At 37.0% G+C, this 62,780-nt stretch overlaps 4 protein-coding genes across 6 annotated transcripts in view; 1 reads left to right on the forward strand and 3 right to left on the reverse strand.

Moving 5' to 3' along the window:
- Positions 1-3,899, reverse strand: part of LOC107590883 (noncompact myelin-associated protein-like) — a 10,742-nt gene extending 6,843 nt beyond the window's left edge. The window contains exons 1-2 of one of the 3 annotated variants that reach the window (XM_016279825.1): positions 3,847-3,899; positions 1,067-1,202 (exon numbers count right to left, since the gene is read on the reverse strand). The gene's annotated coding sequence lies outside the window, so the exon portion shown is untranslated. Of the gene's footprint in view, positions 1-951; positions 1,014-1,066; positions 1,350-3,846 lie in introns of those variants that run through there. The other 2 variants (XM_016279824.1, XM_016279826.1) reach the window with 2 other exon arrangements.
- A 1,649-nt stretch (positions 3,900-5,548) lies between these two features.
- LOC107590931 (calcipressin-3-like) lies at positions 5,549-12,535 on the reverse strand. Its single transcript, XM_016279894.1, has 3 exons — positions 12,335-12,535; positions 10,157-10,328; positions 5,549-7,933 (listed from the first exon to the last, which is right to left on the reverse strand). The coding sequence occupies exons 1-3, from the start codon at positions 12,533-12,535 to the stop codon at positions 7,779-7,781; spliced, it is 528 nt and encodes a 175-aa protein (XP_016135380.1). The 3' UTR covers positions 5,549-7,778.
- Positions 12,536-31,201: 18,666 nt separating this feature from the next.
- LOC107590884 (NIPA-like protein 3) lies at positions 31,202-33,116 on the reverse strand. Its single transcript, XM_016279828.1, has 5 exons — positions 32,891-33,116; positions 32,464-32,532; positions 32,071-32,242; positions 31,671-31,730; positions 31,202-31,409 (listed from the first exon to the last, which is right to left on the reverse strand). The coding sequence occupies exons 1-5, from the start codon at positions 32,945-32,947 to the stop codon at positions 31,240-31,242; spliced, it is 528 nt and encodes a 175-aa protein (XP_016135314.1). The 5' UTR covers positions 32,948-33,116; the 3' UTR covers positions 31,202-31,239.
- Positions 33,117-49,821: 16,705 nt separating this feature from the next.
- LOC107590885 (grainyhead-like protein 3 homolog) lies at positions 49,822-60,541 on the forward strand. The gene is made up of 15 exons (XM_016279829.1): positions 49,822-49,930; positions 51,410-51,578; positions 51,669-51,727; positions 52,321-52,525; positions 52,692-52,774; positions 52,956-53,106; positions 53,532-53,643; positions 53,946-54,040; positions 54,952-55,110; positions 56,114-56,189; positions 56,551-56,684; positions 57,335-57,461; positions 57,571-57,656; positions 57,761-57,825; positions 59,487-60,541. The coding sequence occupies exons 1-15, from the start codon at positions 49,914-49,916 to the stop codon at positions 59,602-59,604; spliced, it is 1,656 nt and encodes a 551-aa protein (XP_016135315.1). The 5' UTR covers positions 49,822-49,913; the 3' UTR covers positions 59,605-60,541.
- Positions 60,542-62,780: the final 2,239 nt, after the last annotated feature.

Below are 62,780 nucleotides of genomic sequence, written 5' to 3' on the forward strand. Positions count from 1 at the left end.
GGATTTTTAAACGTGTCTCCTACTTCTTACACACTTGCTAAAAATAAAAACAACAACTTCAAAATACACCATCGAAAATTTCATCTAGATCTAAAAGAAATCAACCTGACTGGAACCTCCTGTATTGTTCCTGAATGCCAGAACACAATAAACATTCACTGCTCTGCCAGAGCTTTGTGTGCAATGTCAGTCTAAAATCACATCAAAAGCAAGTGAAAAGGAAAGTTAAAGTTATTCAGATTCTCAGAGGATGTACAAAACAGAACATCCTCTTGGGTCCTCTCAACAAAGAGGAAAAGCAATTCTGCGATAGTTCCTACCAGGAACTTATTAGTTAAATATCTTCATCATATGATCAGACATTAGTCAGAAACACAAAGGAAGCGGAAGGAAACTAACATCAAGGCTTGACATCAAATATTATAAATCATAACATCATATAGTGCTTATTGTTTCTCATAGTATCAGGACTAAAATTTCAGGTGCTTCATGTGGTAACTTCATTTAGAAACTTGGAAAAAGTCAAAAATATGATTCAATTTGACTAAATCCACCAGAATATATTACATAACAACAACAAGTCATTTTTAAGGGTCTGATTGGATATAAATTTCACCTCAAGATCACTTTTTACAGTGTTTCTGCCAAAAACCACAATCCGACCTACTGAGATGAGTTTTACTTTAGGTAAACGTACTTAAAAAAAAATGTATAAACAATTTTCATTCAGAAATTGCCAGCAAATTTCACAAATAATTTCAAAGTAGCTGCAAATAGTATTGATGAAATAGTTTTCATTGTAAAACATATAATAATTTCTTTACAACTTTGAAAAATCATTTTTTACTGTGTGGTTTGCACCTGTTTGGCTGTACAACAGAGACCGTGAGTTGAATAATAGTTACTTAAATATACACAGTCTGTTGATCTAAATATCTTTCCTACACACACCTGGAGGCATGCAGCCAGGGACCCTCAGGGGTCCTAAGATGACAGGTGACAAATCACACACAAAACTGAAGGTGCAAAGTGATAATGGGTAAAGTTTGGTTGCATATTGGCTTACCTGTACGATCAGTTCCCCGTCGTGGAGTTCTCTCTCCACAGTATCAATTCCTCCACTCCCCCTCCTTCAGTTGACTGAAGTAAGCATAGTCCACACGCTCCTTCCCTCACACACGCTGCCGCTAACAGAGCTGGGGCTTAAAAACACAATGGAAACCTGTCTGAAATGAGTCTGAGCAGGTGAAATGACTGAATGTCCACTTCAGGCGTGATTATAAACTGAAGAAGTCGAAAGCAAGGGATGGTTTCAGCCCTTGGCAGGGAGGTAGACACGACGTGCCATATCAGAGCTCTCTGGACTGAAAGCGGTAGCTGGTTTTTCAGGTCTGGCCTGGCCCCCAAGGCGTGCCACATTCACAACACAGTTCACACACTCCGCTCTCGGTCAGTACTCACTTTTAATTAAACACAAACATACACATACAGTGCATTTCTCATTGACTTTCTCTGTGTAACAGAATGTAGAATAGTAGAAAATCATTACAAGATTAGCACACGTGCTGTACACATGCAAATCAAGGGCCACAGAGAGAGCTGATGTGGTTTACAGAAGATGTCTTATCAGCCACATTTAAATATTCAATCAGATTCCCTTCAAGTACATCCTTAACATACACTCAACTGCAAATAAATTTGAGCAGATACCAGAACACCAGAATTGTTGTGATTCACTTGGTTGATGAATATCCTGTTTTTGTCTGTCATTTAAGCCAATTAACCTATTCTAATCTAATTATCAGACATTATTAACCAAGTTATTAGACAAAATTGTATTGTGTAATTAATTATTTAGCATTTAAATGTGTATAACTATAACAGCATAATTAAGATGAGTCATACCTTGGTGTTTTCTGCAACTCTTTCTTTCAAAAGCAATTTCCTTCAGAAAAGGGTATGTTTCATCCCTCCACCCCGACACACACACACACACACACACACACACACACACACACACACACACACTCACACACACACACACACAGACTGACAGACTGACAAATAAACACTTATCACATAGATAAGGTTGAAAGATTGAATAAATCAAACGGTTGTTTGTTTAGCTACCTATTGAACCAGCATGAGCACAGACATATTACAATATGACAGAATAGACCCTTTTCACAGTTCTGAGGTTCTCAGAAGCAGAAGCGCGCGCACGCACACACACACACACACACACACACACACACACACAAACAATAAAAGAAAGGGGACATTTGTTCTTTTTGAGGGATTCCTTCCTCTAAGGGATCTCATGATAGAGTTTCACTCATGGGTTTTCCAGTCGACCAGCCAGTGCAATATGCCTCAGCAGGAATCAAGTTACTTGTAAAGAGCAAAAGTGTTTTCTTTCCTTCTTTCTTTCTTTTTTTTCTTTCTATTTATTTATTTATTTTTGTGAGACAGCCACTTTCGGTTTTAGATATGTTCGAAATGAAATAACAGATATTACCATACTTTCTCTACACTTCTTGTCTCGTTCATGGTCCCTGATACAACTTGTCCCAGTGGGAAATTTTGTGGTTCTTGTGTTTGGCAGTTTGCACTCTTTTTTTCAGATGGCATCATTATATAACAAGAACACGTTTTAAATGTCCTTCTCAGCTTTCACAAACAACTGGAGGAGAGTGGAGACTTACAGAAGAGACTCTATTGTCCTCGGCCTCAATCTAGTTCAAACAAAACTGATCCATAACGGTCACCGCTGCCAGTCTTACATCATCTGGTTTGATTGATTAATAAAGCAATAAGCCCCGTGAAGCCATGGTTTACAGTGAATTTATAACAGCTAAGGGGCGTTGTTAGGCACGTTGTTAGGCATGTTTATAACAACCCCATTTGCTGTTATAAATTCACTGTAAACCATGGCTTCACAGGGCTTATTGCTTTTATAAAACGGTTATTCCATACGTAGTAAGGTTTCACAAAATAAAACAGAGCAAATGAAGTGTAATGATATTAATAAAAACATTATTCTTCTGCTAAACAACGTAGTTCCTCAGAAACGGTTGTGGTTTCAACAAAGTGGTTGCCGAACTTGGCTCAACCAATCAGAATCAAGGACCGGAACTATCCGTTTTATAATTGGAATTTTACAAAGCCATGGAATGGGCTGTTCCACATTTTGCGAAATAAATAATTCTGAGGGACTGTTCTGCATCTTCGCAGAAATGTCAGCTTTTAAAGGATATTTTAACTTCTGCTCACTTGTTAAACATTTAAATGTACAGGTATTCAAGACGCAATCTGTCGAGGTTCGTCGTCTCGCGATACAAACTGTAATTTGACGCCACTAGCAGTTAGCCTCACATCAATTGTCTAAACAAAAACTAACATTTTTGTGACATATTTGTCATATGTACTTGTGTAATAAAGTGATAGCCTACTTAATAATAGTACTTTTTGTGCTTTATCGAAGTACTACCCAAAAATGTTTGCAATTAAAATCGTGTGAGCAGTGTTGTTACCTAGTCTGGTGTGCGCGACTTTGTGGGTTCGTTTCAGAGATTTTTTGGTGACATATACAGTTACACACTCTAAACTTACCGTTATTATTACTACAGCGTTTTATATTTCTGTTGAAAACAAGATATTTTTGTATAGTAAAAATATCCCGCAAACTTTCAGTTTTGACGTCATGTTCAATATACTCAGCAGCACCATTATTTTCACCCTGAGGTATCTTCAATAGACATGCATGCTTACAACAATAATTCATAATTCAGTCAATTAACTTAACTCGCTTAAGTATCTTGCATAGACTACCTGCTCTACACATACACAAGATAAGAGCTGAAGTCAGGCTGTTTCCATTGGTCATCAGCAAACATATGGCGAGCGCAGGTACACACTGCACTGCAATCAGTCACCCATCTCAGGGCATTACACATCCGGCCCGAAGATTACACTGATTACATAGTTTAAGCTGCTTTTGTTTGTCCATATATCACACTGTGGCTACCTTTTTTTCTCCCTCAAAGAGAGACTGCAGAAACAAGGCATTATAGCCTACAATACAGTGGCCCCAAGAGTTTGGTCTCTTAAAATTGCATGATTTACATTGCAGTCGATAACAAAATAAAAGTAGATAACAAATTATTTAATTAATATGTTTAATTTATCAACATTTGTTGATATTGGATATAGATAGCATTGTCTATTTGCTGACATCTGATGCTCACTTAAAAAAATCTTTAGTAACAGTATTTAATAATAATTTTAGGTTGTATTAATTGGATAAATTAGTAGGCCTATAGGCCTATAATTTACATATTTATCGGCAATTTATCGTTTATATCACCTATAATGTACTGGGGAATCTGCTCATTGGTATCTGCCAGAATTTTAATATGCACCTAAAACAAACCTCTTATTAAATATTTTGCTTATGTGTGTGCTTTTTTATTTATATATTGCTCAGTTTGATATTTTGCTAGATTGTACAATGACATTTGTACATTTCAAGTGTGACTTACAATTAAGTGTCTAAATACGTTTTGGGGCCACTTTTTGCAATATTTATAAATGAATAAGTCAATAATATTATACTGTATAAGTGATATATGATCCAATCTTCAGTAAATTATCAGATTCCTTGTATAGCCACATTTAAGCGGTTATAAGCAGATTTTCAGTATACACATCGATTTGCATTATGCAAGGGGAAAAACGTTACAAATTCAGGCGGATCTAGTTCTTGTTGTACATCTTGTTCAAAGCTACTGGATGTGATTCACAAGCTCCTTATTATTTCCCTCGAAGAATAATTCCCAACAGGACATGTGAGAGCCTGTATAATTAGTATCTTTGTATCAGTATTTGTATCCCAGGAGACTGGGCTGGGATCTCCTCATTGACAGGTAAAAACAAAAATCAGGTGTGTCCCATTCTCCTCTGGTGAGGTGGAGATGAACCTCCTTTTACTATCAGATAAAGAAAAACTGGATAGTGGAAAGTAGGCTAATTGTGTGACTGTGACAGTTAAACCTACCTTTGGTAAAAAAAAGGCAAAAACAGACAATAAGCACAACTGAGATATTTATAAAGCCTGGCACAATCGGAATTTGATATTGTTTTTGCATTAATGAGGTAAAAAAAAAAAAACAGTAAAATTTCACACGGACAATGTCTATTCAGAATTGAAGTTTTTGCCCACGCATGACCACTCCTTCAAACACAGATGGAATGAGGAAGAGAAGGACACACACACACACAATTTTGTAAATATTTCCTGGTGGGGACATCCTATCATCTATGATTAATAAAATATGGTGCCAATAAACGTTATTCACACCCTTAAACAGTATTGAATCATAATGGACTTTAATCTAGATGCACACTTTTCTGTCACGTTGGGAGGTACTTGACTACTTGGGTGAAATAAACACATTACAACATCTTTTTTTTAATAATCAGTTCTTTGTATATATATATCTTTATTTATATATTTATATGCCAATGAGAAACAAATAACAATCATATTTACACAAACAAAAGCAAGCTAAGAGTCAGAGAAGAGCTCTGCAAAAAAATAAAATAAAATAAAAAAAATGTATACCATACACAGACATATAACTGTAAATTATTGCTTCGTGTTCACGGGTTATGAACTACACTTAAAGTACTAGACAATATCTAGATCCAAACAGAACAGCAACGGTGATAGAACTGACTATCTGTAGGCTTCCTTATAAAAAGAAAAGAAAGAACAAGGTAATTTTACTGATACGGAGCAACTGCAACAACAGCCTTAAAGACAGTAAAAAATATCAATACATTATGCTGCCAATGGTAGGCTTATCTTACAACTCGGTACAAATTTGCTTCTTGTGTTCATATACTTAACTTCTTCCTTTTGTCTTAAAGGTTAACACACACAAAACTCAAAGAGTCCAAAACATTTGTTCATGCTGGTTATCAAGAACTCAAATAGCTTTGTTCACCATGTTTCTCACCTCTGTATTGACTGAAACACAACAGGATGAAAAAGGCAGGAGAAAAGGGCTGCATTCAGAGTGAGATACAAACGGGATAGACTGCATCTATGGAAAAGTCACAGCATGCAGAAGTACAAAATAAAAAAAAGTTAAATTATTTATTTCTATATTAAGTTATTTGCTAAATGAGTCCTTCATCACTAAAGGATTGGCTTTTAAACAAAACACTTGAAATCTTTTTCTCACATGTATGTAAGGGAGCAAGGCAATTTATAAAGTCACATGAATTTCACAGTTATTTGTTTGCATTATTTCTTTTTCATTGCATTTCAAAATATGACTGAATATCACTCAATGTTTAACTGAATTTTCTTTCCTTTTTTTTTTTAAATTATTTTTTGACTAAAATGTGACTTTTTTTATAAGGCTAATTTAACCGCCATCTTTATAAGCCTCTCTGCAATCCTCAATCTGATTGGTCAATCGTGACATTCTACTTCACTGACTGTACATTATTACTAAAACAAATATCTTAAAATGACATTTCATCTATTTTTACCTTTTTGGTATGAATTAACACAGTGGAGGTTTATAAACTGGAAAAACAATTATGAGACACAAAAGAACTGGGATAGTTCCACAGAAGAAAGAAAGTCATACAGGTTTGGAGTAAATTATGACAGAATTTTCATTTTTCGGTGGACTATCCCTTTATATGATTTGATCTGTCATTGCAAAATGCACAACTTAACAATATGACAGTATCATTATCAGTACTCAGTTCTGGGTCATTCGGCACATTGATTTTCATTTCGAAACTTGAGCATGTCAATGTATATTCAATAAATCAATGAAGATATGAAAAACACCAAACACTGTCAAGTGATACAGAATCATGCCAAAACAGAGATGGTGTAAAACTAAGACCCAAACCATGTGCTTTTTCCTAATTGTTTATCTGTCCTGCAAGTGAATGATGCGCTATACAAATACAAAATATCGAACTTTACACCTGACAACTGTTTCTTCGCATTCCAAGGCCAATCACTCTGAAAGACAGCGATCAGATATGCTTAAAGTTGCTTTAACATAGAGTATAAAATACGCCAGTCAGCATGCAAAAATGTGTGGTATCAAATACACAGTAAGAATAATACACATCTAACTTAGTAAACACCCTCTCATCATAACTGTTCTTACCATTTCCATTTAACAACTTGTCATCTCATTCTAGCATGGTATGAACAGGCATAAATACGCACACGGGTCACAATCCCAGCGAGCCGCGCCACCTCTGCAGGAGTGCCAACCTGACCGATATGGAGATGAATGCGGACACGGCTGTCGAGAGAGACACGGAGAAAGCAGAATGGGTCGGCTTCCTTTTTTAAAGCGTTATTTTCTTTGATGATCAATCAAAGTGACAAACAGTAACAAAGTTTACATGTAACCTACTTCTACGACTGTTAAATACAATTACTGCTTTTCAATGCTACAGTACAAAGACTCTAAATGAGGGAATGAAAGCGCTATGATTGTGAGACGGGGGTCGCAAGCTCATCGCCCCCTGGCTGTCCCGTGAGCAGCAGTGAGACAGTGTGTTCAGTTCACGAGTCCAGTTCAGAACACCACACGTCACCTGTGCACGGAGCACCCCTCCACATCCATCCCATTCTTAGTTTAGCTTTTTTTGTTATTGAAATAAAGTGTGCCTTTCCCTGGATGAGAGAAAGAGACACAGAGAGAGAGAAAAACGTGTGAAGTGTGCCAAAGGTTTTAGTTGTAGACTTTTGGGGGACCGTCGGGGCGTCCGGTCTGGACAATCTTGGCTTTTGGGCGGGCTTCTTCCTCTTCCTCAGTATCGCTCTCACACACGTGGACCACCACACTAGGAGTGGACTCTGTACCCGCATGCAGCTCATACTTCTCACCTAGAGAGACAGATAAAAGATGAACACCTTTTGAAATTAATGGACATACTAAAAAAAACATGAAGTTAGTTTCAGAACGCAAGCCTTCCTTCCCAGCCAAATATGTCCTCAATTTAGCTATGAACTTCTTCATCATTGAAGAAAGCCATGCTGTGGGTAGGACATTTTTAACTTTCATGAAAAGTCTAGTACAAACACATTCCCGGACATTCTGCATCCGTCATGGCTGCATTGTCTATTGAACCAAATGTTGACCTATGATATACTGACAACAATCACAAAAACTGTTAAAGAAGAACTTCCCAAGAACAAGAATTTACCAATGAGGAAAAACGTTCTTTGCATGGCTTGGACAAACTGTACAGCTAATGTAAATTATGAGGTAAATTAAACCCTAAAACCATAGGTCCCTATAAATTAACAAAATGGTCTGTGATTAAAAATAATAATAATAATGTTGTACAAAATTATTTTTGTCTCTAGTTCAACATGGTGCTCTTCTCAGGCTATATAATAATAAAAAATATATTATTAATAAGGATATACAAAATTATTTTTGCCTCTAGCTCAACACAGTGTTCTTCTAAGACTAGGCTATCTATCTATTCATCCATCCATCCATCCAATATATATATATATAAGATTTTTTTTTTGCATTTAGTTCAACATGACATATGGCGCTCCAACAACTCTTACTGAAGAGTGGAATAAGAGTATTATGTCATATCATCAACAATTAAAATGAGAAAACCCAGATATGAAACATTTTTTGTTAGATTGGTTTTGCCATCTTTTCTGCATTGGGTGGACATTTTATAGATAAATGTCCACATAAATGTCCTCTCACTAACCAATTATGAGATTTGAAAGCCATTAAAAGATTAAGTAATAGAAGCACCACCATTGAGAACACACAAACACTGAGAAACAGAATGAGGGTTGCTATAGTAACGAGCCAACCAATAAGAGGTGATAAAAGGTTTGTCTGGCAGGAAGTCAGTGTGTGTGTGTGTGTGTGTGTGTGTGTGTGTTGTGATATGTACCAGCAGGGGGCGCAGACACAGCACACATGAAGAGGAAAATCTAAAACTGTTTTAACAGTCCATTTCTGTTTACTGTTGCCACCTATTACGGTTCAGTTTTTAAACACAATATTTGATCACCAACCACACATTAAAACATTAGTTGATAATTTTTTTTTTTACAATACAGCATCCTTGTAATATAATTTTAGCCTTCTTGCCATTTTAATTCATCATACAGTAGAGTGATATCAGGAGATGGTGAAGAAGATGGAGGAATGGGATCTGGAAATGTGGCCCCAAAAATTATTTGAACACTAAAGTCACATTAAAAAATGTATCTGCCATTGAATTTGGTCAGGGATTGTCAACATTTTCCAATTCAGGGACCCCCCCCCCCATATATGCTTCATCTTCTCAGTAACACTGACTGTATAATAACTTCCATGAAATCATGAATAAACATTAAATACAACTAGTGCTGACCTACACTACCGATCAAAACGAAAGTAAGGTTGATACTATTCAATAAGGACACATTCAATTGATCACAGTAAAGACTTTTACATTGTTACTTTCTTATTTCTTATATCTTAACACATATAGAATACAGTTATTTTGAATTGTAATAATATTTCACTATATCACTGTTTTTACTGTATCAAATAAATTTAGCCTTGGTGTATATGACATTTCTTTTAAATACATGAAAAATACTTTAGTTTCTTAGTTTACCATTACATATTCTGGATTCATTGCATCCAGTGCCTGACAGAAATGTGCATTTTAAGGTTTATACACTAAACCTTAAACAAAATAAAGCTATAGAAGAAATTGTCCACATTTGGGGACTGATAAATATATCAGTCCCCTTTAAGGACTTTATATATTGTATATTATCAGTCCATAGCCCATGGCAAAAGATAAATACAAAAAAAATTTTTTTTTTTTTTAAAGCACAAGCACACTTTTCAAGAAAATGTTTGTACTCCAAATGCTTTTGGGGTCACTTAATCTATCTACAGAAGTTCGCAAGTGTTTTTAATCCACTTTTGGTGTGAAAACCAGTGTTTAAGTCCGTGAGGACACACATTTGGTTCAGATGGTTACACACACTTACACTCAGCACAGCTTGTTTGTATGTGTGGGAGTAAGTGGCATATGCTTGTATGCTGACAGTGTGTGTGTTTGTGTTTTGTACCTGGTCCCAATTTGGCCACAGCACACAGCAGGTCGTAGTTGATCAAAGGTGTGGCATCTTCACTCTGGCTCCATCCCACAGGTGGGGACGCAGGTGGAGAGATGAGGAACTGCTTGACAGGTTGAGGTGGGGCAAGGTATGTCTTTTCCATGTCGTCCCTTGAATTCTGCACCTGTGGTCAGAGAGAAAAAAGATGGGGTGATAAAGCGAAAAACAAGACTAAACAGTACAAGAAAAAGCTCCTCTCCTTTTAAATTAAATACATCCTCTTAGCTAAATATAGCACAGTTCAGGCCCAGATCTAATTGATTTGAAGGAATATTCTCACCATAATTACATCTCTCTGAAGGAAACAGGCTAATCTTTCACTGTTTAAAAGACACACGTTGTCCTACCTAGATTAGGGTGACCATACGTGCCATTTTCCCAGGACGCGTCCTGGCCAGGATTTCTATATTGCCTAAAATATCTAGGTTTTGGCTTTGTTTGCGTGTGCAGACAGATCGGTGTATGACATCAAAGTACCATACAGACGGTTATGCTTTCGAAACGCTCTCGAGGTACTTTGATGTCAAACACTGATCGGTCTGAGCCGCACTGCTTTTAAGTCGAACACACCTAATATGTACGCGTAATTGCATCGCTTTGACCGTAGATCCCACCTTCTCACCCGCCATGATTGGTCCATTATGTACAATGCTTGCATGTTATTGGTCAAACTACTTTTCGATCATTACCTTCAGCAAGCATGAAAACAGGAAAACAAAGCCAAAACAAGTCCTGGCCAGGACGCGTCCTGGGAAAATGGCACGTATGGTCACCCTAACCTAGATCATATCCGCACTCCTACACAGCAGCACACAAATACACAGAATCATTGTGAGGAGTGCGTCCACTCTTTCTGTGCTCTGAATAAAACACGTGGAGCACATTTACTACATACTGATTCTAGAAATATAATTGTATCTGTCTGATTTCACACAATTAATAGCAATGATGATTAGTCTCCACAATGTGTGTGTATGTGTGTGTTACTGTGCTGGGAACTGTGTGTTCTTTGACTATCCCCAGCTGACAGACCTCTGAGAGGAGAAATGAAGAACTAAACTCCCCTCTTCTCTCGTCTGGTCTCCTGCTAATGTTACACTGACAGTCCTGAGATCTCAGCTCATGTTGCTTCCGATAATTGTCCAATTATTGTCAAAGACGATGTTTTAAATGAATCAAATGCCTTATGCACCTTGCTTGATTCATGATGTTACTGTGGGTACAAACTTGCTATGCCCTTCCTCGTTTACATCTGGTGTAGCAAGTAAAAGAACGGTATAATTATCTTTTCTGTATGTATTTGTTTTTGGGTATTTTTAAATGTTCAATTTGAAAATGCTCCAATAAACATAACATACAAAAAACATTGTATGAACATTGAACAGAACATTGGCTATATGCAAGCTTCAGGGGAGAGCAAAATTATGAAAAATGAATACATGATTTTGAATGAATATGAACTTACATTGCCACTCAAAAGTTTTGTCAGTAAGCTTTTTTAAAGAAATTAATAAAAAAAATATTTTCTTTTAATAGTTTCCACAAAAAATATTTACAGCACAACTGTTTTAAACACTGATAACAAGAAATGATTCTTGAGCATCAAATCAGCATATTAGTAATTCAAACAGCATATTGTAATTTCTGAAGGATCATGTGACACTGAAGACTGCAGTAATGACTGATGAAAATTCAGCTTTGCCATCACAGGAATAAATTACATTTTAAAATATATTAATATAGAAATTAAAGGAAAATTTTTATTTTAAATTGTAATAATATTTCACAATATCATTGTTCTTACTGTATTTTTGATTAAAATAAATTCAACCTTAAAATAAAACTTCTTTCAAAAACACAAAAAAATCTTACAGACACCAAACTTTTGAACAGAATTGTGTATTTCAGTCTTTTTGGAACTATATCTTTAGTTTATAGTATTTGAATATAGTTCCCAAGTCACATGGATTAATTTAATATGAAGTTCTTTTGTGCCATTTTGGAGTTTGACAGCTCCTGCACACAGGTTTGGAACAACATGAGGGTGAATAAATTATGACAGAATTTTCATTTCTGGAAGAACTATCCCTTTAATGAAGAATGAAACATAATAAAGATTAAAGCACTGACCTGTGCGAAGTACAGTTTTAGTTTCGTGCCGTTGAAATCGGATTCATGGAGCTCGATGCGTGCGCGTGCAGCAGCCTCTGGAGTGCTAAAGCTGATCCGAACTCTTCTGAAACTCTTGAACATCTGGAAGGACGTCTGATCATCATAGATCCTGAACAGAGCCTCAAACCGCTCCTGAGGAGAATTACAAACAAAACACATTTCAGAACTGCTTCAGTTCTCCATTAAATAACTTGATGTCTACTGTAAACGTTTGCAGTGTGTAATTTCACAATTCTGCTGATGTTTTTAGCATTTGTGTTATTATGAAACTAGCATCATGCTCTCCTGTGCCCTAGAAGCACAGTACAGGACCCTTCAGTGCTGATTTAGACGGTTTTGAACAGGAGGCAGGTGAAATATGAAGAGTGACCTTTATTGTGCTGATGGAGCAAGTACAGACAGAACGGTGACAGGAAGAAAATAAAACAATAGGTTCATTCAAGGACACCAGAACAACTTCTAGATTTACCCCACACAATGTCCATATTCACTATACTGAGAAGGCCAATTAACTGTTGTTTAAGATATAAGCGTGTTGTTTGATATTTTTTGATATAAATTTGTATCATTTCTCTATCCCTTTTAATTTCTATGAATAAAACTATAATTTGAATAAATGTAATATTTAAATTGTAAGAATAATAATTTATTATTTTTGCTGTCTGTATGCAGCTTGTTTGTGTTTGCATTTCAGTGTTCCTGTTCCCACACACACAGAAGGTTTGTGTAACAAGAGGGGATGTGCCAATCACTAATTCATGTGCAGCTCTGAGTGTTTCCTGCAAGCGGTGTAGACTTACACACTACCCAGGTGGAAGGAGTGGACATCCGCCTTCATGACACGCCAGCTCTTTGTGTGTGTAAGGGAGAGTGTGTGTGGCATGTAAAATCAACACCAGCTAAAAACACCATGATTTTAATGCTAGTTATTGCCACGCTGTTAACCAGCAAATCTCAGCTGATTAAACTCGTCAATCTGCAAGTGAAACTTGTTTATCATCATGGATATTTCATTGGTTAAGCTGGCTAAGAAGGCAGAATATACAGTGTATGGACTAATTTTATTGTGTTCTTTTTTTACCTTTTTAGTGCTTGACAGCCCCTGGTCACTAAACATTCCTTTATACAGGTTTGGAACGACATGAGGGTGAATAAATGACTTAATTTCTGGATGAACTATTCCTTTAATGAAAAATGAAACATATTAAAGATTAACACGCTGACCTGTGCAGTTGTTAGTAAAAGTAGTTTTAGTTTAGTGATGTTGACATCAGATTCGTGGAGATAAGGAGGACACATACCATGATGACCTGCTTCATCATTAAATGTTACATATGTAACATATGAATGCATACATGCATAAAGGAATTGAAATAAACAAACAAAATAAATCGTCAATCTGCAAGTGAAACTTGTTTATCATCATGGATATTTCATTGGTTAAGCTGGCTAAGAAGGCAGAATATACAGTGTATGGACTAATTTTATTGTGTTCTTTTTTTACCTTTTTAGTGCTTGACAGCCCCTGGTCACTAAACATTCCATTATACAGGTTTGGAACGACATGAGGGTGAATAAATGACTTCATTTCTGGATGAACTATTCCTTTAATGAAAACATATTAAAGATTAACACGCTGACCTGTGCAAAGTAGTTTTAGTTTAGTGATGTTGACATCAGATTCGTGGAGATAAGGAGGACACATACCATGATGACCTGCTTCATCATTAAATGAACTGTAACATATGAATGCATACATGCATAAAGGAATTGAAATAAACAAACAAAATAAATATAATTAAAAGGAATACTGATAAAAGTGCATAATATTAAAATTCTGGCCAATACATATAAGAAGACTATTATTTTCATGCTATGGTTGCTATTAAAATGATATGCTACTTTGACAAAATAAATAAAAATAATCACTAAAAGCTCAATTTAAATGTACAGTATGAGCAATGGATAATTCTTTTGAGTTTTACAAAAGATTACATTTAACAGTATTAATTAAACAATTAATTGATTTAATTACTAATTAAATAACTACGTTTTTAAAGGTTTTATTTATTTTGTATGGTATTGATATGTTGTGCATCCCTAATGCAATTTCTTTAAGAAATTATATAATATATAAATATATGATTGTATCTATTATGATGGCCCAGCATCAAAAAAGGAGAGCTGAGGTTTCTCTCGCAGTGTGTTGCTGGACAGACACTGCAGCGAATCTTCAAAGATCACATCAGCATCCAGTAAACAAAAGCTCATTGTTCAATCCGATAGCAACATTTCACAGGTCCCTTTTCAAAGCAGCATTGCAGAGAAGTGTTCAGGACACTGGTGTGATGTAAGGCCTGTGTAACTCTGTTATGCAACAGCACAGGTGTGTGTGTTGGCTCACTTCACACCTCTGCCAATCACGTCTTATACACCTTTTACCTGCCTAGAAAGCATAAGCAGTACTGACACTACTGACACATGAGATCACTGTGGTCAGCTTTAATGGAGGGCAGAGAGAAATATTTACAACTACTGTACTGATGGAAAACTGCAATCTGGAAAAAAACCTTGCAGATATTCACACCCCAACAGAGCAGAAAAAGTGATAGTTACATAGTAAAAAAAGTATTTGATGATTAAAATTATGTGTTATTCTTTTTATCCCTTCATTAAAATAACCATCTAATTAACAGAGTCTGGAAACTGCAGGACCAACCCAGAACACAAAATCTAAATGTTATCATAATGTCACACATGAGTCATTCATCCAAGCCGCCGAGGTGCCAACTTGCTAGGCACAAAACAGTTTTGCACAAAAGAAGCTGATCCCTGACCTTCTGTGAAAGGAAATCTCTGTAAGTGGCAGAAGCGATTCATCACAAGTGCCGTAAATGCAGAGGGCACTGTTTTCCCTCAGCGTTATCAGCACAGAGTTAAACAACAACAACAAATGCTGTCATACTGATTGGCTCTGGTGGAATTGGTGCCATCGCTCGGTCTGTTGTGGTTTTTATACAAGGATCAATGGTAGGGAACAAATCCAATTGACAGACCTGATGAAAAAGCCCCGGGGAATTTTCCAGAGCTCAAAGATGGGTGCAGTGATATCCATCCCATAATTCCATGCCGTTATGGGAATTTCTGATATCTGAAAAAACCTTTGCTGACTAAACCGACTGATTTCTTACTATGTTCAGTGCAGTTCTTCAATATGGAATTCAATCAAGATATCTATAGAATGGTATCTGATAGGGGTGCTCTGACATGAAAAGCTTATCTTGCCCTTATTTTTGTGGTGATCCTCCCTGTGCTGCCAAAACAGCACTGACATGCCAAGTCATGGACTCTACAAGTCCCCTGTCTTGTGGTATCTGGCACCAAGACGTTGACAGCAGATCCTTCTTATCCTTAAAGTGACAGGTCACCCAAAAATGAAAATTCTGTCATTAATTACTCACCCTCATGTCGTTCCAAACCCGTAAGACCTTCTTTCATCTTCAGAACACAAATTAAGATATTCTGATGAAATCCGAGAGCTTTCTGACAAGACAGTAATGTAACTGAAATATTCCCAGGCCCAGAAAGGTAGAAAGGACATTGTTAAAATAGTCCATATGACATCAGTGGTTCAACCGTAATTTTACGAAATTACAATGCTACGAGAATACATTTTGTGTGCAAAGAAAACAAAAATAGTTATTCAACAATTCTTCTCTTCCACGTCACCGTCCTCCACCATTATCTGTCTATGCAGGGTCAGAAAGCTCTCAGATTTCATCAAAATATCTTACTTTGTGTTCTGAAGATGAACCAAGGTCACACAGTTTTGGAACGACGTGAGGGTGAGTAATTAATGAGAGAATTTTCATTTTTGCGTAAACTATCCCTTTAAGCTAAGAGGTTGAGCCACCATGGATTGGACTGGTTGGTCCAGCACATCCCATAGATTTTCAATCAGATTAACTTCTGAAGAATTTTGAGATTAGGACAACACCTTGATTATGTTTCTTTAAACCATTCCTGAAAAATTGCTGAAAGAGGCTATTGCCATACCATTGTAATAAACAGTGTACCCGGTCTGCGATGAAGTTGAGGTAGGTGGCTTGTGTCAAACTGACGTCCACATGAATGGCCAGAAACAGGGTTTCCCATTAGAACATTGCCCAGATCATCACAATCCCTCCACCAGCTTGTCATCTTCCCGTAGTGTATCCTGGTGCCATTACATCCAAGTATACACAATGTAAAAGAAAAGGGGACTCATCAGACCAGACATCCTTCTTCCACTGCTCCAGTTCTGTTGCTTGTGTGCCCATTCTATGAGCTTTTGGCTGTGGACAGAGGCCATCATGGGCATTCTGACCAGTCTTCACATTCACAGGTCCATCATTAAAAGTGTTTCCATAGACCTTCTACTATCGATGATCCATACACATGCTGTAACCAATTTGTGGTTTATCCGTCTTTGGACCGCTGTTCACAAATGCTGACCAGGAGCATCTTACAAGCCTCACTGTTTCAGAGATGCTATGATGCTAAAATGCATTTTAATATAAAATTGTTATTTATATATAAATAATTTATTCAATTTATATATATATATATATATATATATATATATATATATAAACAATACTGTGAAAATATTATTATATTTTATAAATGTTATTAATTTTATATTAAATATTATAAAAAAATTATTAATTTAATATTAAAATACATTTTAAATGTAATTTCGTCCTATGATGACAAAGCTGAACTTTTATCAGCCACTACTCTAGACTTCCGTGTCACATGATCCTTTAGAAATAATTTTAAAATGCTGATTTGGTGCTCAAGAAACATTTATTATTTTTGAAGTTGACAGCAGTTGTGCTGCTGTTTTTTCAGGATTCTTGATGAATATTAGATTCAAAAGAACAGCATTTACTTGAAATATATATATATTTATATATTTATTGTAAAATTATAAATGTTTTTGAAATGTCCGGATATCCTGATCTAAGCAACACTTATAACAAAACTAAAGACACTGGTACAAGTTTCAATTACACTGTGTGCCACCCTACAGAACGTATCTTTAATTCTCTGACCACAAAGTTACATAATTCGGCGCGGTTGTCACATCAGTAGCTGTTTATTCCTGGCTCTATCATCCGCAAGTGCTGAGGATTCAGGAAGGTTGTTTGAAGTGCTAGGACTAGAATGTGCAGGCTGTGTTGGCTGGTAACACGACCCACAGGAAAACAGACACAAGTGGGTGGCCAGCAGCCTTTTGTCTAACGTCATCATTACCTACGAATGCCTTTAAACTTTCAGAGTGACATCTGAGCGCTGCCTATGCTCTTGAGTTACAGATGTATCTAACCTCCCTCCTCCATCCATCTTTCTGTTTCATTCATCAATCGGTCCATCTAAGATGAGTGAAGAGAGAGAGAATGAGTGCTAGCATGGCTGTTGCAGGCCTATATCTCAGGCTGCAGGCTTTAGCCTCCCCACCTGCCAAAGCTCAGATCCTGTTACCTACCTGAGTAGAACCTGATCCAGGTATGCTTCAGTCCTATGCTACCTTCAGTTTTACCTGTCACTCACTGTTGTAGCTAATGTGCCATTTGCTGTGACACCCACTCTAGACAGAGATATCTGCAGTGTCGATTAATCGTCAATTTGAGAATATTAGCATTTGACTATAGTCTGTCCAGAATCAAAATCTTTGAAAATTTTCCTTTTTCCTATCCCTTGAATAAACTCAGGAGTGTATGCACCTTAATCATTATTTTCAAATGTTTCAATGTTGATGTTATTTTTTAAAGTTATCTTCATTCATAATTACTGGTACATTTTGGGGGTCACACATGACATGTCACAACCTGAATTAACCTTGCCTTCTTATAAAAATATAAAAAGGTCAAATTATCTGATAAATTAAAACAACCATTGACCTTGATACACAAATATTGACCTTGTTTTATGTTTTTACTGCATGTTGGCAATTTGGTAGACAAAAGTTTTTCAAATATGTTACTGTTTTAATTGTTTTACTGTTTCTTTCTACACACACATACAAAAATTATGTCAAACTACTTACCCTAGAAAAAATAATATAAATAAAACACATTTATTTCATACCAAGTATAGTTCAAATCTATTAACATATTTACTGACAAATCGCTTGAGACTTACTGATATAAAAATAATAATTAAACTTTATTTGGAGTACTACTTGTGCACAATGCACATTTATTAATGTCACTATTGATGTGAGGAAGATCATTGTATGACTTCAGCACTACTTCTGCACAAGTAAAGTGCATTGAAAATTAGTTGTTCCAATTTAGCAGACTTTAAGTATACCAGTTTAGTAAACTAATAGTACAATTACTTACTAATTGTTAACTAATAATTAATAGGGTATTTTTTTTAATTAATATGTAAATGTATTGTAGCATACTTAGTATGAAATAAATGTATTTCAAACACATTTTAGTATATTTATTTTTCACTAAGGTAGTATTTCTTTTCAACAATTTTGAGGCAATTGTTTCTTCATTATGATATCAGGATAGCTGTATCACCCTCATTTTTTCTTGAATTTATCCTCCTAAAAAAATTCTAAATTAATTCTATTTTAGCAATGAACAATATGCTCATTATAGATGAATTGTATTTAAGACATTGACAGGGCAAAATAAAATTAACCTATTTATTACCTATTTATTAGCCCTCTGCCTTTTCTAGATATTAGAGAGATCTCTCTTCCTAGATCTGCTACTTGTGACTGGACCAATTATTCCAGCTAATATAACCTTTTTTTATTCAAAGCTGAAAAGGCTCATCAGCTGAAAGACTGACCATCACTAACTGTTATTTGACTTTCTTGCAAAGGGATTTACAGCACTCTAATTGTAAGAAAAGTCTCTCTCATGCTTTGCTCAAAGGCAAGTAGAGTAGAACTGTCTTAAATTCCTGTGTCACTTCCACTTGGGACGAAACCTAGATCACTGACCAGCATGCAACCACCATTCAATGACAAACAGATCAATTAAAAAGCCAGTATAAACAAATAAAGTGCACTGAAAGGTGGCAAGACAAATGACAAATGTCGATGAAAAGTTAACAGACTATGTGAACCTATCCGTCATAATATCTAATGTAAACGCTCCATGTACCCTATCAGAAAATAATTTCTAATTCCTTAATTTATCCATTAATGAAACCAGTTAAAACTTCATTATGCACTGCCTTATCGATTTATTTATATAAACACACACATCAAGTGACTTTTCAATGCTCCTGTCCAGTGAGAAAATCAGAGCAGAGAGTAAATGAATAAACCCTTAAGCGGCGGATAAAAAAGACAAAGTAAAAAACAAAACCAAGCTGTTGTACAGAGATCAGTGTAATCAGTGACTGTTGCCCACGTGCTGCATCTTATAATCTCCTGTGTCCTCAAACCGAGCCAAAAACCCAGATTAGAAGCAATACACACACATACTGACATTTTCAGACTCAATCTTTCTTTCTGACTTTCTTCATAAATCTTAAGTTGTCTTTCTTTCACTGCTGTCGTTTCTCGCTCAGGGCAGGACACTGCAGGCAAAGCAGAGTCACTGCAGTCTGCGGTATAGCCGCACAGAAACACCTGTCTGTCTGACTGCCTGCCTCTCTATTTGCAGTTTACGGCACAGAAACACTGACCAAACATGGAAAACACATAAACTAGATTGACACTTTGACACCACATACTTAATGGCACTTTTTTCTTTTAATTTTAGTATCACACGTTTCTTGTGAAACTCATTTGAGCAACTATCACAAACATCATACATGCATTTCCATGCAAAAACTTGTGTATTTGTTTAAGTGAGGCAGATGTTTAAAGGTGTAACAGAAAAACATATAATAATATAATTCTAAATATTAAATCTACGAATCCTGACACAAAAATGCATCTGTGCATTTTCAGCGCTGCACACTGCAGAAAACTGCACTGGCTCATGCCGGAATGCATGAAAGTGTGTGTCTGGGTGCCCTACTTCTGGACTAATTTCAAATGAGGAATCCTATCAAATGCTCAATTCAATTTAAAATAAAGCGCCATTACCAATTACAAGCCAAATCATCGATTATTGCAGTATGATAGGTGAATGCGTGCAGAAAGCAAAAAGCAAAGGTGAGTATGTGTATGCAGGAACAATTGCATCTACAGCAGATCTCAGCGGATTATAAAAGAATTGGTTTTTAAGGGTATAGATCACACACAAAAATGTGCTGGTTTAAGCTGGTCATGTGCTGGTCATGAGCTCAAACCAGCAGCCATGCTTCAAAACATACCTAACCAGCATATGCTGTTTTTTTTAACAGGGAACACAGTAGCAAAACTGTTTATTGCACACACAAAATTTTTTTTAAATAAAAAATCAAAGTGAAGTGCACTTCATTAAAATGATAAAAAGACACGCCACGGCAAGGCTTGACTTGCCGTGGAAGTGGGCTAAGAAAGTGACGTCGCGAGGTCGTCTCAAAGAGTGTTATCTTTCTGACCATAGCCCTCCAGCTCAGGTGAGCCTTCATTTTCTTCCTGATCTCCAAACAGAGATCGAGAAGGCATGGAAGAGGCCGTTTTCCTCACGCATACATCGGTTCCAGCATACGAGTTATGCCAACATCGAGGGGATGTGCGAAAGCGGCTATGAGAAGATGCCCCCTGTAGAAGAGATGCTGGCTAGCTATCTCTCTATGGGTGAGAAATCCTCTCTTAAGACTTCCTCCTTGCCATCTAAGCCCCTTCAGGATACATCTCTCTTAAATGGCAGGGCATACGCAGCAGCAGGTCAGGCTGTCGCTTCATTGCACACGATGGCGGTGGTTCAGGCGTATCAGGCTTATCTACTGAAAGACCTGGATAAAGGCGAGGGCCTTTCTCCCAATGAGGTAGCTGAGTTGCGCCGCACCACAGATCTCGCTCTCCATGCTACTAAGCAGGCCGCCTCTGCTATAGGCAGGTCCATGGCGGCTATGGTGGTAACGGAGAGACATCTGTGGGTGAACCTGGCAGATATTGGTTAGAAAGAGAGGGGCTTTCTTCTCGATGCTCCGGTTTCGCCTTCCAAACTTTTCGGTACCTCCATCGAGACGGTGGTTGAGAAGTTCAGGAAGGCGAAGGCGTGCTCAGCGGCCTTCAAATCCTTCATTCCACGAAGGTCCAAGTCTGAGCCCGAACAACCCAGGGGTCCTAGCCCGTCTCGGTCTGAGGATCAGAGATGGGCACAGAAGGCTAGTGTTGTGGCTCGTGCTCCTCCCCTGCCTGTGGGTAGGGGTAGGAGGAATCTTCGCCTTCCGAACTTTTCGGTACCTCCATCGAGACGGTGGTTGAGAAGTTCAGGAAGGCGAAGGCGTGCTCAGCGGCCTTCAAATCCTTCATTCCACGAAGGTCCAAGTCTGAGCCCGAACAACCCAGGGGTCCTAGCCCGTCTCGGTCTGAGGATCAGAGATGGGCACAGAAGGCTAGTGTTGTGGCTCGTGCTCCTCCCCTGCCTGTGGGTAGGGGTAGGAGGAATCACAGGTCAAGGGAGGTAGGCAAGACCTAAGGGATGTGATCCAGACGAGGCTTTAGTGCTTTCGTCCGGATCAGAGTTATACTTGAGTATCTACTAATTTCCCTTGGGGTGTTTAACATCTGCCCTTATCTTCCCCTTCCTAATTCCCCTGTAACCACCATCTCTCCACCTGACCGAGGTTAGGTAGAAACTTCCTGCATTACAGTCTCCTATGCTGGACCTATGATGTTTCGGTTGGTTCTATGGCTGCATAGTAACCACCTTACTGATGGTCCGGACTGTGAGCAGATGCTTGGGAAGCTCTTAAATCCATTGTAACAACGTTCATATTCACGGGAAGAAGGAGGCAGGAACCAGCGAACAACATAATAAAATAAACACAAAACAGCGCGACAGCCCCTCGCGGACGACTGTCGCGCACACAGAATCAAAACACAAAATAAAATCCAGGCCTGGTCCTCTCTTGTCTTTCACTGTCATAGCTCCTCCGTGGGACTCGAGACCAGTGAGTGGTGCTCAGGTGTCGCTCATTATCAATTACTCCACTGGTCTCGCTCCGTTCCCATGGCTCTCGGCCCCGCACCCACTCGTCACATTCATGCTATGGTAAGTGCACACGCTGAGCTTTGTGCACTTTCTGAAATCCACATGGCGGTAAGTGTGCATGCTGAGCACTTTGCGCACTTTCTGAAATCCTGTATGGTGAGCGTTATGCGTGGCAGCTTCGTGCCCTTTCTTGAGTTGGTTAAAGCCCCGGTTCCACCTTGGGCACCACTCCACCTATGTATCCTCTGGATACCTACTTTAACAGGGTGTTGCTACTAGGGGTCTGTTGATACAGTTACTTCTGCAAGCTCATGTAGCCCCTGTGTGACAGGCCAAGACTTAGTATGATGCCAGGCTCTTGGTCGTATCCCCTTAAAGGAATCTATTCCTGATTCCAAGCCTTGAGCTCTACCCCAGGCCCAGGAGTCTGGCCCTAACAGGTAAGTTTTTTGGGGGGGTGGGGTATGTAGCCTAGGCCTTTGGCCGTAGGGGATAATGTCACGGACAGCCGTCTAACGTCCTAGGGGCAACTCCCATGGCTATAGTAGAGTTGGTACTTAGTGCTCGCCATAGTTTTCTGGCATGCACTCCCCTCAGCATGGTGACGTGGGTATACCGTTCCCCATAGCGACCCCTAGAGGACGCAGTTCGAAGTTCCCTTGAAAGGGAACGTCTCAGGTTACTTATGTAACCATGGTTCCCTGAGTAGGGAACGAGACACTGCGTCCTCTAGGTTTACTGCCATGCTTCGGACGCAAGCTTCAGATGAAGAAGTGAATGACGTGTTCTCTCAGTGCCTATTTATACTATAGTCGCACCGGTAGTGACGTCATGGGCTGTCGCCGGCCAACATGTTGTTGGTGTTTTTTGAATGTATGCTTCAGATGAGGCGTTCCCCCATAGCGACCCCTAGAGGACGCAGTGTCTCGTTCCCTACTCAGGGAACCATGGTTACATAAGTAACCTGAGACGTTTTCCACAAAAATATTAAGCAGCTGTTTTCAACATTGATAATAATAAGAAATGTTTCCTGAGCAGCAAATCAGAATGATTTCTGAAGAATCATGTGACACGTGTGAGCCTGCTGAAAATTCAGCCTTGGTATAACATGAATGAATTAAACTTTAAAATATATTAAACTAGAAATCAATTATTTTAAATTGCAATAATATTTCACAATATTATTACTTTTACTGTATTTTAAATGCAGCCCTGGTGAGCATAAGATAATCAGAAAACCCCAGGGTGATTGTGTATGATTGGTGAATGTAAACTATCCTTTACGTATCACACATCAAATCCATCATCATTCCCAACAGCCTGATCTCTTGGGTGAGTTTATAAAGAGACTATTTATAGACTCTAATCTAAGGATACATGGCTCAGATCCACTGTTTTGACTCCTATCTGGAGAGTCTCTGCGCTGGGGCAGACAGGCAGGACTTTGACCCTGATGCAGCTCAGTGAACAGAGTGGGGAGGAGGGGTCGAGGCACGTGCCACCAAAGCAGGTCAACAGTCTTAATGAAACAACATCGCCAGGATGCCAGACGCAACCAAATGAAAGACTTATGAAGTGTGTATTTGTGTGTGTGTGTGTGTGTGTGTGTGAGAGAGAGAGTAACTTTAGGGATCTTATCTATTCACGGACAGCTTGTAACACTCCAAAGAGAAAGGAAAACTTGAAAATGCATCATATGACCCCTTTAAAATGTAAACGCCCCTAAATCTAAACACGTGACACTGTTTGCTTGCTGCTCCGGTAAAGCTAACATTACAAAAAATAATAATAATAATAAAAAAATAAATAAAAAAGGGGACTAATAAACCTCTACTCTGTGTCAGGAAGAGAAATCTTCTTAGGCTACTGACCTTTTTGAGGGGTTATTTTCTCTCTCTCTTTATATTTATCCACTTCATGGGCTTTTGTGTTTCTTATATAAATTGGAAACATTGACTAATTTTTCATCGCTACTACTTTAAACACTTTATCAATTTTTGCAGTCATTAAAACTCGTGGCATCCAAACTAATTATTTTGTGACAAAAAAATGTCAAAAATAAGTTAAAACAATCGTGCATGAAGTTACGTGTCACAGAAATGTGAAACTCATTCGCGAATGTAAAAGGGTTGTTCATTGCTCAGAAAGGCTGGAATTGTAACATTTTCACTTGTGAATGAAGATAAAATAATTAAATAAATGAAAGTCTTTTAATGTCCATTTGAAGTTACTGACTTCTCCTTTATCACTGCTATCTGAAACATTATAAAATAATTATTTCTGTCCTACAGCTGAATCCGACAGTCACTGCCTTTAGTTTGAAGCCAATCTGATTATCTTTTACTTTTTTGTTTTAGACATTTCAATGTAACGCTTTATACATCCATCATTTCTATCTATTGTTCCTGATCAACACAAAAGCCTATTGTTTTATGTAAGCATGTTTTAATGAATGGTATATGGATATTATGATCAAATTAATATATTTTTTTCTTATTAGAGATATATAAAAGGTGGGGATCCCCCATAAGACTTGATTCAATTCGAGCACTGGGTAAAACACTTACAAAAGAGAAAATGCCATAAAAACACCATAAAAGTATTCCACGTGACTTGTGTGTTATTGTTCATGACCTGAAACAGTGATCTGTGAGTGAGCCAAACAACAGTTTGTGATAATAAATTAAATACATACAAAAATATGACTGCATTATTGTATTATTTTTAAAGAAATGCATTTAATATATATATATATATATATATATATATATTATAATATTTAAATGATTTAAAACATCTTGTTGACAAATGGGTAAAACTTAGTGGTTTGAAGGATAATGGCAAAGATTTAAAATTACAATTAATTAGATTTGAGGGGCTGCACTGTGATCATTAAATCATGGTAAAAATGTATGATAAGTCTTTTTTTTTTTAAGAGAGGACACAATCTAACGTATGAAAACAAAAACTGTATTAAACTTTCATGCTTTGACCAATGTACTATTTTTCCTTTTATGGTGCTTAACATCTGGTCATTATTCACTTTCATTTATAAAACTAGCAGCGTGAATATCTTGCCTCAGTTTGTTTTCAACAGAGAAAGAAAGAAATGAGATGCACAATCTCTTCAACAACTGAACATGTGCTTGAACGTTCAGCTACGCGCTCGCTGTGTTACAGCGCCATCTAGTGGCTGTTACACGAGTACAATGTGTGTACATTATGGCTGTAATCTTATAAACGTGTCTCTAAAATAGAAAGTGTTGTGTTCGCTAACCTGGAGCGAATGCAAACATGCGTGGTGCTGAATGTATGTTCATGGCGATAAAAAATAATTAATGTACATATAATATTTTCTGGGAAAAATCATCGCTGCTGCTATATTTCATAACAAACCGATTAGCATGCTTAAACTATCAAGATGACATTGGTAACACAATTGTAGTAAGCATCTATGTTAGTCTATTAATTCTGCCACTTTTATTTTGACGTAAATTTCAAAGCAAGTCCATCAGAGTCAAATATAATAGCACGATAATGTAAGTTTTATAGATGACTTACCAGTTATCTTTGCAACTTATTCGAAATCGATGCCCAGGCAGGAGGACATCCACTTTAAAATCCGAGGTACATAAACTTTAATTGAATAATGGAATATTGTTAATCTCAACTAGAAACGCGTCTTTTCATATAAACAGTAAATTCGTCGTATGCTATCAAAAAAGACGTGACAGTGAGGAATGACCAATGATATTCAGGGTTATCTCATAATCAGCCAATGGGGTTCGAGTTCGCGGAAGATTGACAGCAGGGATTGATGACGTCTGACAGCGGCCTCGACCCGCCCTGTTTGGTGTATCACATCAGAACGCATTACGGATCATCTTTGGCACATTCATTTTTACCACATGAATTGACTCATTTTAAACGTTTATAATTAAAAAACAACCGTCTAACTGAAACATTGTATTGGATGCAACTGCTTTCCTTCTTATAGCAGTATCAAAATTCCTGTCGAAATGGTCATTACAATATCTGTGCTCAGTATGAGGATATGTTTTCACCGGATGTTGAGACCACTAATAATTCATTTGACCGCCTGTTGTTATCTTGACTTGCACAAGCAGACTCTGAGTCTACTGTACATATATGGCTCCTTAATAATACAGAAATGGTCCTTGATACATGATACACAGACAACAATTGGTGAAATAATACTATTCTTAAATTACACAAAGGTTGTTTTACATATTCAAATTTTAGGTCAGTTATTGTGATACTGAAATTAATCTTCCAGTTCAATACTCTATTATACAGCAGTCCACAGCAATATGACTGAGATTAAAGGCTGTAATACATTGGTAAGCTTTAAACTACCTGCTGACGTCTTTTTTTTACATTATTTATTTTGATTAAAGGCATAATGACTGTCCTTGTGGAATGGTTGTAATAGCATAAATAACATTAAGTAAAAAAATAAAAATAAAATAAAATTTCTTAACACAGTAGTAATTGCACTTAAACAAAACTAGTCAAGTTTCCAATTATCTTTCAACAATGGTGTCTCTGTCAATGGTATAATAAAATACAGCATTAATGATTATTTCTGTTAAAAGACACCATAACAACAACAAAATATTTTACCACATTATTCTAAGCAATGGTATTTATGATAAAATATAAGCCAGTGTTTCTTAAAGTTTTACAGAGGCATCTGTACATTTCAACCACCAGCAGTGTTCCAATATCCAATGTGATACCTACAAACATGCAGATTTGTATAGAAATGCCTATTTGGTATGCTTCAGATAAGCACAGAGAATAAACAACAGGGACAGCAGACATTCAGGTCTGAAGACTTCAAAATGGAAAATGAGAGAACAGTGCGTATGAACTTGAGAATACAGTAATTTGAGCCAGTACCTAATATATATTTGCATATAACTAGCTGGGTATTGTGCAATCTACATTAGTCTTTGGCCTTTGGTTGATAAAGCTGGACTGTCTGTAGTATCTCTGGTACAAAGCAGTAGCAGAATCCAAATTTTCTGAGGTATTTTTAGGCTTTCAGGTTATCCTTATTAGCTTTTTGAAATTTGATAGGAAACCGGGAGTGGTCATGAAGTCAGTCAGCACATTTAAGGTATGATTACAAATATGAGTATCATACAAAGATAACATGCCAATATCTTAGGTTAAAATCAACGCCACCAATGAAAGGACCTTATTTGCATCCTAACACAGTGGTTCCCAACCCTGGTCCTTGAGGCACCCCAACACTGCACATTTTGCATGTCTCCTTAATCAAACACACCTGATTCAGACCATCAGCTCATTAGTAGAGACTTCAAGACCTGAAATTGGTGTGTCAAAGACATGCTAAATGTGCAGTGTTGGGGTGCCTCCAGGACCAGGGTTGGGATCTACTGTTCTAACATACAGTAAGTCTGTTATAGCTTGGTTTCCCGGCTCAGGATCAGACGAGAGAAAGTTCTAGAATGATCCAATATTCTGGAACTGTGCTCTAGAAGTGCTGTGAATAAACAAATGCTTCAACACAGTAGCATTTCTCAAGTAAAATCAGTCTTAATTGCACTTCAGACACATTTCCGCTCAGTCTTTTTTCAGTTCTGATGGTTGGTATGGGCTAACAGGACTGGGAGAGACAGACAGCTCTTGGTCCACCGGAAGCGTCACAGGAGCCACACTATCGTTGTTCTCCAGTGCGCCATATGAAAAAGAGCCGTTATAATCTGGCTGCACAGCCCAGCCTTTGTTGTGAATGGTCGGAATGCCTGATTTGACAGAAAAGACAAGAAGTGTTTAAACTAATAGGATGATTAATTGTTTGGCTTGATGACAGAAATGACAAGTCATACCTTTTGCCATGTCCATAGTGACATATGGCTCAAAAGCTTTGGCCTTCCTCTTGGTTTTAGTGATCAGGAACACTCCAAGAAAGCATATAGCACACCTGCAGGAATGTTAAAAAGACACATGGTAACAAATCCTAGATTCCAAGGGCCTCAACGCTAGTCTGTTAGTCACTGCTACCGCTAACAAAACAAACTTGTGTGGAATTTCATGGCCAAATAGTGGGCTGCACTGTGATCATTAAATCATGGTAAAAATGTATGATAGTCTTTTTTTTTTTTAAGAGAGGACACAATCTAACGTATGAAAACAAAAACTGTATTAAACTTTCATGCTTTGACCAATGTACTATTTTTCCTTTTATGGTGCTTAACATCTGGTCATTATTCACTTTCATTTATAAAACTAGCAGCGTGAATATCTTGCCTCAGTTTGTTTTCAACAGAGAAAGAAAGAAAGTCCTAATGTTTGAGAACGACATGAGATGCACAATCTCTTCAACAACTGAACATGTGCTTGAACGTTCAGCTACGCGCTCGCTGTGTTACAGCGCCATCTAGTGGCTGTTACACGAGTACAATGTGTGTACATTATGGCTGTAATCTTATAAACGTGTCTCTAAAATAGAAAGTGTTGTGTTCGCTAACCTGGAGCGAATGCAAACATGCGTGGTGCTGAATGTATGTTCATGGCGATAAAAAATAATTAATGTACATATAATATTTTCTGGGAAAAATCATCGCTGCTGCTATATTTCATAACAAACCGATTAGCATGCTTAAACTATCAAGATGACATTGGTAACACAATTGTAGTAAGCATCTATGTTAGTCTATTAATTCTGCCACTTTTATTTTGACGTAAATTTCAAAGCAAGTCCATCAGAGTCAAATATAATAGCACGATAATGTAAGTTTTATAGATGACTTACCAGTTATCTTTGCAACTTATTCGAAATCGATGCCCAGGCAGGAGGACATCCACTTTAAAATCCGAGGTACATAAACTTTAATTGAATAATGGAATATTGTTAATCTCAACTAGAAACGCGTCTTTTCATATAAACAGTAAATTCGTCGTATGCTATCAAAAAAGACGTGACAGTGAGGAATGACCAATGATATTCAGGGTTATCTCATAATCAGCCAATGGGGTTCGAGTTCGCGGAAGATTGACAGCAGGGATTGATGACGTCTGACAGCGGCCTCGACCCGCCCTGTTTGGTGTATCACATCAGAACGCATTACGGATCATCTTTGGCACATTCATTTTTACCACATGAATTGACTCATTTTAAACGTTTATAATTAAAAAACAACCGTCTAACTGAAACATTGTATTGGATGCAACTGCTTTCCTTCTTATAGCAGTATCAAAATTCCTGTCGAAATGGTCATTACAATATCTGTGCTCAGTATGAGGATATGTTTTCACCGGATGTTGAGACCACTAATAATTCATTTGACCGCCTGTTGTTATCTTGACTTGCACAAGCAGACTCTGAGTCTACTGTACATATATGGCTCCTTAATAATACAGAAATGGTCCTTGATACATGATACACAGACAACAATTGGTGAAATAATACTATTCTTAAATTACACAAAGGTTGTTTTACATATTCAAATTTTAGGTCAGTTATTGTGATACTGAAATTAATCTTCCAGTTCAATACTCTATTATACAGCAGTCCACAGCAATATGACTGAGATTAAAGGCTGTAATACATCGGTAAGCTTTAAACTACCTGCTGACGTCTTTTTTTTACATTATTTATTTTGATTAAAGGCATAATGACTGTCCTTGTGGAATGGTTGTAATAGCATAAATAACATTAAGTAAAAAAATAAAAATAAAATAAAATTTCTTAACACAGTAGTAATTGCACTTAAACAAAACTAGTCAAGTTTCCAATTATCTTTCAACAATGGTGTCTCTGTCAATGGTATAATAAAATACAGCATTAATGATTATTTCTGTTAAAAGACACCATAACAACAACAAAATATTTTACCACATTATTCTAAGCAATGGTATTTATGATAAAATATAAGCCAGTGTTTCTTAAAGTTTTACAGAGGCATCTGTACATTTCAACCACCAGCAGTGTTCCAATATCCAATGTGATACCTACAAACATGCAGATTTGTATAGAAATGCCTATTTGGTATGCTTCAGATAAGCACAGAGAATAAACAACAGGGACAGCAGACATTCAGGTCTGAAGACTTCAAAATGGAAAATGAGAGAACAGTGCGTATGAACTTGAGAATACAGTAATTTGAGCCAGTACCTAATATATATTTGCATATAACTAGCTGGGTATTGTGCAATCTACATTAGTCTTTGGCCTTTGGTTGATAAAGCTGGACTGTCTGTAGTATCTCTGGTACAAAGCAGTAGCAGAATCCAAATTTTCTGAGGTATTTTTAGGCTTTCAGGTTATCCTTATTAGCTTTTTGAAATTTGATAGGAAACCGGGAGTGGTCATGAAGTCAGTCAGCACATTTAAGGTATGATTACAAATATGAGTATCATACAAAGATAACATGCCAATATCTTAGGTTAAAATCAACGCCACCAATGAAAGGACCTTATTTGCATCCTAACACAGTGGTTCCCAACCCTGGTCCTTGAGGCACCCCAACACTGCACATTTTGCATGTCTCCTTAATCAAACACACCTGATTCAGACCATCAGCTCATTAGTAGAGACTTCAAGACCTGAAATTGGTGTGTCAAAGACATCATCAGACATCAAAACAAATTATATTTCTACATACCAAAAATAATGCGCACTGTAAATCAAAACGATATCCTTTGTAAAATAAATTTGGTTCGATATTTGCCATTTAAAATTTGGAAGCACACAATAACTTTCTAAAACATGAGGGTGTGTATTACCAAGTATAAGAGGAAGGGCCAGCCGATAACATGTTTTACTATGTTCTCCGCATTCAGCTTCTCGTGAGAGTTTGGTCCAAACGTCACAAAGAGGTAAGTACCGCCTGCCGTCAAGGCACAGCCCAGGAAAGTTAAGATGTAGCGCTCTACAAAGACAAGCACAGGGATGTTATACTGCTCTGCATTTAATTTATTATATTACTAATACAATATATTAGCAAGTAGTTACTTGTTGCTTAGCAACTCATGGCCTCAATCTTTTGAATAAATAGCTGAGAAAATACAGCTGGCACATCAAAGCTAGCATTATGTTGTGAGTTATGCAACTGAAGGCAATCAGTATGAATTATCAGAATTTTGTTTCTTTTATTCCTTTATATGCACTGAGAAAGATGAGCAGAACTCACTCAAGAATTCTTGTGCCTTCCACTTTTCCCGCAAAAACAGGAAACCCAAGATGGAGCTTGCTGTGAAAATCAAAATAAACATGGGTTGTTACTTGAAATAAAATAAAATATACCTAAAAGGTTACTTCAGCTAGTTGCTAAAGAAACATCTCTCATTATCATTCAATTTAACTTCAAATACTAAAACTAAAATAAAAATTCATAAAAACTACATAGACATATTTCAAGAAAAAATTCGAACTAAAATCAAAATGAAAAGAAATTCTAAATATTAATAAAACTATACTAGTATCATGATACTAAAATAACACTCTATTACATATAAAATTAACATGAATATTTTAATTATATCATATGGTAAAAAGTTTAGTGAACAGTAAGTCAGACTATGAATACCTACATATAACAGACACAGCATTAAGTGGTGCTATAAGAGAGAGCGGTGCAAATGCGTAAGACACAAACAAGGCGCCCTCCCCCAGAACCATCAGCATCAGGCCAGACCACCAGGTCTTTGTGTAGTAGTATTGCCTCGGGTCTTTATTTCCTGCCAACGTCACATGACTTTGTTTCTGCAAGAGAAAACATCAGTCGTGATGACGTGTGTTTCTTTTACACCTTCTTATTAAACCCGCTCCCTTGGATACTGTAACAAACAACAGCTGGGTTATAAAACAAGATGTTGAGAAGTAAATAAAAGCGTCTGAATTTCACCTGACAGGGCGTAACCTGAACACACCCTGACCCTGAATCACAATGCAATTAGAAATGTAGGCTGCAAATACACACTTACCTGAATGCTGACTGAGATGCTGACCAACAGGTTTCCAAAGATAGCTAACAACGTTCCAATGAGGTTTTCCTGTGTATAAATCACAAAAATAAGACTTTGACGTGTCACCCATGGACAGGATAATAGTTTACAACATTTAGTGTGCATAAAAGCAAAACACAAGACACGTAAATCATCACGCAACCATCCGGAAAGTCATGTTAAAATGTATAGATGTTTACAATAACAAGTAAATGTGTATGTAATAGGAATGTAACGGTGACTAAATTGGATTACATGGAACTTAATGGTTGCCTTGCTCTTAAACAGCCAGTTTAGAAAAAACATACTAGTTATTTCAAGATCAGTTTTTGTAAACTCGTAAAAAAGAGTTTCGGTTTGTATTTGTAGTTTGATGTTTACTACAAACATCACGTCATAGACTCACGGTGTAAGAGTCTGCCGTCACACCGTCCTCCTCTCGTGCCATCCTCACGCCGTTCATCCTTAAATCAGATGATATTCCCGTTATATACGCATTACCGAGCCCGTCCCACAGCTCGGTCCAGTCGGGACTTGGACGAAAGTCAGCTCTACTTTCCTCTGTTTTGGCAGCGACTTTCGTAGATCGCCATTTTCGAAAAGTCGTACTTCTTTCCGGGTACACCTGTCAAGGGACTTGTGACGTTGTACACAGGTTCTGTGTGACGTCGAGTTTGAGGGATGTGATGAGGAACGCATTCTGTGCAAAAAAAAAACCAAACAAAAAAACCCCGCTGTGTGAGCAAAGAGTACTCTTTGGTATGATGGAGGACAAGTGAATCCACAATAACATTTTTACTGCTTTGACGAGTTTTATTTGGATGGTGAAAGTATGGAGGCTGTAAAGCCGCTTTGTTGTAATATGCACTTTAAAAATAAATTGAAAATAATGTTTTGCTGTTTACTTACTTAATTCAAGGTAAATGTTATCAAGTTATTTAATTTAGGATACAACATCTTACCTTTATAATACCATGCTTACTACTTTCTTACACAGTAGCCTAAAAAGTGGTCTGGTGGTCTACACTTGGAATCAGTTTTGGACAGCAGGTGGCACAAGTGCACCTTCGTAAAAAAAAATCCAGAGTCTGGTCATGGTTTGACTCTGCTGTTGTACCACACAGCATGGCATAAAACTCAGCTTTGGATATACAGCTTTATGTGAGAGTAGTTACCTCTAGAAAGCACAGTTGGAGTTAAGATCCAACTTTCTCAAGACCTACACCCAGACCAAACTAATACCACATCTGGGCCATAACCACCATAGACAAGAGTGGATCAGCAATATATCTTTTAATAAAGTTTCACTTTTGGGGAACCAGTTTTGAATGTTTAGTTACATCCTTATGCCAGACCCCCTGAGATCCAGACTAAGATCTGATTTAGTGAACTGAAATGCTGATTTTATACAGTAGCCAAGTAGTTTAAAGCCATAGAGGTCTTGTAAATTCCCTGCAGTGGTAAGGATATTGTGTCAATATGTGCTTGAGGTAATTATTATCTGTAGTTTGTTGGAAATTATTTAGTTAATTAAGAGTAATTACCCACGTACCCACAACAACATGTTTATATGAGACCAAGACCACAAGACTCTGCCTGAAAGCAGTTGTGACTTCACCTTGAGTAATACAATGTTCCAACACTGATATTTTGCAATTTTCCATTATCATATCCCAGAGCTATGAGGTTCTAACTAGGAACAATGATTATGACATTCATCAATTATATCTTGGCACAGCTGAAATGACGCACAAACCATTCCTGTTGTTTTAGGGTCCACTAATTCCTGTAGGCGAAACAGGTGTATTCCAACTTTTTTTCACCTGCCAGTGACAGATAAAACACTGTGACAATAATGAGTAAATGTAAATGGGTTATGGTGTGACTGACATGAAACAAATCTGTGACCTTTCACCATTTCGTCAAGGATAAAAGAAACTACAGTCATTTCATTTTTTTGTAGAGAAGAGGTACACCCATGTTGTAATAGTTACTGATGTTATTAGAAATGTGTCATCACTGTACGCATGTTCAGATGTCATTGGGTTTGAAAGGCCTGTGGAAAGCGGACCTTCAGATCATCCATTGAAAGTACCAGGACTATTTTAAACTCCTGATCAGTATGCAAAATGTCCAGAAACATTTAATCGATTAGTCTGGATATCCGCTCAAATGGATTGGAAATAAACAGGAAGATAAGACATTTTACCTAGCAATAATTTGAATAACAATTTGCACAAAAAAATTAAAAATAAATAATAAAATAATAAACCTGTAGTTTTTTATGATTATTATTTAGCAATAAAAATAACCTGTAAAAAATAGGAACAGAAAACATCTTTGACAGCAAGGTATCAGATTTATTTTCCTAGTTTCATGGAATATATCAGGAATGATCATTTGACTTGAGGCAAGATCTGAATATCAAAAGTATTAGAAAGAATTTTACAAAACATTGGAGAGATGCCACAGTAGCCTGTAGATGCATCAGACAGTTGCAGAGCATCAGGCTTCCCTGCCGTGATGTTTCCAACACTAATTATGAATGATTAATAATGCTTCTATCTCTGTGGTAATTTACGCCCTTGCACTGACACCCGGAAAAAAAGGAACATTCTTTCCCTTAAGGCCTGTCCTCAGGAGGGGAACAGCACTCCTGATGGAATGATGTAACTTACTGTGAAGTTTCAGAGTAAAATCTTTAGTATGGCCTCTTTCAATTTCAACTTTCTCAGAGAAAGAAGTACAACAGAAGCTTTAGCTTATGTTTTCAAAGTTTTAACAGTTGAAGTGAAAACATTGCAGTTGAGTTTTGTACAATTTGTCATGTACATACATTTTTTTTGTACCGTTAAGTATAATATACCAGAAAATTGTTTATGCCTGTCACTGTCAAAAAATCTGTGGCGCAGGAAATAGCCCCTCAAAACAGACTCTAAATATGCAAAAAACAGAAGTTCAAAGAAGGGGCATGAAATCAGCCTAAAATGGAAAATGACTTTCAGGACGATTGTGCAAGGTGTAATTCCTCTTTACCTTTTGATGTATTTGGGAAATACCAGAAAATGATCTTTTCACTTCCTGAAACTCTATTATTTTATGTGTAATAAAATGGAATGACACGGGGAAAAAAGTATTGAACTACTGAAATGTGTTTAATACTTTGTACAAAAGCCTTTGTTTGTATTGACAGCTTCAAGACACCTCCTGTAGGAGAAACTATTCGCATGCATTGCTCGGGTGTGATTTTGGCCCATTCTTCCACACAAACAGTCTTCAAATCTTGAAGGTCCCATGGGCCTGTTCTATGAACTCTAATCTTTAGTTCTTTCCATAGATTTTCTATTGGATTCAAGTCAGGTGATTGGCTGGGCCACTCTAGCGGCTTTATTTTCTTTTTCTAAAACCAATCGAAAGTTTCCTTTGCTGTGTTTGGGATCATTGTCTTGCTGAAATGTCCACCCTTGTTTCATCATCGTGCTACTGTAGGTGTTGGGACTGAACCAGCTAATATTAATTTCCCAGGATTGCTTTACTGATAGATTTCAACTGGTGTCTTGGTTTTCCATGCCTTTTTTGCACCTCCCTTTCTTCATGTGTTCACTCATTTTTCCCTGTGTCATTCCATTTTATTACACATAACTTAATTTCTGAACTTATTTTATTTTATTTTTTTGTATGTAAGGATTACTTGGGTCGTTACCGACATCTGGTGAAAATTTCATGTCAACAGCATCTTTATAAATATATTTTCTGAGAAAAATGGTGACGCGTTCAATATTTATTTTACCCGCTGTATATATATATTAACTAAACGGGTCAAATGTATGTAATCTTCAGGTGTGGTTTTGTTTCATGTTGCAAGTGTATATTCTCTGAATAAGAATTCTTTAAAACGTTCCTTTTAACCACAGCATTTTTTCTGTTGTTTGTTTTAGTTTATATGAAGCACATTCAGCTCACGCCTCAGAAATGAAAACATACTTTACATATGAGTAAGTCAAAAGCTCTCTAAATAATACAAAATTAGCTTGCAGTATGTGACAGCAGCCACCTGTTTTAAAGTGTCAGTGAAGACCTGTTATGATGATTTTAATTAAGCAATATCTGTACATTGCTTTTGCATCATGATCATGAAATTAGGTTTATGTGACACAATTATAAGGAACATATAGTTCTATTTAAACATATAGTTCATCCACAATTGGAAACATGACTGACTCAGAATGAGTTATTCTGAAGACTGTGCAGTGTCATTTCTCTCCATGAATTTACTATTAATAGAGACTGCAACTTCAAAGCTTCACAAAGGATGCAAAAGCACAGAATACAGTAATTAAAGTGGCCTATAACTTGTGCGCTGTATTCAAAGTCTTCTTAATGATGTGATATTATTCGTTTTCAGTAAGTAACAACTTCAGTTTCTTGGAAACAAACAAACAGACAAAAAATGAAGAGTACAGTTCTTCATAATTTTCTTATTATGTAACACATGAAGAAAGAAAGTTGGTTTGGAACAAAACAAGGGTGTTACTTTAGTGCATTTCATAGGGAAGCCAAAAAAGATTTTTTTCTCCTGGACATCAGTCAGATTAAATGGAGTTTAGGTCTCCTGCTTCACTGATTTTTCTCCTAAAAAAGATCTCTCATGTGTCTCTTTAGCAATGTCACAATCTGTGCTCAGATTTCTCATCCAGCATCTCCAGGACCATTTTTCCATGTTTGAGTAAAATGTATTCCTCTGGTATGGTATATAATACTTCATCATTTATCAGTCAGTTCTTTCTTTGTTGTATTGAAACAAGCTAGCATACATGCAATTGCCAATCTTTATGTTAATACTAAATTAACCTCTCTCCCACCCACTTTAACAGCAGAAACTATCATATTTCATTATGAGTGAGAATTTCCACAGCACAGATAGCCTACAGCAGATAAGCATCAAGCAGCAGTGTAAACATAGCATAAACAAAACATAACTTGAATTTCACTAAACTAGACAATTTTTTAAGGGCACAGTGTATTATGATTCTTCATATGCTTTCATGGCCCTATAATCCTTCCTATGCCTTTATGATACTGTGTGTCTGTGTGTGTGTGTGCGTGCACACACTCAGGGGGTTATTCAGACTAGCTGACAGACCAGTTGTCGGCACTTCATCCCTCTAATAAATCAGGCATTTCTAAAACTCTACCTGTATTCATGCTACCTGCAGGCTCATACTTCAATGGCAATTTAGTCTTTCTTTACAGCCTCTGTCATTTGAAATTCAGCAAGACAACAACTTAAATGCAATGTTTTCTTCATGTTATGCTGGCTGATATGACTCCAGTTTCACTTAAATTTACAACTGAAAGGCTTTTACAAAAAATTACAACTGAAATCTTTGAATCTGAAGTTAATCATTTGAGAAATTCATCATTTTAACCTTAATTTATTAATAAAAATAATTTTCTTATGCAAATGTGCTGAAACGAGTTTATATCTTCATCAGAACAACTTGCTCACCGAATGGATCCTCTGCAGTAAATGGGTGCCGTCAGAATGAGAGTCCAAACAGCTGATAAAAACATCACAAAAACCCACAAGTAATTTACACAACTTCAGACCATCAGTCTTGTGAAAAGTTGCATAAGAAACAAGTCCATCATTAAGATATTTTTCAACTTTAAATCACTGCTTCTGATCAAAATACCAGAGTCCGTAATCCATAATAATCCTTCCTCCAGTGAAAATGTCCATCCTATGTTGTTCTCTCCGACATATTTGTTTAGAACCGTTCTAGACTGTTTTTGCTTTTAAACGGAGCAGCTTTTCACTTCACAAGGTGGACTGGAGTTGTGTAGATTATTTGTGGATTATTGTGATGTTTTTATCAGCTCTCATTCTGATGGCACCCATTCACTGCAGAGGATCCATTGGTGAACAAGTGATGTAATGCTAAATTTCTCCAAATTTGTTCAGATGAAGAAAAAACTCGTCTACATTTTGGATGGCCTGAGGATGAGTAAATTGTCAGCAAACTTGCATTTTTGTGTGAAGTATTCCTTTCAGTCTCTCTGTATGAAACACCTTGATTTCAACATCCACATGAAACAAGACTTTTTTAGCAGCAGGCCATCAATATGCTTTATATAATTGTAATGTTTAATTTAATGTTTTTATTTTTATATTATTTGCTTTTAGTTCTATTTATTTCTTTGTTTAAATATAAATTATTCAAAATAGATAATTATTCGTCATAGACCTTATGGGGCCATGCAAATGAGTTAGTCACAGTTGAGCGGTTCTACACAGACTCATAAAATTCATCTTCTCTTTTAATGTCACTTCTTCGGTCTTGTCATATGTGGGTGGCTGTCTTTAAAATCCCCTCCAGCACGAAAACGTTAGTTACAGACCAAAGGTAATGAAAACTTCCCTGACAAAAGGACTTTTGAAATAGCAAATAAACTCAGTCCTGTTTCATTAGTCAAGAATGCTTGAACGTTAGCGTTTGCAGCAGCGATGATGAAAACGAAGCTAGCTGCTCCATGTCACTCTATTTTTGGCCTTCACATTTTACTCCGGAAGCGAGTTTCTGGCGATACCTGATTTTTTTGCGATGGAATGAAGGTTCGTTAGAGGGTTGTGGTAAGGCAGGCTTTTCCTAAAACTTCCACAGGTTTAGACATTCCTTGGTACGCATTCAAAGGTATTTAAACATTGATCCAAGAGACAACTGTGACAATGACACCTCAGTCCAAATGTGAGCGCAGCCATGAGGGAGAAATGAAGCATAACACTGTGACTCGCTTAATCAGAATGACAGTCATTAGAGGATAACAGGGCGTAACCATACCTTCTTCGTGTGTCATAACATTTGCCTTAGAAACACTAATTAAAATGTTCTCATGGCAAGAAAGTAAAGGTTTTGTAAAGCCTTATGCATACAAATAATTAGGTGATGAATACACAAAGGTAATGTTGTAATTGAGCACAGTATGACTGTTTGTATAAGACCCTGTAGCACAGTGCAGCACTTCACATTCATTTTATTTTTTCTTTGGTAGAAGGATGCTGCATGCCAACGCAGATATCAAATATAATAACGTCCACTGAAACAAAATGTGCATAATAATCCCCCTACTTTGTCATATGGGCCTCTGGAGCCTCTGGGTCTCTTATGGGCCTTATTGTAGCTGCATGTTTTTCTGCTTAAGAAAACTGTGAGGAATTGTGTTTGATTGGATGTTTTTCATTGTAGAAATACTCATCAATGATGCTACTCATGCCTGTGTAAAATATATATGACCTGCAGTGTTAAAATGAAACTTTAAAATGAAAATTTATAGAATTTACCACTGGCTAAATTTGTAACAATTTCGGGAATCATTATTTTTTGCATATACTCATAATGTGTTTGTGGATAGATAGATAGATTTTTGAAATGCAAAGACTAAAAGGGTATTTTGCAAAGACTGAAAATGTAATCTAATAATCTTTTCTTCAATCTAATCTTTTAACAGCAAATAATTATTTTTACAGTGTAACAAGTAACACAAGTTACATAATCACATTACGTTTTTATTACATTTGTGTTATTGCTGAATAGTGTTGAACTTTCTTCTCTTGCATCATATTCTTAATGCAATTTGTTTGAGCTGCACCCTCTACTGTACAGACGTGAATTTACATTTCCTTCCTTTACATTTGTAAAATAACTTTTTATATTAAAAACAAACAAGCAAGCCCTGCCCAGATTTAAAATGCAACTCAAAAGTAATGTGATGCATTACTTTCCATAAAAAGTAAGTAACGTAATTAGTTACTTTTTTAGGGAGTAATGCAATATTGTAATGCATTACTTTTAAAAGAAGCTTTTTATTACTAGTATTAGGTATTACTTTTGTTTTTTTTTGGTAAGAGAATTTATTTAGCATTTCATTATTTCAGCATCCCATAAAGGACTAAATAAGAATTTAGAATTTCATGCATGGTTTTAACCTTTATATTTCCACGATTACATGTCATATGTGCATGTAAAAGTGTGCTTACGTGCATATGATGATTTCTGGCAGGTTATTTATATGCACAAGTTCATAAATATATTAGGGTTAGGGTTAGATCACAACAACTTAAACATATTTAAAATGAAGCATAAAATAAAATAAAGTATATACATGTGTTATATATATTAATACATTAAATACATAATTTATTTTGATTGTAAAGTTGCAAAAAGGATTTTTTAGGAGTAGGATTTAGGTCTGTAATAGACATCTATGGGATGTCCTAACTGGGTAGCTAAGTAAACGTGTGTGTATATGTTTGATGACTTTTCGAGTGAATTGTCACCCGTCTAGGTCAGTGTTAATGCAATAACGGTTTGTTTGTGCAGACTTGGTGTTAATCGCCTTGTGTGTGTGGTGAAGACAAGAGAGGTTAATCCAGATGGAGAGATGGACATATGGACAGACACACAGGCGCAGCGGAATTGGAGCTTTCCACGATGAGCCCTGACTTTTCAAAAGCCATCACGTTGAACAAAAGGCCCTGTTTCATTTTCTTTCTGTTTGTTTGTCTCTCTTCCTTCATTTTTTCAGCACCTTGTAATCACAGCCTTTGTTAGCATTCGGTTCAGGTTGAACCTGTTGTGTTACTGTGGGCACAAACCAGCACCTTTTACTTCTACCTCCTCCGCTTTACACGTTGGCCCCTTTCTCTCCTTAGCCCCATCCTTTCATTTACAGGAGTGTACTAAAGCCATAACGACATGCTGCATTTGTCTTAGCCGAGTCTCTTCTGTTCTTCAGCAGGTGTCTGAGCAGGTGCATTCTGCATTCTTTCACTCCATGAATCACCTTCTCTGGTTAATCCACGGAGCTTCACTAGATTATAATCCTCTTCCTAGCCCATTATTCCTTGGGATTAAATACAGTGATATACACAAGAAGTCATTAATTAGAATGCATGAAAAGAAAGAGTTAAAAAAACATCTAAAGCTTTAGGTATACAGTGAGGCGGTCCACATCGAAAATCTAGGTTTGTAAATCGAATTTATAAATTAAAATAAATACACAGTTTGGGGATTTGGATAAAAAAAAGAAGCAACAAAACATAAAATTAACAAGAAATATTTAGGATTTTTCACTATATCTAGGTTACTGATAAAATGAACAAATCTGTGACATTGATCATGTGACGACAAAGCAAAAGGAGGAAATGCAAAATATTACAAAATTCTGGAATTCTGATAATAAATCATTTTTTTTTCCCAAATCATAATTTCACTCAAATAGTTTAAGATAAAATGTGAAATAGATTACATATTACAATTATATATTATTTATGCATTTATAAAGAAATTAAATGTGAAATACAGACATTTTCAGTTTGGACTCCACTGTGTATAAAAATATATTAACAGGAAATAGGAAAGGTTAACATTTTTTTTTTAAATCAACATTTAATGTCTAAAATTTGACAGAACTGTAAAAATGACTAAAAGCAAAAACTATGTTAATAAAATATATCAGCCTTTGTTGTATGTATTTGTTCAGTGTTTTTCTAACATGTCTGCCATTTTAGAATTAAAAAAAAAAGATTTTTTGGAATTAGAATGCTTCAAATGAAATGGGATGGCATATTTGTTAGCTAGCTTTTTTTTATACCAGTGTTAGTATCATTAAGATACTATTGTAGTTTTTTAAAAATTTAATTATTATTATGCTTTTGGATTTTAATTTTAGTTAAACTTCTAGTAAACTTCTAGTAATTAGCAATAGTTGTATTAACAATAGTTGTATGTTTTTATCCTTCTAAGTTTTTATTTTGTTTTATTTTGTTTTAAATATGACTATATAGTTTTAATGATTTTTATTTCCATTTTAGATATTTTAGTTGAAGTGAAAGTGAAAGTGCATGTCTAAATGAAAGTGCAAAATAAAATAAATAAAATAAGTTGAAAATAAAAAATGAAAATAAAATGTTCTTTCATTTTTAATTATATTATATTAAATTATTCTCATTTTCTGTTAATATTTATTTAATTTTTCTTTTATTAACGAAAGTATTATTAATAGAAAATAATATTTTATTACTTATAAATATTAAAAATCTTATTACTTTTATTACTTATACGATTACTTTTATAACAAGTTTTTTTTATGGTTTTAGTTTTAGTTTTGTGTAACAACCCTGCTTTGTATTTGACATTAATTTACACGGCTTAGAGATAAGTTGTTGATTTTGATTGGTGTCTTTCATTTGTAGTAGATAATTGTGATCATTATTTCTAATTTTATATAAATGGCAGTGTAATGCAAAAAAAAGCAAAACAGATGTTAAAGCAAATTTTTTTTATAACTTTCGCTTGTCTTCTCTAAATGTACTATTAAATGAAACTTTATTTTATTTTATTTTATTATTATTTTTATTCATTATTTTCCTCTTTACAAGGACACCAAACAACATTAAGGATTTCAGTAGTTACCTGAGCTCTACAAATGAATGGTTTAAAATGCAAATAGAGTTGAGACTTGTGATGAAAATCCAAAAATATTTTCTGTCTCTCTTCCTCTCACTCTCTCTCCTGTATGTCTTGCATTCTCTCTAACAAGACAGGACTTGTAGAGTGAAACTGGGTGAGAGATTTTGTGTTGCACACATGAGAGTTGTGTGTGCTCTCTAAAGTTGGAACAAAAGTACTTGCAAATTTTATGTGAGCGGTAGGAGGTGGTGTGCGTAGATTTTAAGGATGCAGTATGTGTGTGTGTGTTTGTAGGGGGCACATGTGTGTGTTATAGGAGTGTTGAAGGCTAGCTGGGTGATGGTTTGGACTTGTTTCCAAGGTTATTTACAATAAGCACATACTCTAGATTTTGTATGCGGGGTCTCGACATGTTTAGTTTCTAATGCTGTTCCCAATGTGGTAACAAATCCTGGAAAGCACGGAAACCTCACAATCCCACGGGAACATCTTAACCCATCCAGGGAAAGAATGAAAGGGAGAGAGAGGCAGATGCCTATCACACATACTCTCTGCCTCCCTCTTTCATTTGGTCTAATGAGGGATTGCTTCTTAATTATGCCAATTTTGCTGCCAGTTCCCAGTGAGAATCCCACAGACCATCACAAGAGCTTAGCAAATATTATTCCTCAGCAGCTCTGCTGATAGAAATCGAACGCCACACTAGCACAAACTTTACATGAGACACTAATCTGACATAAGAACAGCGTGTGTGTGTGCTGCTTTAAACCCACATTCACCCTTTATTCATTTACTCTTTCTTAATTTATATAATTTATGTTTTTCAAAATGACCAGCTGATAAGCCAGACTTGGAGTGATTCAGTAAATGAAGCTTCTTCCGTTAAAACAATTGCATTTCCCAATGTAAAGATTTATTCATGACTTAAAAGTGAATTTTGTTGAAATGCGTGGTGGCATTTTTCTCTTTTCAAGTTAAGTTACCCGTCGATTAATGTTGAATAAAAAAAACAACAACATTTTTTTGGAAAATGAATATTTTGTGAATGGTTTTGCATAAATGCTTGGCATGACATGTTAAATAAACACTCCAAATTGTAAAATTACCCAGTTAACTGAAAATTACATGTATCTGTGCAATTTTCATTTATAGTTTATTACTTCCTAGAAAAAAGTAAAAAGTCCCTAATTGTAAACTAAAAACTTATAAATTAATTGCAAAATAGAGGAATTCTGACAAATGCAGCATTTCTCGTAAAAACTAGAAAAAGTACACAATAAAATGTTTAAGGTTATAATAATTTATTCTCTAAACTAGAATGATTACTTAGAAAAAGCTATTTTAAGCTACTTTATTTAAAATCATCCTAAAAGTAATAACAGATTTATTAATACTAGTGTCACAATAATTATATATAATAATGCCAAATATATAATTTTCACATAGCTGTTGCTGTGTAGGAGCATTTTACTAACTTTAATAATCAAAAGGAAACAGGAAAACGCACGTAGCAAATGTTGACATGAACAATTCCAGACAAGGGAGAACAGAACGGGCTAGATAATGAGGGGTAGACAGGTGATGAGGATAACTAAATGACAAGGAACACCTAGAAACAATTAGGACAGGAATGGGAAGGACCAAATAAGGGCATGGAAACACAGGGAAAACAAAACCAAAACTGACCATAAAGATGACATTACTGGGGGTGTGTACTTGGCGCCCTGGAGGCTGGTGCAGGGTAGGAACAGGGCGAAGACAGGGAAGGCCTCCAGGGCGGATCAGGGAGTCCGAGGAGCCATGGCAGAGCAGGCAGACTAGGAGGCCATGGCGGAGCAGACAGTTCAGGAGGCCATGGCGGATCAGACCGTTCAGGAGGCCATGGTGGAGCAGGCAGACTAGGAAACCATGGCGGAGCAGACAGTTCAGGAGGCCATGGCGGAGCAGGCAGACTAGGACGCCATGGCGGAGCAGGCAGACTAGGAAACCATGGCGGAGCAAACAGTTCAGGAGGCCATGGCGGAGCAGGCAGACTAGGAAACCATGGCGGAGCAGGCAGACTAGGAGGCCATGGTGGAGCAGGCAGTTCAGGTTGCCATGGCGGATCAGGGGACTCAGGAGGCCATGGCGGATCCTCCATGACCTTAGCCGGCTCGGCCACCACGGCCACAGGCATATGGCCCCCCCAAAAATTTTCTTGGGGAAACTTAGGAATTCTGGGGGGCACTCTGGAGGAGCAGGCACTTGAGGGCGCTCTGGAGGAGCGGGCACTGGAGGGCGCTCTGGAGGAGCGGGGCTGGATAACTCAGGGGAATCAGGAGATGAAGGAGGGCTGGACAGGACCAGCGGAGATGAAGGAGACTCCGAGGGCCGATGGAGAGCTGGACGGGACCAGCGGAGACGAAGGAGAACTTTCTGGAGCGGATTCTGGGGTGAGGATAGGAGCCGAGAAATCTGGAGGTAATGCCATGTCCAAGAGCGCTGAGTCAGTGGCGGCCGGCAGGCTTGACAACGAGCTGGTTCTGGATCGGGGATGGACGCTCTCCAGACACCAGAGATCTGGAGGTAGTGCCATGTCCAAGAGCGCTGAGTCAGTGGCGGCCGGCAGGCTTGACAACGAGCTGGTTCTGGATCGGGGATGGACGCTCTCCAGACACCAGAGGATCCCTTCCCTCCAGCTTAGTCGAGTGGTGTCTGGGAGGTCCTCGGGGCGATAGTAATTAGCCCCGATCCAGAACAGCGAGTTGAGCGTGGCGTTGTCCAAAGCCATCGCTGTGGGCCAAAGCGGCGAAACAAGCGGCGATCTCCATGATTGCTGGGAGAAACTGGGGAACAAAAAAACTTTCAAAAACGGAAAAGAAACACAGGGAGGAGAGGCGGCGCTCACTTTTTGTCGGTCTGGAATTCTGTCACATAGCTGCTGCTGTGGAGCGAGGAGACGTAGGAGAATTTGACTAACTTTAATAATCAAAAGGAAACAGGAAACACACGTAGCAAAGGTTGACATGAACAATTCCAGACAAGGGAGAACAGAACGGGCTAGAACTCAAATAGGGCAGATAACGAGGGGCAGACAGGTAATGAGGATAACTAAATGACAAAGAACACCTGGAACAAATTGGAAACAATTAGGACAGGAACGGGAAGGACCAAATAAAGGCATGGAAACACAGGGAAAACAAAACCGACCATAAACATGACAATAATATAATATAATGCATATATAATTTATATATAATATATGTAGCAATATCATATACGAATCAGCTTTTTTGATGTAGCTTCATCCTTGTTGGTTCAGGAAACAGCTATTGACACAATGTGTGACATTTCTGCTTTTCTGTTACAGCATTAATGGGCAGACAAAATCCCTGGAAGGAAATATGAGACAATTGTATCTTGCAGTATGTCAGTGTATGTTTTCATACTCAGTGTCCTTTAGTTATGACAGTCACAGTGCAGCCTGAGGAGAAATGTGAAGATGATTGTAACCTCAGATTTGGAGATTTGTGTGTGTGTGTGTGTGAGAGAATGAAACTGGGATTAGATCTGACCAATAGATATTACAGGTCACGCCTCTACCACCTGTAATTTTAACATGACAATGTGCATGTGTGTCCTGGTCCTTCATGAATCATTCAGAGGGGTTTTGACACTTGAGTAACATCTGGCAGTTTCATTGGATCATACCGCGTTTGGACTCAGAGGAAGTTTGAATGTGCAATCACAATCATTTCTCTTCTCAAACACACCTCAAATGCTATCTTGTTGTACATTTTAGACTAAATAGAACACATTTTCTCCAAAAGAGCAACTTGAGAGCATTTTTCACCAAAATCAGATCAAAGCTAAGTGAGATTTCACATTTGCATTATGCATTTACTTAGGAGATCATTTATGCAAAGTAATTTACAAATGAGAATAATACAAGCAGAGGTGGTTCGTAAAACAATAAAAGCAGTGCTACTGTACCAAATGTATAAGATGTGTTTTTGTAGATTGTTTTATCATTCTTCTCATTTAATAGATAAACCAAGCAGTATAAGTAAGCTAGTGCAGAGGAATGTATGACAGACGCTGTGCATTAACAGGTGCACAAAGTGTCTTGTTCTCACAGCTCTAAATCTCATCAGCTCTGGATACTCTGTAAGTACACTGAAACAGACTGTTTGACACTGATTTTGGTTATTATATTCAGTTCTGATGATGAACAGTTCATATAGCAAATTAATCTCTGATGATGGGATGCTTAAATATCACACAATCATACAGTAGAATACAAAAGCCTTAAAATGAGGGACTCAAAATCTGATTTAATACTGTAACATTTAAAACAAATAAACACACTGACATGAAGTGAGTAAGACATATTTAAGATTGCAGTATTTCTAGTGCTAATTAAGTACATTTGTGACATTGTTCCTGTGGCTCTTTTTAGACTGTCAGACTGTTAAATCATAATTATCATATACTTTGCCATGTAAAATGTGTTTTCAATTAACAGATGCAAAATTAGAAGCATTTTCAGTGGACTTTTGGGCCTCACTTTATATTTTATTGCATCTGCAGTATAAGTAGTAATTATGAGCTTTGTGACATTCACAATATATTGAGAAATGAATATCAGATTACTTGGATTAAGTTTTTAAAATAGTGAATAGGAATGGTTCATGTTCGTTGAGAAATGAATTCATTTTAAAATGGATTTAAAGCTGCTATGATTGAGAAAACCTGTTTGCTATTTTTGTCACACCTTCAGGGATTCAGGGATGGAAGAAGCACAATTGAAACCGTGAAAAGACAAGAGCGTGTGATAGGATGTGGGAACACTTCTTATATTAATTTCCCATCTTTTTCTTTCTCTATATTTGCTTTCTTCTGCATGTACCTCAGCGATGGTGCATTTACTCTGGTTTCTGAGTGTTAAGCATGGTGTGAAATGATCCCTTTAGAAAAGCTCTTTCCCTGCGTTCTCACTTCCAGCAGAACACAAGACTGTTCACACTTGCTGCTTTAAGTCTGATATTAGATGTGCTCAAAAGATCAGCGTAATTCTGTTCAGTCATATGATAATGACAAAGAAAAGATGCGTGGAGACTTGTTTATTTGCATGCAGGAACCAGGATGGCAAAGTTTTTATTTAAGTATTTAAATACTCAATCATGAAAGGATAATATAGATGAGATTGTATGCATTTTTAGTGAGAAACTGACAGTTTTGACAGATGTGCTATATTTGAATACAAATCTAGTATGTGTGATATGCACTGTATCTAGCGTAGCTGGCTTTAAACTGCAAATGCAATGTAACTACACCCTATATCATTAAAGTATATGAAAATTGCATTTGTGTCCAAGAACTCATGCTCATTTACTGTAAACCACTAAAGCGTTATCAGCATTCCTGACTTCCTTCCTTACTTCTTCTAATCTGTTTCTTCTGCACATTTTTTTGGTTCAAGTCCAAAATGCCCGAGGGGTCTGATGTGTGTGCGTGTGTGAAACTGTGTGGGTGTGTGTGAAGGCAGGCCGCAGAACACGCACCCTTTGTGACACAATGCCAGATACCCTGAGGTCTTAAAACTCAGATTAATAGACACACATAAACACAAGCATGTCTGCTGTATATTAATGCATAAAGATGGTACGCAAAGACTGTGCATATCTTATCCAGCTAATTAAACTAAAAAGTATAGAATAATATACTAAATCTTCATTATTCACATTAAGACAAAGAAAAGAAAAGAATAGAAAATAAATATTTTAGAGATTTTACAGGAGCAAAGGCAAGCCTGTATCTGTTTGCATCAGGTACTGTCTGTGATAGAGATGCATATTTGATATGCAGAATTTTTATCTGCAAACCATGCATGTATCCAGCTAACAGGGAACATCTTTTGAATGTTTTTTTGGCGAGGTTCTCTCAAAGTTATGAACAAACATTCTTCCATTATTAATAGTCTTTAATAACATTAGCACAAAAACATTATTTATGCATTGTTCAATGTTTTTTTTATTCCTGAAACTCTTTTTAGTTAAACGTTTATCTAACATTTTTAAGTGTTACAACTTGTTTCAGAATAGAGACCATTCAAAAGTAGAGCTCATGTAATGTTTCAAAATTGTTTCCTTACCATTTGCATAACCAATAATTTTTTTTAAACATATGAAAATGTTTTGAATGTTCAGATAAAATTCAGAAATAAGTTTTTTTAAAATAACTTAATGGGAACATTAGTAAAATGTTATGAGAACATATTTTGTTAGCTATTTAGACCTTGTAATAAATGTTTTGAGGAAAACAATATTAATTTCATTTGCAACTTGCATTAGAAATAAATGATAAAAATGAAGCATTATACACCTTTAAACATATATGTTTTGGAAAAGCATGGTATGATATGCAGTGGGAAAGTAATTAAATGCAGGTAAATAATTATGACTTCTTGTTTTGTTGTTTTGCAAAATAATATAAAAAAGTGGGGGAACACCATAAAAACCATGTAGCCAAAACCTCCTTTTTCATTCTGTTAGAGAGAATGACACAACCTTTCATTTGCATGTTAAAACCTTGTTCTTTCACCAGTGTCTTTGGTTTCTGATCCCACAAAGGATGCATTTCACACCTGTGGCTGGAGACTTTCAGTCTTTTATATGAGGTGTTAATGTGTTAACCCCCCACCACCCCCTCTCCAAAACACACTCACACACATACTGAAGTTTCTCTCCAGCACTGACAGAGTTAAGGGAGGATACACCTGTGCTATCACACACCTGTCTCAGGCTGGCAGCCAATCAGAGCAAAGAAGCCAACCTGCTAGGTGGATAAATAGAGAGACGATGTGGATAGAAATCAAACCGCTTCATTTATCAGGATACAAACACAGACAAACACATTTGAGAGAAGAGACAAGATTACAAACTAAGGATTTTATCATCACTGTCTGTCAGAGGAGTCATGACCAAGGAGATTGAGTAAGTGTCATCAATTTTGCATTTATTTGCATTAATTTATAATGCTCTAGTTAGGGCTTTCTTTACTTGGCTCTGTTGAACACAAATCCCATTTTGTTACTAAAATTGAATTGCTATAATCGCTTTCCAAAATCATGAAATATTATTTTTTTAGATTAAGGGTGATTTAACTTATGATAAAGAATACATATTTTTTTGTATTATTCACTGTCTAGACATTTTCAAATGAGCTGTTAATTTAGGACTAAAAAATCCATTTAGTTTCATATGATTCATGATTTTCTTGTGGGGTGTGTTATAGTTTGCAGTTTCACCGCTGTGAGCTGTCTGTTCCTATTGGGTAATGTCTTTCTCCTCTTCTCCCACTCTCCCTCTGCTCATGTGTAAACGGGCCCCCACATGAATGAGTACAAGATAATTTCTACTGAAAATTGACACCAGGACTCAAACACGCACACTCTGTCTCTTACTCTTTACAGACAGCCTGGTGTAACTATCCTACACTCTTAAAAATAAAGGTGCTTCAAAAGGTTCTTCACAGTGATGCCATAGAAGAACCATTTTTGGTTCCACAAAGAACCATTCAGTCAAAGGTTCTTTAAAGAACCATCCCTTTTTTACCTTTTTGTAATCTGAAGAACCTTCTTTCACCACAAAGAACCTTTTGTGAAACAGAAAGGTTCTTCAGAAGTTAAAGGTTCTTTATGGAACCATTTAGACAAAAAGGTTCTTCTATGGCATCGTGAAGCACCTTTATTTTTAAGAGTGATAGGGGCCCGAGCGCACAAACACAGAAACGCATTAGTCTTGTGCTAATGTGTCAGAGGTCGGGGTCTATGTCATTATACAGGTACCTAGAATTAGAAAATATGGGTATATCTAGAAAAGTCTGCACAGTTTTAAAAATAAATAAACAGAAAAGGCTCATTAATTTAGTGTGCGCACAGGTGCCTAAACTGCTCTGTTTGTATTTTAGCTTCCCATAGCAGACCACCTCATTGCTAATCCTAGTAGTTAGGGAAAGTGCCAAAACAAATCCAACTGTTTGAGGAGTTAGTGATCCTCTTCAAATCCATGTCTTTTGTTTGTGGTGCTTGTGTTAAGATAAATTAAGTTCCTACACTTAGGGTTTGTTTCTGACCGTTGATCCGTTACAAGAGCTTCTGCCCTTAGGAGCACAGATGAGAAGAGAAAGTCAGATTTATCACTGTTTCTTGGCATTTAGTCCTTTTCTTTTATGTTTTGCTCTTTGTGATTGTGGGATTTTCTTGAGCATTATATAGTTTAAAGTCTGGATGAAGAGCATCAGCTCTTGCACCCTGGATTTATTAAAGGCTGTAATTTTGTCACAGAACGTTTTATGTGCACCAGAGGCACATTTCTGTGGCCTTTAAGCTGTTTATCATTTTGCCATGTACATGCAAAATCACATGTTGCAGTTCCAGGTAATGCTTGCTAATATCTCCTTCTTTTGCCTAGGGCTCTCATGGTACAACAGAACGAGAGTTTCAACTACTTACGCTATCCAGACAACTACATTATGGACTCTTGGCCTAGCATGGACAGCGGTGACCTCAGCAAGACTAAACCCAGACTGTCTTCAGATGAAGAACTTGCAACTCTAAGCCTCCTCTATGAAGCCTGCAAGGTATTTTTTAAAAATATAAACAATTATTTCTTAGCATTATTTAATTTATATTATATACTGAAATAATATTATAAATGTATTATTTTTAAGACCCCTAAAGAGCAGAAGATGACATCATGTGCGCGTGAGAGCAGTATGTACATGGAAAGGTAAGTTTGACCATACACTTTTATGATTTATGAATTAAAATGCTTTCATAGTAAACATACAGTATGGGAGCATATATTGCAAGTATATAGTATAAAAGAGAAGGCAAGATGTAAATGTCATGACAGTAAGTTATCCAGATGTAAAATGTCACATTTTCTCTATCCAGTATATTGGTAGGTTGAGTAATTTAGCTAAAGATTATCTGAGGTCAGAGCTGGTTCAGCTGTTAATCCTCTTCTTCAACCCATCCCAAAAAGGCTGAGTCACTACACAGCACCCTTTTGTGCAAGTGAAAAATAGCTGCCTTTAGAGCTTGTTGGCCTCCCCGATGTCAAAGCCTGTCGAGAAACTCAAACAGTGAAAGAAAAAAAAATCAGCGTTAGGTGGCAAACAGCTCCCGCCCTGTGTTTGGCTTTGCTTTTCATGCAAAGATAGCTCCATAAACAATGCAGAGATTGAACAAAGCTTCTATTGACTTTAACTCTTTTTCATCATTGTTTAGGCAGCTAACAGTTAACCTTGCGTGAATAACATTAATGATGGAGTACCATAAAAAAATTGGTCACAATTTGTGCTGTCATTTATCTCTCAGGACAGTGAATAGCTCTTCCCCTGAGCTGGCCACGCTGGAGAACGCTCACATCATGAAGCTGCTTTCTGAAAGCATTTCCTCCAGTCACTCAAAGCAAGCATTACTGAGCACTGACAGCTACACCGGGGACAACTTGTACCCCCTCTTGCACCCAACACAGAAATCATGGCCATCTGACCAACCCTTCCTGGAGACGACCCCTGAGGTTTGCAGAGCATTTAAAAAAAAACATTTACAATATAAAATATATTAAGTGTAGTTTCTGAGCCATACCAACAGATCCTAAAAAATATGCCATGAATGCCTGAAACAGTTAGTAATTACCATCAATTTATGACACTTCTGTTTGTTTTCTTCAAAAACAAAATCAGCCTCTAGCCTACAGCACGTTTGTGGGACAAACAAGCCCAGTATACTCCGAGTCCTACTCCAACTCTCCTCCAGATAGATACAGGTGAGACTGGCTTCTTAACAGTCTGAGCCTTTACAAATCAGATATTTTTTTTCTCTTCGCGTTTATTTTCCTCAATAAAATATATGGTGACTTTACACAAGCTATAAAAAGCAATAGATAGTAGTATGTAAAATACTTAGTAATGCCATCGCATAAAAATTCATTTGACTGTTTTTCACAGGAATGACTTCCAGTTTGTTCTTGGTGCCCCACAAGCTTCTCAGCACAAGACAACAGAAATACCCACGGTGTACCTCAACAAGGGGCAGTTTTACCCTATCACACTGCAGGGAGTGGACAGCACTGCTGGGGTGCCATGCAGCAAAGTAAAAGTAAGTTATACTTTCATAGAGCCAAATAATGGAAATAAAGGACAAAATTCATGCTTGCCATATATTTGTTCCAAAGAGAAAGAGTTGCTAGTTATTTAGACATCCTTTGAGAAATTTCGACATTTTGTCATTTAGTAACCATGACGGGCAACAGCAAAGAAGCTTTGGGGGAAGATTCCTAAAACTTCCAAACTCATATGCCCTTGCATATTCTAGGTGTGACAGGTTGGCTGTTTTGTAAGCGCATACACTGCTATGGTCAGTGACAAAGCAAAGAGAAAGAGCATTAGTGTGGTGACATACAACATCGCTTGTTAAACGACAAAAAGACCTACAGGGAGTCTTACAGGCAGTCACTACTCTCTAAAAAACACAAAGTAACAGGTTCTGATAATGCTCCTTTTTTCTTCCTTTATCTCTCTCAGACGGTGATCATGGCTGTGTTTGAGAATGACAAGAGTCCTGAGATGCAGCTGAAGTACTGGAACCACTGGCACGCTCGACAGCCTACCGTTAAACAGAGAGTCATTGATATCGGTGCGTTCCTCACTATCACTCTAAGCATAAACATCAGGTATATAATCATAATTAGAATGAATGAATTCTGGAAAACAAGACAATACTGATTATGAAAATGAAGAATGTTTATATTATATACCGGTAACTATGAATTTTGTCCTTTATTTCCATTATTTGGCTCTATGAAAGTATAACTTACTTTTACTTTGCTGCATGGCACCCCATCATTAGATTTAAAATCAGATGTCATTTGGTTTTGATTGATGTGTGTTTCATATCATACAATTTATATGAATAAATTCTTCTTTATTGATACTCAGCTGACTACAAGGAAGTTTTCAGTGGAGTGAGTAACGTGGAAGAGGTGGCTTTCAACGCACTCTCCTTTATCTGGAACACCAATGAAGAAGCAAAGGTACAAGCACAAACACACAGATCCACCTGTCACTTGTTTTTGTGGGGCTGAAGTGATGGGTTGAAAGGAGGATCATTTAGAGGAGTGTCAGAGAGCAGTGGTATCTACGGTATGCGGCCTCCTCAGGCACCTGTCATCATAAGGAATAAAAAAGAAAGAGGGAGGGAAGGACGCAAGGAAGGAGAGAAAGAGAAATAGGGCACATTTCAGCATGCCCCCAGGGTAGTGATGGGTGGGACAACGAAACTCACAGCAGGTGGAGCAGAGACCGAAAGAAAGAATACAATCACTGTAACGCACTTTTATTGATTAACAGCAATGTTACAAGACATATTTAAGAGTTGCGTATTTTTTAGCTAATAATCAGAATAAACAATTCTTCCACCAAGTAAAATAATTCATTAGTCTAGCATCTAACAATATCCAGTTGCCAAGCAATATAGCAACAATACATTTTATAAATCAGAATTTGAATTCAAATATTCCAACTGTTAACTGTTATTCAACCTTGTTGTGCTAAATGAATCAGCAGCTATGAGGAACGAGGAAGAAATGTTTGGAAATCAGCACCGGTTCACTCATTTATTTATTAATCATCATCATATTTAGGTGATTGTTTTTTATTGTTGTTTTACCTCCAGTTCCAACATGTTGGATCTCGTCATGTTGTTCTTCATATGGACACTCCTTTTCTTTTGAAATGAATTGGAATTATTGAACAATCATTTGTACCATATTTTGCAGATGACACATCTAATGTTTCTCATCTCTGACACTTCCTTTTGTTTTTTTCTATATATTTTTTTCTAAATGTACTACTGTGTCATCTAGTTAAATAACAAATCCCCCTTTCCTGATTTCCAAAATGCTTTCTTGAGATTTCATGTATCATGTATTCATGTTTTTTACAGGTGCATATTGGCATCAATTCTCTGAGCACTGACTTCTCCTCGCAGAAGGGGGTCAAAGGTCTTCCTCTGAATCTTCAGATCGACACGTATGATTTCAGCTCAGGGAACAACCGCCTCATTCACAGAGCTGTTTGTCAGATTAAGATCTTCTGCGATAAGGTGAGCCAGTGCCCGACAAATTAAAAAAGTATATATTTAAAAAAATCCATCTTAAAATATATATCTTCAATAAATATATATTTTACATTTATAAAAATATTTGTAATATAATTCTATTTTATTATCTTTATAAATTAGTTTAAAGAAGCAAAACCCAAAAGAGAATCTTATAACAGCATGAAAAGATGCACACATGCATTTCAAGGCCTAATTAAACCTAAAACATGGATAAGAAACATTAAGTTTCATTATCAGGGTGTGTAGTGGATCTCTGTTGCTAATTTGGCTCATCTTGGACTGCGTCATAAACTGTTAAACAAAACACAGTCCTGACTCACTGTTACCATGACCTACTAAGTTATTTACTTGAAAAGTGTCTGACCTCCGATCTTTTACTGGCACATTTTCAATTACGTGATAACTGTTTTCACTGAAGCAGAAAATAAATAGACACTGAAGTATTTGTGGGTTTTTTCTTTCAGTCTGTCTATCTCTCTTCCGGTGTCTCTCACCCATACACTGTCTGGCACCTCTATCTTTTGATTCCTATTGATCTCTTTTGTTGAGCTGATCAGATAAATGTCATCAGAACGCCTTATCTCCTCATCTCCTTAAAGCCTGTTTGTGTGTTCCACATTGGCCATAGTTATTAGCAGTTTGACAGTGTGTGGGGGAAATGCATGATGGGAAGGTTAGATTTAACACACGTCTGACTGGTTTAGCAGCAGCAGGTGACCTGAGTGCATTACTGCATTGCTGTGGTTTCTCTAGCTGGATCAAATGCATATTTACTACACAGCTGGCATCTAAACTAGACATGAACTCTTGAGTTGTTTACAAGAATGGTTTTCAATAGACATAAGTTCTAAAGCATAGTTTTAGGAGTTTAAAAACTCTTTTAATTAACTTGGTTAATTAAGTGTTTTATAAGCCGTTCCGATATGCCAGAGCACTTTGTAATTGCTCTGATTCTAAATGTTTTATTGTCCTTGAATGCTTGCAGGGAGCAGAGAGGAAGATGAGAGACGAGGAGAGGAAGAGAAGCAAGAGGAGGACCAAGATTGACTCCAGCAACAATAGTGAGTGCTTTCAGTCATATAATTACAGCTTGAGACTTTCAGAGAACACCCATCACCACCCAAACAAAAGCATAAAGAAAACCCAGTACATATCTTCCCCGTTTGGTGTCCATGTTCTGACCCAACAAGCCACTGAAATGCTATATGGCTACTTAGGATTTCCTCCTAATTTGGCACAAGTCAAAACCAAAACTAGCTTTCAAGCACATATTTTCAACGAAGTGTAAAAGAGGGCTCTCAAACTCAAATTACCTGCGGGCCACTAGCCAAACTGTGTTTTCCACCAGAGTCTGGTTTTCAATAGTCATGCCTTCATTAATTGCTTTGAGTGTTAGATTAAAGCTGTTTGTCTTCTCCTCAGGTTGTAAACGGGCCCTAGTTTCCAGCTCTGTCGGAAAGGACTCTACCTACTTTAAAACTCTAGACGATCACGTCACACAACCTGTTTTATTCATCCCAGAGATGCACTTCAGCACCATGCAGCGCTGTGGCCTGGTACGTCTGTCTTTCACAGACACACACACACACACACACACACACACACACACACACACACGCGCTCTTCCCTATATCCTAGGATATGCGGCTTACCGCAGCATTGTTGAGTCATGTTCACCAACACCCTGAGGGCTGAGTGTATGGGAACGAGAGAGGAAAAGTGTGGGAAAAAATGCAGTGGGAAAGAAGTGGGCTTGGAAAAGAATAAGAGAAAGTGATCTCGAGATCAGACATGCTAACTGGTGCGCTCCTGAGTTTACATGATAGCGAACGAAACTCACCTGAGGAGGGGACGGCCAGGCTGACTGACACAGGGATTAACCCGTGGGAGCTTAAACACACGCACACACACTTCTGAGGGTGTTGAAGAGATGCTTTTCAGCTGGGTTAACACAGCCTAAGAGAGGAGGGATGGAGGCTGTTCTGACAGGCCTTTTTCCCACAGTCCAGACTAGCACAAATCTCACTTGTTAGATTTAGACATCATTTCATAACATCAGGCCTTTTTACATGTAGTCACAGCCCATATTAGTGACTTTAGCATATTAGTGAAGGATTAGGAAGTCATGCGATCATCGAACACACAAGAGACAGGAAACTAAGCGCCATTTTAACAATCTTGATTTTATCTGTTTGTTATTGTCCAGGTGCCCCCTGTTAGCCTGGAGGAAAGCGACAGGACATCGCTGAAACGTATCAACTGCTACGCAGACAGCGGCGACCAGAGCAGCTCCCCGCCGAGCAAACAAGCCCGCCGAGACGAGCAACAGAGAGGTATGGAAGACTCAAGATTAATTTAGAAATGCAGAAGCCTGGGAACATATCAATTTGCGATACAAATCACAGTCCCACAGTATTTTAATGCTAAATTCTTTATTCTCAGTTCTCCTGTATGTCAGGCGAGAGACTGAGGAAGTATTCGATGCCCTCATGTTGAACACGCCAACCCTTAAGGGCCTGAGAGAAGCAGTGAGTTTTCCACCTCTCTTTCCGTTACACATATTTGTGAAGATCTCACCTCGAAGAGGAATTGTACCTAAAATGTGACTCATGTCCCCTTTCTGCCTTCTCAGATTTCAGAAAAGTACGGTATGCAAGAAGACACCATTGGGAAAATCTTCAAGAAGTGCAAAAGAGGGTGAGTGAGATATTTCCAAGCTAAACTCCATTGGGCGAAAATGTTTGGGGAGCTATGACGAAGTCACGAGCACAGATAGAGGAACACTGATGTCGAAATGCTCTTTCACGGAGAAGAACGACTGTTAAACCCTTTTCTTATAATCTGAGCTCTATCTCAACAAGCTGCCAGGAAGCAAAGTCGACAGACCGGGTTGACGGGAGATCTATAGTGTTTGGAATGTGATGATTGCTGCTCCCCTTCAAAAAAGAAAAAGAGGGTGAAAGCAAAGCAAAAGAAGGAAGACAAGATGATTTCAACATAGGTAGACTCATCTGACTGTGCTGTAATTTTTTTTTTTTTGTGGTTTATGAAGCTCAGATAGAAACAGTATAGATGAGGGATGTGCAGGAAGGCGGCACTGGCGTCTACGTGCAACCTAATGAGCCCGAGCTCTAGAAAAACACCATTTATCTCTTTGGTTGTTGATCACCCATGACACCATGTAGACATTTGCGCTTACCTGTTCAATCATCCATTTCAGAACATGTGTGGGAATAACTCACCTCAGTGCATCATAAAGTATAAGGCATTAAAGTAAAGCATATAATTGTATGACCATATTTCACATCCTGCTGGAGAGTTTAAGGAGCGTTTGACCCACATAGGTCAAAGAAACATGTCCAGGACTCTATTAAAGGCGTTTTATCTTAATCATCCTAGCCTAGAGCTGTGTAACTTGGAGCTCAACTTTCCTCAGGCTGTTAGCTGATGATATGGCTGAGGGATAGGGACAGGTCGGGCCACATTCTCGCTCATTCTCTCGCCCCAATCTTTAATCAGCCTCCCTCCACCCTCAGGGCTGGGAGAGCTGGCATGACCTCGCAGTTAGTCTGTCATACACCCGCACACCATATACATGTTGGCCGGTAGAGACGACTGTTGTGCCAAATAATAGTTTGCGTAAGTCATGAGATAAGGATTTGTATTTTTAAGGATCTAAATCAGGGTCTGCCCTTAGGGAAGGAATGATGAATGCTTTAGAAGATTGTACAGGAATGCTTAATGTTTCTTTCAGCAGTTGCTAAGGCACAGTTCATCTGTACGTCAGTCAGTGTCACTCAACATAGTCATAATGACTAAAACAAATAATCGTGTAGTAATGCGCAAATGTCAAATGAGCAGGTGTTGGAATTAAAGCGGTATGGTTTTTGTGCAGATGAGAAGCAACTTTTGGAGCTGTGCGTGTTTGGTTCTAGAGATACATGATTTAATCTTAATATAACAGATATTGTCCAATTTGGGAGTTTTTATAGTGTTTTTGGTGTTAAAATATGAATATACTTAATTTTGCATGCTCATTTCCCATACTTTTACATTTAGATTACCTTTGCTGTAATCTTATGCACAATTAAAGTTAATCTTTAATAATAATTAAATGTTTCTTTAATAATATTTGAGCAAATCTCAAAATGAATATCCATTTTTCATACTGTACATTATAATGTTGTGATGCCTAAATTTACTTATAGAATTTAAAATGCTTTGAACTTTGTGAGTTTTATTATTTTTAATTCATTAAAATAGATTAGTATTTTAATGTCCAATTTGTTGGTTATCAGAGCAAAGTATGATATATGATATAATAAGAATTTCTATCACTTTTTCTTTCTTATGAACAGGATCTTTGTGAACATGGATGACAACATCATCGAGCATTACAGCAACCACTCTGCCTTCCTCATCGAGATCACTGAAGTCATGATCAACCACTTCCAGATCACACTTATGGAGTTATAAATGACATAATCAACTAGTGACACCACACCCGGTGCTGCTGCTGCTGGCAGCTTCTTTCTGCTCTTTCGATCCAAAAGCATGACAATGAGCCAGATTCTGCAGTCGCTATGGAAACAGCTCACCTGCCAGTTTCAACATTTTCAGTTTTAACAAGACATATCAATACTAAACAGTGTAAATACCATTTTCCACTTTTGTACCTTTTTTATTATTTTATCTACAATAATTTTATAACATGAGCAATTATGATCAACAAGGTACATGTTCTGTAAATATCAATTGTAAATAGACATAATTATCATAATGTTGCGTGTTGACGTGATTTTAAAAGAGTTATATGTTGTTATTTCAATGATAAACTTGCCTTTTTAGATGCTGCCTCTTTGCTGCTTATAGTAGGCCCATCATTTCTAGGACAGGATGTGAGGCGTTTGTATTGCTTTATGCTCTGATGGTGGTTCGCATGCTTATTAATCTTGCCGCGTGTTACTACAGCATACTTCTAGTCAGGGTGCTGTAACTATCAGCCTTTTAGTTTCACATCTGGAACACTCCACAAACACACACAAGTGTTTTAGACCTTTAAGTCGCACATTTCCACCCTTAAAGAGCCGCGTATTTGTCAGTGTTTCGATCACATTTTGAAAACTGGCTCCACACATTTCGAATCTGTGTGGCTGTAACTGTTGTCAGGACAACCGGCCTTTTTGTCCTCTGACATTTAGACACGAAAGTTCAGACGAACCACTGCAATGTCGAACTTGCCCAAATATCAGATTAAATAACGGTGACTTTTCATTTTGTGGATTTTGCATCACAAAATTTGTACATTTCAAATTCTTTGTATTGCTTTCGAACAATACTGATATACTAAAGCTGTGTTTTCCTTTTTTACTGCCTCTGCTTTTATATGGAAAATAAAATCCAAAATCAATAACATTTTCAAGTGTTTTTTCATTGTTTCAAGACATTTGCTTGCTTAAATCATTTACAGCTGTTAAACTGTATGGCCCACAACTTAGTAGGTCGCACACAAACTGCGATTGATGAAGTCAGAAATATTAAAAATAAAGAGCAATTACTCATATTTAAGTTCATTAATAGGCATTACCCTCGCAAAAACATGGTTTTATTATAGCAAAGTGTAGTAATTATGTTTTTTTGGTGTATTGATCACCATTTGTACAACCACAGATTTAGGCTAAATATGGTATAGGTTAAACTAAACTATGGTTAGTGTAGCAAAACCATGGTTAATTTGTGGTTACCATGTTTTAAATATAGTAACCATGTTTTGTTTTTATTTGTGGACTAGTAAAACCACAATAATTTTTTTGTAAGGGAACTTACACTTACCTGTTTCACATGATGCAAGTGCGACATGTCGCAGATCACAGAATTTTATGGGAAGACAAACAACTCAAATGTGGGACAGCGCGGTATTAAAGTGTTCGGTTTAAGTGATCAGTTACAACAGCGCAGCGCGAACATTACGCTTCTTCTTCTTCTTCATGTTTTATGGCGGGTGGCATCTATGGAGCCAGATCGGCCTCAAAAATAACACATTTGCAAAACAAAATTCATAAATGCACAGCACAATTTACATTTACAAAATCCGATTCGTAAATTCAAAACACAATTCATAAATACACAAGTAAAAGCATAAATATTTCCCCAAATGCTCACACAAATGCATCTTACCTAAATAAATTTAAAATGTTTACACAAATATGTATATATAAATTTCTTGAATTAATTTCCATCACACATTTATGAATAATGGTACATGTATTTATGGATCGTTGAATCTGCATTTGCAAATCATCACACATGCGTGGACTGCTTTGAGTTTGTGTGTGGTATTTTTGAGACCTTCCTGGCAGGTTAAGATTCATAAATATCTTTTTTTGGAGGATGTTCCGTTCAGCCAATCGCGGTGAGCTTTTAATCCACCAATCAAAACGCTCTTTCCTGAACAGACTCAAGAAGCTCAAGCTGCGCTTGTACTGTCCATTGTTCCATTGTGCTGTGCATTTATGAATTTTGTTTTGCAAATGTGTTATTTTTGAGGCCGATCTGGCTCCATAGGCATCCGACGTTAAGGTGCATTACCGCCACCTACTATGCGAACATTACTCTCCGCAGAAGTTCGTGTTTTTTTCCTGCACATAACATAATGAAGATCAGTATTAAGTTATTACATTTTCTTTCATATTACTACATTATTACATTATCTTTCATATTACTACATGTAAACAGTAGTGTTAGCTACTTTGAAGCACGTATAGCCTATATTTAGTAGTCACGTTCACAGCAGAAACTTCCATTATCCTCTTAGAATTCAAATATTTTATGGTTTATTTAAGTAAATTGTACATTTAAGGATATTTGTGTAACTGTAGCATATGATTATGCTTGAAAAAAAAGAGTAAAATGTACTGATACTTTTCTGTCAGGACATACATTTTCCCTTATGGAAATACGGAAATTAACAATGGTTTTACTATAGTAAAAGTGCAGTAACCATGGATTGATTGAATTTCATTTCAAATTTTTTTTAACCCACAGTTTAACTACAAATGTATGGTTAAAAGGTTAGTGTAATAAAATCATGGTTCATTTGAATGTGTTTTCCGATAAACCTAAAACACAAAGCAGTGCACAATTCAAAATACATCATATTGAATTTACATACACTGTCCCTAATTTTTTAAGTTTTTTTAATTAATTAAAATTTATTTAATTTGGAGTGTAGAAATAAGCCTTACAAACCGTATCCATTATATAAAATTGCAATGTTAAAGTTAAATAACAACGTTCCCTTTACTAGAGACCACAAAAATCCCATATATATATACTAGGCTATTTAATAATAGTTAAAATTTTAAATGGGCAATATTGTGCTGAATGTAGAACTTGACGACAACAACAATAATAACTAAGTACAAAATAAAAAATCTATATAGAAGCTGGGCGTGCTCCTCAAGAGGACTATGGTATTTTAAATTTATTAAAGTCTTATATATTTTATATTTGCAGTTTTTCAAAGTACAACTGTTTACATGTAGTAGAAAGGTAAGCAAAAGAAATTTAATAACTTAATACTGATCTTCATTATGTTATGTGCAGGAAAAAAACATCGGAGAGTAATGTTCGCACAGTAGGTGGCGGTAATG

The sequence above is a fragment of the Sinocyclocheilus grahami genome, unplaced genomic scaffold (assembly GCF_001515645.1).
Source record: "Sinocyclocheilus grahami isolate Dianchi unplaced genomic scaffold, SAMN03320097.WGS_v1.1 scaffold134.1, whole genome shotgun sequence".
Taxonomy (NCBI): domain Eukaryota; kingdom Metazoa; phylum Chordata; class Actinopteri; order Cypriniformes; family Cyprinidae; genus Sinocyclocheilus; species Sinocyclocheilus grahami.

Bases quoted from the DNA above. Each gene is read 5' to 3' on its own strand.
- LOC107590931 (XM_016279894.1), bottom strand. From the start codon at position 12,535: ATGTGTTTTGTTTGTAATTCTCCTCAGGAGCGGTTTGAGGCTCTGTTC. The intron at 10,329-12,334 runs GTCAGTGCTTTA...CTCTGACCACAG, and splicing joins TAAAACTGTACTTCGCACAG to GTGCAGAATTCAAGGGACGA. The intron at 7,934-10,156 runs GTACAAAACACA...CTGTCTCTCTAG, and splicing joins TGTGGCCAAATTGGGACCAG to GTGAGAAGTATGAGCTGCAT.
- LOC107590884 (XM_016279828.1), bottom strand. From the start codon at position 32,947: ATGAACGGCGTGAGGATGGCACGAGAGGAGGACGGTGTGACGGCAGAC. The intron at 32,533-32,890 runs GTGAGTCTATGA...ATTTATACACAG, and splicing joins TGACGGCAGACTCTTACACC to GAAAACCTCATTGGAACGTT. The intron at 31,731-32,070 runs GTAGGTATTCAT...TGATTTTCACAG, and splicing joins TAATGCTGTGTCTGTTATAT to CAAGCTCCATCTTGGGTTTC.
- LOC107590885 (XM_016279829.1), top strand. The intron at 51,728-52,320 runs GTAAGTTTGACC...TTTATCTCTCAG, and splicing joins AGCAGTATGTACATGGAAAG to GACAGTGAATAGCTCTTCCC. The intron at 57,826-59,486 runs GTGAGTGAGATA...TCTTATGAACAG, and splicing joins TTCAAGAAGTGCAAAAGAGG to GATCTTTGTGAACATGGATG.